This window comes from Battus philenor, unplaced genomic scaffold, assembly GCF_028537555.1.
Source record: "Battus philenor isolate CCGP_79_NKW_IND1 unplaced genomic scaffold, ilBatPhil1.0.hap1 SCAF_8, whole genome shotgun sequence".
Lineage (NCBI taxonomy): Eukaryota > Metazoa > Arthropoda > Insecta > Lepidoptera > Papilionidae > Battus > Battus philenor.
In genome coordinates, this window is record NW_027181748.1 from 3,618,234 (window position 1) to 3,690,322 (window position 72,089).

The 72,089-nt window shown below is 32.6% G+C and overlaps 1 protein-coding gene across 1 annotated transcript; it reads right to left on the reverse strand.

Moving 5' to 3' along the window:
- Positions 1-2,246: 2,246 nt before the first annotated feature.
- On the reverse strand, positions 2,247-41,617 carry LOC137931745 (cyclic GMP-AMP phosphodiesterase SMPDL3A). Its single transcript, XM_068775240.1, has 9 exons — positions 41,508-41,617; positions 20,418-20,486; positions 18,749-18,908; positions 15,347-15,549; positions 14,640-14,797; positions 8,685-8,859; positions 7,258-7,370; positions 5,589-5,779; positions 2,247-2,900 (listed from the first exon to the last, which is right to left on the reverse strand). The coding sequence occupies exons 1-9, from the start codon at positions 41,575-41,577 to the stop codon at positions 2,675-2,677; spliced, it is 1,365 nt and encodes a 454-aa protein (XP_068631341.1). The 5' UTR covers positions 41,578-41,617; the 3' UTR covers positions 2,247-2,674.
- Positions 41,618-72,089: the final 30,472 nt, after the last annotated feature.

Here is a 72,089-nt window from a genome sequence, read left to right on the forward strand (position 1 = left end):
TAAGGTCATTGTAAGGCGCTGAATGCAGGCTGTTTTTAACTCAGTTCTTTAAGAATAAATGGCGCAAGTCTATGTCCAGTCCTGTGACTGAAATGCTATATACAACGGCACATAAAAAAAACTTCTAATGAAATTTGTATTTTTTAATAATTTAACAAATATAATGTGTAATATAAATATATTTTATAATACAATTTAACAAATAAGTATCGGTTCTTTCTAGGATTCTCCGTAATAATAATTAACCGCTGACATGTTAAATTTACCAGTGAATATTAACCCTGTACCGTATGTTAGTTTGCAACGCTACACGATGTAATTATGAAACTTTGTATTAGGATTAAACCGATGTTAAAGATAATTAAATTAAGGGTCAACCACCATATAAATATGCTTAGGCGTCCGTAGTTTGTTTATTGAGGAAAAAAAAATCACAGATTTATAATCCTATTCTAAGCCCTTATTTATAAGAAACTGTAAAAGTCACGAATCTAAATAGAAGAGAATCTTTAATTATATATACTTACTACCTTTATTGATTATATTTTGATGGCATGAAAGTAGAAGCATCATCATGATTTCATTTCAGCTGTGGGTAGTCCACTGTTGGATATAAGCCTTTCCATAGATTGTTAATCAAGAAGAATGTAAAATAATCATACTTCTACTCAATCGCCACATAACACTTTTAATATAAGAAAAGTTTGAAAGTTCCAAATCTAAGTAATCGTAATTTTATTGTAAGGCATAGATAGATACGTAGTGTGACCATGGGTCTTCAGGGACGAAAAGGTTTCGAGTAAGAGCACAAGTTAGTAGATGCACCATAAATAAACTCCCCACCAGGTAGACTGACTATAATATCAATCAATATCTCGCTGGAAGTCGCTGGCAATCTTTGGAGGAGGAATATGCCTTGCATTTTGCTGGTATAAATGAATGAATGATTGGAGATAGTCAACACTTTATTTTAATTCGACTTGAAGCCCAACGGATTAAAACGGCTGCGGTTAGGTCACATTGCGCGCTGTAAAGACGAAATTGTTAAAGTCGTTGAAGGCGCTAGTTGCTTCAAACCGGCCAATAAGTATATATTATCAGCATAAGTAACTCTTAATTTGTCAGAAGAATTTAATATTTACTTCAGCAATATAACAAAAATAAAATGACAAAGACATAAAGATTTTTCTTCGGGGAATAATATGATTTTTAATAAAAACAAAGAAAAAAAAACATGCGAGATTCAAACACATTTATTTGTAAATCCATAGTTACATCCCGTTATAAATAAGCCAAATTTTTACATCATCGAAAACCTAAAACTAGTAAGAAAGCTTGTAAGCAGATAAATATATGTTTACATTAGTTATGTATAAACATAATGCTATGATTAAAAACAATGTTGACTAATCTTCCTACGTCCGATACAAAACTTACTTTGGTAATTTTTACCAAACCATCTTTACATCTATGCTCTTAATACCAAATCACATTGGTCATACGATCACGTACATGATTTTCCTTTTGTTTTAACTTTTACGTTTCTTAGTCACTAATTGCTCCTCCATTACGAGTTTTACGCTAAACTATATGTACAAGTCTCTAGTGACGTCACTTAACCGTCCAAATTTAGACAACTAATTTACACTAAACTTTTTTCTTTTTATGATTAACTTTATTTATGATAAAATCACATTTTTTTTCATTCTAACTTTGTCAAATATATTCTAGTTATTATGTTAACAAAACTTTTTTTCTATGGAATTTAAAAATGAAATTTTTCTTTTTTTTTAAACTTAAATCTAAAAATCAGTCAAACTATATGGCAATATACGTAAAACCTACGTGATGAGTTAGAAGGTGATTTTTTATTAACAGTATATTTATAAAGACAGAGTCAATATTAAAAAGTAAACCTTTATTTAATGTTTATTTACAAATGGTAATAATTTATTTACAATTTCATAAATGTTTGTAAAACAAATTCACTGCAAGTAAAAAAAAAATCCTTACAATTATTACATAGTTTAACTGATATATGCATGACCAATAATAATATTATAGAAAAATTATAATAAAACGCATCCAATTTTTTTTACAAATTAAAAACAAAGTTACGAATTTATGTATCATTAAAATTACATTCGAAAAACAATGCTATATTTTAATGAGTATTTATATATGAATTACAGAATAAAAAAAATATTTTTATGTATTGTAATATTAAATTTATTTACCTACTAATGTATCACACACTGGCCTCTGAGCGATTGATAATTACATTAAAAAAGCGATTATAAAAACGAATTATTTATAATACTGATTCACATGTTTAAAATAACTACCCAATTATCGCCTGTATATGTCTTTATATGTCTGTATTAAATTAACCTCGTTATAATCCGTCCAGACTCCTTTTTCAACAACAACAGGTTTCACTGAAAAGGTTCGAGAATTTTAATCATAGAAAATTTTGCAACATGTTTTTGAAACATCAAAAGCAACAGTATCAAGTTAAACCGCTAATGAGATTTTATAAAGGAATATACCCTATATCAAATTTCTTATATCCTAATATAAAATACGTTTCCTACCTTAGTCTATGCTCTGCATATATGACAGTACAAATAAGTTAGTTAGAAATATTCGTGTACAAATTACTTAGACTATGTGACTACAGTAGTACAATTGTAATAATAATTAATGTAGACATTAAATGTATAGCTGGAGTAATTAATTCCGCTGACTCAGCAGATGCGGCGAGGGCGCTGGCAGCGGCTGCCACACACTGCCTGTAAGCAGCGTGTTCCAAGCAAGTGATCGCACAAAAATGTTGATGCGCACACGCGCCGTCACAGTTGTCAGAACTTTCGTGCTTCACACTGTAAGCTCGCAAGTACCTGAATACAATATCGAGAAGTTAAATGCTTAATTAAACTTTAATACAGACAATAGTATTTCTAATTCACAATATGACTTGATAATATTAGACATTTTTTTTTAATCCGAGCAATACGAGTAAAATAACATAACAAATGAGTTCATAAAACGTCTTTAATCTCGCGTAATAATGCGTGTTAGCATAGGCCTTCTTTAACGATTTCCATTGGCCTATGCTACTTTGCTTCACAATTTACCAGCTGTAAGTTTTATATCATCTGTCCACCTTCTCTTGTCTGTCTCTCTTGACTTCTATGCGAGGTTTAATGAACTCGACTTTTGATCTAACTGATATTGCCGTCCAAGTGACATTTTCAAATTCCGCGAGTTTAAGGGAGTAGTCTTCAAAGGGGCGTCCAGACAGTGGTGCATCTAATCACCGAATGTTTCGTATTTGTTACGGAAATACCGACAGATTATCAGCTTTGGTTGTAACGATCGAGGAGGGAACCATCGCCACATAAGTGAGCAATAAGGGAAGCCACGAGACTTTCCTAGACTTCTGTATGGAGGACATAGGACTTACGATAAGACCCATAAAAAAAAGTATAATTGAAATAATCGATATAAAACTAAAAGAGGAGGGAAAGTTATAATAAACTATCATGTTTTTAAAAGTTAACTAAAAATAAACTGTGATATAGATAATAAGAAAACAAAATAATATTAATATTGAACTAAGGCAAAGAAATGTAAAAAGCGAAACAAAAATATAAGAAAATATAAATATAGGATACTACAGAAAAGGTGATGGAAGTATATATGTTCGAAAAGAGAGGTAAGAAATGGAACGCACGATATTGTGAAGAGAAAAAAATAGAAATGAATAGAAGATATTAAGAAGGGAGAGAGAGGAGCATGACGATAATAATATTCAGTGAAAAATTATCAATTGCATAAATAGTTCTTGCTTTACTATACTAGGAGAATAACAGGTCCTCAAAAACGGAGGCCATTAATAAAGGAGGCTTTAGCCAAAAATGACTTTGAAGGTTTCGAAACTCGAAGGTTTCCTGAGGAGGTTCGGCAGTGAATTAAATTTTTTATTAATCTCACGTTAAACTTCTCAGATCTTTATTACAGTGAAAACATTTTTAACTCTTTGTTAAGTAGATGAGAAAAGAATTGAGATTTATGAAACGTACTGTTGAAGGAAAATGTTACGAATACATTGAACAGCAAGACGCAACGAAAAGGCCGTCTTCGACCAACCACGACCAACTCAAGTCCAAAACTAGGATCTTTAAATCGCTTAGTGCTAATTTACTTTGAACATATCGTCCGCAGGCAACCAGATAATTTCGACAAAACGTGGATATTGGCCTAGAGGCCTGATCGAATCAAGGCAACATTTGAACTCTTTATTACTACTGACCTGGGGAAAGTAAAGGATAGGATTGCATGGAAAGGACTCGTCATGGATTTCGGCATGTTATTTCAAGACAGACGCGACCTTCGATAATGAAGGAACTATTGAGAAGAATATATCGAATAGAGACGTAAGAATTGACGTTTTAAATTTTTATTTAGAATTAAGATCTAGAATGCCAAGTCAATGTTTTATTTGTCATTTAGTTTTGCATTTTCTATCAAACATCAATAGCTGCAGTCTTTATTAATGATATATTTGACCATCACCGGCATACATACGGCCAGTTAGGATATATAGGTATATCGATGCAAAAATAGTTTAACAAAATAGTGTTGTCATGAAATACAAAAGTAAAAATATATTAAGTAACATATGTAAGGTTAATATTATTACATGGTAATATAATAGTGTTTTAGTTAATCTATGGGAGAGATCTTTGTCTAGAAGTTAATGCCCTGCGCCTGGAATTATGATGTTGATGATGTTGCTAGTTTAAAAAAAAAAGATTCACAAAAAGATCATCTCTGCTTCGAGAAAATTCTATCCGTAATTTTTTGATACTTTTCATGATTTTTTCATTTTGTGTTAGCTGTGATTCCATGTCTATAAGAGTACGCATCACCAACTTTGTCGTTGTTACTTGGAAACATGTGTCGTCTCATCTCACTAAATAAAGCGTCTTCGAACCGGAAACCTAAAAGCTTTGCGGCAGGAATAGCAACTGCGGTGGCGCTTATATAGACGACAGTAAGCACGCAGCCAGTATATAAAGAAACTTTGCTCCTTCATAATATATTATACAGTAAACACAAATAGATTAAAAAAAATAAACAAGAATATCACGGTAAACTTAAATAATTGTATTCCAAAAAAATTTAAGCCTTATTTAAAATATGATTTTTTTGTTTAATTTATATCATTAGATATCATTACAAATCTATGTACATTATCATAGCTTATTTGTCTTTTTTTGTGTAAATAATTTATATTGCTAAAAATGTATTATTACTGTTGCACTAGGCTCGCAGGCCTGTATCGCAGAGATCAGGTTGGTAACAATTACATTTGTTTATAACCTATTTCTTAATCCACGTTAAATATTACGTAAAAAAAAAACAATTTTTGTTTATATACAAACATTTGTGTGGATGGCTATTGGAATTTGTGTTGAGTTTGTTGCATGTGTGTGTAAAGTTAACCGCTAAGCTTTTCATTCGAGATATCGGCGTAGATATGTTACGGCTTACATACGTATGTACTAGCAAACGGTACTCACTTGTTAAACATTGCGGTTTCGTGCGGCGCACCTATTCGGAGTTTATCGGCTAGGTTATGCAATGACTCGGCAGATACGTCACGGAGTCCGTAGTACTGGGTCAAGTTATACTCGGGCAGCCACTCGGCACCGCCCGAGCCCGCTCTGTTGGCCGCCGCTAAATCCAAGTAGTACTGCGTGTAGTCTAGGACCTGTTGAGGTTTTTATAATTTTAGTACGAGAATTTCGTTTCGTCTCGAGACTGAAGAAATTCTTACAGCATCTTTAAAGAGGCGTATAGCTTTAGCTTAAAAGAAATATTATCTTTATTTTTAATATTGTACATAGTTAATTAGATATTTACCTATAAACCTTGTTCTAGTTTAAAAGTTAGTAAGATATTAATAAATATCTAATTAACCATGTACAATATTAAAAATTAAGATAGTATTCCTTTTAAGTTAAAGCTATACGTCTTATATCTAATAATCTAATATCTTACTAACTTTTAAACTAGATCAAGGTTTATAGGTAAATATGTTTATTGATAATCCTTTTTTGTTTTTTTTTGTCTAGCTTATGTTTTGTTTACTTGGTTCAAGTTATAATTAGCCCTCTATTTTCAACTGCCTTGTATTTTTGCTTAACATCGTAAAATTAATTATCAATCCTTAAAATATGAAAAATAAAATGAAGATAAAAAATTTATGTATTTATTTATTTAAAATTACGATATGAAATCCTAGTATGTCGTTAGTATCTGTTCTTGAAACTAATTGTACCACAAATTGAATCTGACGCAGTGAAAATTTAGAATTTTCTATTAAATATATATTTTCTATACCTAATATGCAAGTAAATAAATACTACAAATGTTCATATTACTGTTCGACTAATTTTCCTTCCAATACTGTACTTTAACGGACTATAAACTGACCTAATTGTACCTCACAGGCCAAAAAATAATATGTAGTCAAAGTAGCCAATTAACTTAAGTCTAAGCAACAAATCGGAAAATTGTTTCTGAAAAAAAATTATGACTCAGCAAGTTATGTTCAACACAAAGAAAAGTCACACTAACAAACTTCATATTCACACAAGTACACTCTAAAATAAAAATATGCATTAGTTACATTGTAGTGGCATTAATATTCTTTTTTAATTTTAAATTTAAAATCTCTGTTCATATATTATACCCAGCTTCTTATAGTTTAATTATATTTCACTGCATAAAAAAGAGGAAGCGGATTTCTGTAATACAGTTTATAACTACTTGTAATATAATATAAATAAAAAGTATATACTTGAAACGATTCTTTATGTGGAAGAATTGATATCCTTTAAATTGAATAATTCCATAACTACTACAAAACACTAAATACGAAGATTAATAATTAAAATTTATTATTATTTCTCTTCATTTTAAATGTATACGTTCAAGTACCACAAAATGAAAACAATTTATTTTTCATGCAATATCTAATATTTTGCATAATTATGTACAAAGTAAATTTAACTAACTAAATAAAAAGACAATTAAAAAACAGTACAGCCATCTTTAATTAATTGTAAACGCACGGATATCTTTTTTCCTCAACAATTACACAAATTAAACAATGACACTTAATTAAACAACTTCTCTTAAACAACCTCGTTTAGTTAAACAAACACAATTAAACAATTGGCATACCTTCCCGGTGTCAGAATCAAATTTGTAGAGCCTGAGGCCCGGATTTGATGAACCGGCGGGGTCGTGGTGCGGACTGACGGAGGGCGCTAATAACGCCCAAGATACCGGTTGATCTTTAATAAAACAATTATTGTATCACAAATAAATTCGTTTATAATTCTCTACTTTATATGGTTTAACGATATCTAATAAACAAGATCGTTATTCTCGCAATAAAACACAAAGATTTAAAAAGCTTGTTAAATATTACTGCTACATTTCGCATAAAACAGACCGACAAACAACGCTTAGAACGTCCACCTACAAAGCGGACATACGACCATAACAAGTTGTCGGAAGACACTGGAAACACACCGCTTTCAAAACGTTTTAAAGAGGAAGCACATGACCTGCTGTGGGCGTCCTATATTTTTAATGAAAATGATTAAATAATATTGTACTTTTGTAGGTTTTCATTAGATTCAAGGTTATTTAATAACTGACTATGAAAAAAGGAAAGTCGATGTTAATATAGCATATATAATCCTCTTTGGATTTAATTTTGGGATGTTAAACCAATAGTTGACACTGGTAATAGCTTCGTAGTATTTGGGAGACTTGACTCTGATATAATTTCACGAAGACAGTTACCAGCCTTAAAATAAAAAAATAAAAAAAAAATCTTAACAATTTCTTATTTACATTTCCTAAAACATTTAAAATACATGTTTAATTAATTTAACATATTCATTATTCAAGGCCAACCTTCATATGTAGGTTAATGTGTACGAATCTATAACAAACTACCAAGCGATGCAATAAATTTATCTCTAAGTAAATTCAAGGAATTTATTAATCGTTGACTCTGCCAAAAGGCATATTACTCTTTTTCAGACTACGTTCAGAATAAAGATGTTTTGGAAACAAATTGTTCCACTTTCAAGAAAAAAACATAAATACCATCGAGTTTCTTGGCTAAGGTAACGATTTTAGATGATTGTAATAATTTTACATAATAAACCTCTTTTGACTTTGACTTCACGTAAATACACCAAAAAGTTCTATCAAACTTACAATACTATTTCATATTTTATACTTATAAAATCTACGTAAGAAAAGGACCAATATTTAGCCACTTCCGCACAGAGTGCTCTGTGTTTGGCACTAATCGGTGTAACATAACTCCTGAAGATGCCCCGTGGAGGGGTGAAACACGTGTTGAGTGATTTGGTGGTGGCGGTTGTGTGATTCGCATTGTTTGTCGCATATGCATTTATCAGCGGGCTGGCGGGCGGTGCATTTAATTGCACGACTACCACTGCATGTGCGGAAGTGGCTAAATATTGGTCATTTTCTTACTTAGGATGGACTTCCGCGAGGTAACGCCTGATTCCATTAAATATATAAAATCTACGGTTAATAAAATTAAAAAAAAATTGGCAATAAACCATTATCGTATATGACACGGAATGTGTCAGCGTGTAGATGTCCGAAGAATTGTCCGGCGATTATTTTCGCGTGTCGCCGTACCATACGAAGGTATTTAGCGTTCGCGTCAACTGAAAGCGAATTGTAGGCTGGACGTAGATCTGTACCGGGTGCTGCGTGGCCGACAATATACACCTGAAATTAATGTGCTTTATTAAAATAAAATACTTCAAGAGGAGGCTATTACTTCGTACTTTCAGAAGTCATTGACACAAAACATGCGACAGTGATTACCGTGCCCACGACATGAAATTTAAATAATATCCAACCTTTAATTTATTATTAGGGTAGAAAACAAATCTTTAAAGTAAAACTAATAGTACATTTAACTAATATGGTTTTCGGTAGAGGTACAATTAGCAGTCTAATGAAATTCCTCAATTTATTTCATATTAATTTTAGATGGATGGGAAACTATATGTAATCTAATACAGAAGTATCGATTAGTAGTTATCGACACAAAAAATATACTAACTATTTTATATATATGTTTGTCTATATATGTATATATATATACCGATGTAAGAGTAGCTAATAATATATATACATGTTAGTTTAGATTACATTAGATTAGATTGAATCGGAAATTAAGAGATCTGCAGAAGTATCAAAGTCACTCGAAGATTTAGCAGTGGGTGGGGAACATAGTCCATAAAACTGATGCCCGTTTGGACCGAAAAGTCCTTAAGTAGCGGCTACAAGTCAGTAGACACGGCATAGGTACGCCTCCCACTATGTATACTGAAGACACAGTAAAGGTAGCTGGTAATCACTGAAAGCTGGCAGCGCAAGACCGGTCATCGTAGCGATTTTAGAGAGACCTATGCCTCGCAATAGGCGTGTATCGGCTGATATAAAGGCGATTATAATTAACTCACTGCGTTATAGCCAGAAATTGAAGTTTTTAGCAATAATTCTTAATCAAATAATAAATATATATCGGAACTTAACAGAGGTTTTAAATTTTTTATAAATTTGCTTACTATTAGATTTAAGATACACATTGTTTTGTACTTTATTTTCAAAATAACTTCTTATTATTTTCCATATTAATCATTTGGAGGACTTTACTTAAAAAAAAAATGGAATATTAGAAATGTGTCGTAGTTCGTGTCGAACTTTAGTTTTATATTTCTCGCCTGTTATATTGCGATGTTGATGTTAAATAAACCCACTATCCTTATAACAATAATTTTGTTTTTCGATTCCCTTTTGTCAATTCTGTCTAGACTACTATTGTCTACGTATTTACATAGAAATTGTCTATATTGTAGAGTATGTTATATTTTTTTGTACATTACGTATAAACATATGCATTAGATATCTTCTGTGCCAAAATAGTTTTTACACGTTTTTGTTCGAAAATTGTCACTAAGAAGAGACATAGAGAGGCAATTTTTTTTCTTCGACGTTCATAGATAAACTGGATGATTATTGATAGTTGTAAAACCTTTAAAGAAGTAAATTTATAACTCATTTGTTAGCCAAAGTTCTAAGTTTTAGAGCGATTTCGAATCACTTTATATAAAGTTCTCACTCTGATATATGTTACATTAAATATTGTTTACTATTGAAATACGACAGCCCTGTAACATCTTTCAGTACATTTTTCAGGGACAGATAGTAAACAATAATTTACTTTAGTACATATAAATCCAAATTTTAAAACTCTCTTTCTTTTTATGAAATCATTTCGTCTTTTATGAAACTATTGATTTTTTAAAACACTGTATCATACATAAATTAACAGCCAATGAGTTATACATTGTTCCTATTAAAGTTTTTACTTATATATTTTATCTTGTACTGATTTAACAAAAAATAACTTAGTTTTCCGTTAATTAAAAATATCTCGCTATGAGTCGTCCCACTCATTGACGTGTGGTAATATAACGTTTATTTATGTGTATAAATAAACATATAATTAAGTAAGATAGACAGTAGGTAGTATTACCAGGAGCCTGTATCTCTTTGATTAAAGATCAGCGGTCTATTTTGGCCTGTCTACTATAAGCAATAAGCTTGCAATGTGCTGAAGTTATTTCTTATTAAACTTTTGTAAGAAATATGCCATTGATAAGGCTGAAAGGTGTCAAGTTACGCAGAGATGATATTTATAAAGTAACAGGTGTTGGGAGTCGTTTGATAATGCGGTAGTAAGAAAATGCAGCTCTGTACCTGGCTACACTCGATTGCCAATCGTAAGGTTACCTTATTTTAACTGGCATACATCAGTGTTGTGTATATCTAACGTGAAAACTTTATTACTATAAACATTTCTTTTACATCGTTGTCCTTGTGTTTTATTTAGTACTAGACCGTAAGAAAACATTTCAAACCAACCATATCTTATATGATATGGAGTTATAAACAATGAACATGATATATTTTCTTCCAGAATTCCCTTGACATGCGGATGATATTGCAGACAGATATTCCCGATGATATTACATTCATTTACACTCGTAACATAAAAAAAACTTACAATTGTTGAGTAATACAGTAGTAAGAAATATTAAAATGTTCTACATGAAATATAATTTACTTGAACTAGTACAAATTATTCTACTGTAAGTCCGTTTGTACATGATTTTTGTGAAATAATTTCGAAAGCGATTAGATTAACGACTTTTAGCCAGTAATTTATTAGAGCCGCCACGGCCGGACATCCTTTGCGAGGTTCCGGTGACGTAGTTATGATACGAGCTAGTTAAGTACAGTCGCGATCAGAGGTTTAGAAATATTGAACGCGAAATTATTTTATAGGGTAATAAAAAGGTATATACGGAGCGGAAAAATATGATAAAGCGGCTTTAGCTTTTCACTTTGCCAGAGAAGCCAGTGACGATTTTTTTAAAAAAATTATATCATCGGGGTAGTGGATGATCATCATCATCTCTAAGCTACTCCTAATTTGTTGATTATACTGTCCCCAAAGTTACCAACCATTAGGTTGTACCAATGGGTACAGTACAGCACGAAGGCAGAGACCTATTTACGACAGGTCTTGCCTCCGCCGTCTTCGACAGCAGTACTCTTTAGTACCTCATTAATGTACACACTGCCTCAAAGGTGTTGTAAAGTACACTCACAAAGAACGCACAAACGATTCAATCCCAGCTTGGAACGCCAGGTAATCTGGCCCCCAGATTATCCGGATATGGTACCGGAGTTGTGATCTCACTAAAAAGTAGATGGACTGTGACCAAGGGGCCTCCGCTCCACGCGTTGATCCGATCAGAAATTAACTACGTCAGAGACCTTCGTATTTGAAATACACACCCCAGAAGACGACCATGCATAACGTAATATACTGTACGAACTTTAAAAAAAAATCTCGATCTTCCGTGGTGAGGAAAGACTTAGAGAGGGAAGGATAAAAAACAACATTATTTTTTAAAAATAAATGATTATTGAAAATAAAACGAGGAAGAATATAGATTTGATTTTTAAAGGCATTAGAGTAGAGTTGTCTCTTCAATTTCTAAACACATCGTTACGTCTGTTTGTCGAATATAAGATTCTCCGAAACTGAGTTGTAGTAAAAGTGTGTTGTAATCAACAAAATTTTTTTAGAGATCTTGGCTTCAGCTGTCTCCTACACAAAACACTTCTAAGTCTATTTCTCGGAGATGTATTTTTAGCCTATATGTTACAATCATTGTCGTATTTATTGTTAAAATTTATTTTATATCATTACTTACGTAAATGAAAGTATTTGATTTCTAGATTAATTTTAAGCGTACGTTTGAGATTAATATTTTATAAATTCATTAGTAATGGAATTTCGATAAAAAAAATAAAACAAATCTGATCTGCGAACAAAATTCAAATCTCCAAGGAAGGATCATTATCATAATTTATATTTGATCAATGTGAAGAGATTTTTTATCTTTCTTTGTTGAATAATTCGAAATAGATGCCTTTTAAAATAGATACAAGAAAACACACATTTAAAATATATACATATACAAAATATAATAATAAACTGAATAGACTGATTCATTTGATATTAATTTAAAAACATTCCAAATTTAAAATAATGTAGTCAGAGTTGGTAGATTCAGTAAAATCATTTATTTCTATTCTCAAGTTTTATACGCTTTGAATACACTGAGTGCTACATTAATCAAGCAAGTCGACGCGCTGGATTGTTTTGTCTATGTTTTAGCCAACTCACAATATATTTCAATGCGCTCATATACTTGTATTCAGTTACTACACGGATACATAGTTCCCGTGGGTGGTTTTTGACACAAACTTGTCAAGGGGAAACCGGTGTAAAAGTTTTCTCTTCATATGTACAATTTACGTTGAAATATGTTCGTACTACTGTTTCGCTCTGTTTTTCATGGAAATTACATTGAGACTTTTTGAGGGTGTGCTGTGTTTATATGAATGCATAGTGTATGATGGAAATTGTGTGTAAAATTTTGGTCTTTTATCAGAACGTACTTTAATTTACTTCTTATTAGACGTCTTACCTTGTACACCAGACATGAACAACTGAAGTAATGAAATAGTAACAAAGGCATAAAAATATTAAAGAATTAAACGGTACCATTACATATACTATATATGTGTAATGGTGTGTAAGTAATAATAGAACGGAAAAGGAATATGACATAAACACAATATCTTTCTAATACTTATCACAGAATATAGAAAATAGTTGAAAAAAAGATATAAAAAGAGTTGTGTTGGACTTTATTTAACTTGAAATAAGTAAGCAAAACTTCCCGTTGCAACGTACACTTGATCCGATTATTGCTACGGGACGCTGGGTCGCTTACAGAAAATCAGTGCTGTGGTGCAGCTTAAGTTATACAGTACGTAGCTTAGTTTTGTTCCTATCTAAGACTACCTTTTCTTTCGTATTAAGGAATCTTAATTAATTGTGATCTGTCATATAAAGACAAACGAGTTTGCGAATTCAAGAACTAATTGTGACTTCTCCGAAAGAAGCCTTGCCTTGTAAAAGAAAATTAGATAATAATATCCAGAGAGGATGAAGGTTGTATATGTGATATATAATAGGTCAAAAAGAAACCGAAGTAGACCATAATTATGCGGACCCAAGCGGTGAATAAGTACTTACTGATATAAAGATGTCTTATTGCGAAGACAACAGAAGAGAAGGTGATTGCAATAAACTGGAAGTCTATATTTGGAACTTGACGGTGTCCAGTAAAAGTTTTCAACTTTAAGGAACGGACTTACAGGAAGAAAAAGTGCCAAATACACATTAACCAGTGAAATATTTTTGCGAGTATCCAAATAATATAATTAATTAAATTTGTTTCGCCCGTAATGACATGTAAAACACCGTAGAAATTGACATTGACAGAAAATTGACACTAAATAAACATTATTTCTCATAAAGTCTTAGCGTAACTAAAACTACTTCTGAAATAAGTCTTTTTTTACAATTGTGATTATTTCTGGTCATGATTTAGATATGCACACCATAGACAAATCCCAATTCAGTTTTACTCATTATTTCAATTTTATTTATTTTTTGCTTAGATTAATGTCACTCAAAGATATTTTTCACTGTCATAAGTTAAATAATTGGTTATTCAGTATTAGTGTTTTGGTGGAAATATCCAAAAAAATCATTAGAATGTTTTTTTTTTTCGTGACGGATGGTTATAGTTGCTCTATTGACATTTACAGCTAGCGTAGAATCTAGATGCAAAAGTCGTTTAGCTAATTTGACGTAGCCTAGCAGGAGAGCTCCTTCTTTGTTTCAGAACTCGACGTGCAATCCAAAAAGAAATATTTTATTTACGAACTAACAGTATGAAAACTATTCGGTGTTAGGCAAATTCGATTCAAATCTAGCGGTTAGTATTCCAATCAAACGTTCCCTTTGTTTAAGAGTATAACAATAAAACTAAACAGAAATACCTTACCATTTCTTTATTAGATTGGGCCTTCTCTAACACGGCGTCCAACCAATCCCACTGTGCCTTAGCGGGTGCGCTGTTTACCTCGCGAATTCCAAATAAATTCGTATTCAAAGCCACGATTCTTAGCTTACTGTGCGATTGTTCTATCGTATAATAACCACCTAAAATACAATAGAATTTATTACATTAAATTTGCATTAATTTACAATAATCACATATATTATATACAATACGAAATATTAACTTATTAGACTATATATCGGTAAGTAGTTTTATGTGCCAACATAGTGTATGTATAAATTTAAATAATGACATTACTTGCATTATTTCCACATATAATAAAAATATAGAATATATACTTATTACAATAAAGTATAAACAACGAAAGCTACCAACATTTTCCAGTGAATGACAAAACAAGTGGCTTAAGGTTCATTAAGGTTGTAAAGTGAACAGCAATAACCGTCAAAAGCAGCATACGATATCCACCCGTAAGAGAGGCAACATTTAGTCGTCGTAAGGCACTGAATTGAAACTATTTCAATTGGTTCTATTGGAAATCTATGGGGGAGGTCTATGTCCAGGAGTCAAAATGATGATTACGATAAAATATTTCAAAAGTTGCTCCAAATTATCTTAATTTATTATTATTGTATAATATACATATGTTTTATAATAACTTCATTTTATGTAAATAGATAAGTACGTACCATTTTTGAATGTTTGCAGCGCTTCTAAAGGTAACCAATGCATCCATAAATTTGTAAGGCTCTCAGAAGGTGACGGATCCAAGTGTCCAAGAACTGGGAAAACGAAATGAGAGCTGAACGTCCTGCCTAGCAGCTCTGTCATGTTTCTGATCGCCCGGTACTTGTCTTCTTCATTTCCGGCGTATTGTGCTGCGATAATATCACTGTAAATCAAACAAACTTTCAGAAAATAATTTTAAAACTATTGAAATAAACATTTTATCTCTGTCATTTGTTTTAATAACAATATAAAGATTTAATCAAATACTAACTCCACAACTATGTACTAATGAGAACATTTCGAGCGTATAAAATTAATAACGGCGATAATAAAAACAATATGTGTTAAATCGCATGTACATATTACATTACATTAATTTTTCGCTCAATAACAAGATGTAATGAATTTTCACACACATACCTTACTAAGAAAACATATTTTTGTTAGCTTATGTGACATTACATATGTATATAAATAAATCTATAGCAGGAAAGTTTCCAAGAGTATGTCTTGGTGTTCACCAATCACACCAGCATCATTCAGGCAACTATATCAGTAATGATGTCAAAACTGTTGAAATTACTGGCCTATCTAGTTAAGTAGACTTTTAAATAAGATATAAGTTTTAGAAATTCATATAAGAAAATCAAACATTATATTTTATCACAAATAGTAAGCCTTGTTTAAAAAAAATTGTCGACTATGTCAAAGAGAAAAAAAAATTTAGTGATAAAAATATATCGAACGAATGTTATGTAGATTACATAAATTAATATTTTTAACAAAAAAAAAATTAGGCAATTATGTGTTTTTATACACCTATGAATGGTAATATAGGTAAAAGCTTTAATTGGTGAAGGATCCTCGAGGAATTTTATGTTGAATATCCTTTATATATTATGAATAATTTACTAATGTAATTGCATTGATTCTAAAAACTCTAGCTAATTAGGTTTATATTGTTATATGTAAACAAAATTTATATATTTCACCCCGCTGTATACTAGTCGGTGCTGACATTTCACAAAGAAAGGTTATTAAGGGCATTTGACATTTTGGAGTAAAAGCGTTTGACACATACGAGACGAGGGTACAGGATAGTCACGCAACTTCGGAACGTAAATTGTAACATTCTTTCAAATACTCAGGTTACAGAGGAATACTTTGAAACGGTGTCGTGAAATTATTGAATATCTAACATGGTATTTTTTGAACGAAGGATTTTGTTTTTGTGTTGGTATGTGTAATAAATTCGTACCTTTTTATATAATACTTTTATTTTAAAAAATCCTGTTTTAGACTTAAATAAAATTGAAGAAAAAAAAAACATTATTATATTCACAAAAATATATATAAATCAATCAAGATGCAATATCTATAAAGTTTCCAAATTCAAATATCGGCAGAACAGTAGTAATCTTTCATATCTGTCCTTCATATTTATATCATATACAGACGAATCACCATTTGCCGTTTAATGTTTAGTAGCCTTAAATTACGAAAGTTACGAAAGATAATATATTCTTAAAAAATATTTCTAAAATTTGGCATTTATCTGCCTATTTTTTTGCCGGGAAATCCGGCATAAGATCCTCCTCCGATGCTGAATATTATATTTATATATATTTGCATTTTGTTAAAGCTGCGGGAATGCCTTCGCATTCTACCGTCGTTTTGACGACGGTGGTCTACTGCCTCAGTTCCATAGGATACAGCTGCAGTTAACGCGCCACCGCAAGACGTAGACACATGTGCGACGGATTGTGACATCTTATCACCTTACGTCAACCTTAACTAATTCTTTAAAATAAAAATCTAAACAAGTAATTTTTTTCGTGGAATATATTAATATACTTGAAACACTTTTTGTAATATATTCAGGCCCACATAATAAATCTATTTTCTGCATGTGAACTTTTTGTTTTCACAGAAACATTTTTGTTTTCAGCATTAATAAGTTGCCTTTCTATTAGCAGGACCGGAGAGTAAAGTCTTTTCTGTCGACATATTTTAGAGAAACAAAGTATGATTTTCACACTGCTCCGGTATTGAAAATTTTTATACTTGATGGCAAAATCTTTTTGATAACTAAGGTGAATATATCGTTGATTAAATAGATATTTAAAAATTTGTTAAAAATGTACTATTTAAATTAAGAAAGCGGCATTACGTTCCGGTCCCCTGAATATATCTAATTGCGATATTACTTATCAAATACGGAAGAGTCAAATTTATTATGCAAAATTTTGTGTAAAAATGATATGTTTCTGAGTTATCGATGTATTTTCCAGACTTATTAAGATCATATTAATACAGTTATCAAATCATTTACATGCTTTTACTGTCTATGTACTACCCTATATCGGCGAATTTGTTGATATAATTGCTTTCGTATGTATTATCTCATATCATGCATTGTTGTGTTGTATGAATTAGATTACCACTGCTCTTTTGCCAGTTTACAAACACAATTTATACATAATATGGGTATTATAACTCTAATACTTATGCGTTGTGGTACTACTGAATCCGCTATACTGCGTTGTAAGAAATCGCGGAGAGTTGGAGGCCTAGGAAAAAAAGTAAGCTGTTTCGATTGAATACTAAATATATTTATAAAATGTAAGAAAATTGTTGTGAAATGAACGTACATATAAAAACGCTGCGAACTTATTCCTGGCCTTTTATTTAGAAATGTTACAAGTAGAATAATCACTTGATATTTAATAAAACTTTTAAAATACAGGATTTAATTAACTAACTACTCCTTACTTAGTTAGTTGTTAGTACAATACTAACATCGGTTACTTTTAAACTCAATGACACAGTGAGACTAACTCTAGATCAGTGATTCCCAAAGTGGTCTATATCGACCCCTAGGGGTCTATGACAACCTGCAAGGGGTCTACTTTAGCGAAAAAAAATTTGGGGGTCCATGAAATGAAAATGGGAGTCCACGATAGTGGATCTCAACACACACACTAATAGTACCTATTTACTTACATCATACTATCTTATAATATCAAAACATTTGCATTATTTATAAAAGTACCTTTGAAGTAAAAAAAATATTGCTTATGTTATTTTATTTGTAGTTTATTTAATGTTACGTATATTTTACAAAACGGATACAAAATTTTATTTTTTGTAGTTTTAATTTAAATTCAATTAATAAATGTATGAATAAACATGTGTTTTTACTTTAAGTTTTTAACACTAAACTTCACTGCAGTTAGAAATTTACAGGAAATCAATATCAGGTAAATAGGGGGTCTAGCCATCACGGAAAAACATGGCAAGGGGTCTACGACACAAAAAAGTTTGGGGAACTCTGCTCTAGATATATGAAAAAGAATATTTACCCAGTCCAAAGGACAAACTCGACGTTCTCCGAATGGCGTGTCCTCATGTACTTGGCCGCAGATTCTATAAGCTCCAGTGAGCTATCGCACGAGTAGTCACCAAAGCGACCCAAAGCTCGGTGATGACCGGAACTGCCTCGCTCGTCCGCCCTCCGACAAACTGTATCTTTCGTTAATGTTTTTCGACAGAACAATGTAATGTTTTTATTTATTTACGTGCGTTTAAAAATAAAAAGTAAGCCTTTGTATCGATGTACAGTTAAACATTAAATAACTAAAGAATAAATAAATAAAAAACCACTGGGTCTTATATTAAATTATTTTTCACAGTAGAAAATAATTCCTATCTATGTTTATACTTAAATTAAATATTAAAATGGGAAACCAGTACTTTAGTGGTTACCTACGAGATCTGACATATTAAATAATATGCATACTTTTATATTCAAAAAAATGGCAAACGATATAAAATATATTACGAAACTAACACTACGTATATACATCAATACCATAGATTACAATTAAATAGAAGATTGTCGTTCGTTTTTTTTAGAAAAAGTTATAATTAAACATGAAAATAAATTGTAATCAAACTATACACAAAATAAAACATATAAATATGAATTACTCACAAGAGCAAGCGTTACATATAAACACTAACTTTAAAAACATATAATTTAAATGTAATACAAAAACTACATAACGAATAAGACATGATATTGCATTATAAGTTTCAAAAAGAATTACGAACAAAATACGAAAAGAAATGGAGTGAAAATTATATTTTTTTTCGACTATAGCCATGTGTCATTACAATATTAAAATGGTAATTATTTTTTTTTGAAATATCGTAAGATGTAGTCAACAGAAATAACTTCGTTGGTTACGGATTCGATTCTCGAACGCATAGTAACACGTAATTTAGAATTTTAGTTCCAAGATGCGCCATTATTATCACGGTATAATTTTACAGAGTTATCGTATTTTCAGCTCAAAACCGCGATATATAACTCCTACAAGGCATAAGCTACCCCCAAATATGTCTACGGGGGGATATACAATGATCGCCGCGCTTGGCAGACAAAAATCGGCTTCCGTGATACAACACCAAAATTTATCAAAGCCCGTTATTTTAAGCGAAATAAACTTTGAAAGATTAATTATCTACGCAGAATCGTATAAACAAAATTAAACAACTGTAACATAGTAATATCGCTATCCGCGATTTCTTGCAGACAATTATGATATGGCTAATTAAATTAATAAATCTAAAGAGAAGTTCACAATGTGGGGGTACTACATCTAGTTTTCAATATATAGGCATATGAGAATTTTTATTGAACATTTATTTCTTTACAGCATGGATTTTTAATTGTACAGATTAATGCCAAGTTCAATTTATTGTGATCGTACGAATACGTTATGAGATTCCAGACTAGCAGAATTCTCCAAAAACTAGAATCCTATTAAGCTCACTTATAATAGGATAATAGTAGAGACCACTACAAATATAGTCGGACTTTTCTTAATGCTTTTATGTACGTCCAATAAGTTAAAGATATATATTTGAACATATTAACGAAGACTTAGACGAAAAAGATAATTTTCATAATTTTTTCTGATCGTTATAAGTAATTATCAGCGTATAAAAGTTATTTTCTATACTTACATCTTCGCGTGTCACCTTGTGATGTATAAAGAGGATCGTAATGAAAATCCGTAATGTGCCAAAAGTAACCTGAAACAAAAAATCAATTTAAATATAATGGTTTCAGGTGTATGTTTAGTTTAACTCTTTGTATATCTAGATGCACCGGTGCCGTGGAAGTATCGGCTCAAAGATCAGTCTCCGCTGCTTTTCTTCAAGTAATTGTAACGACTGTTCCGCACCCGTAAATATTCAAAATTCAAAAAAAAAACTGCACTAGCAATCCCGCATGGCTATTGCGGGATTGCTAGTGCAGTTATTGCATATAACGAGAATCGGTACTTACCCCCCGATAACAGACAATAAGACCAGATGCCCAGTAATCGGCACAAGCGGAGGTAGCAGCTGTGATAATGGTAGAGAAGGCGGTATTAAGAAACTCTGGTATTCGCTGAAATATTCATATTCCAACCGGTCATGTCCACTAGTTGATATCCTACGACTTAAATTATGTATTAAGCTAGCTATTCATGGAGCTTACTGAATAACAACGTAAAAGATATACCGGATGATTAATTATAAGTGTAAGAACTTTAAAGGATGAATGTATAACTCATTTAAAATAAGTTAGATTCATTATTTTTTATAGGAATGCAACTGAAAAATAACTGGCAGTATGAAATAAGCTGCGTCAAATATTACAACAAGTATAAAATTAATTTTAATTTATTATAATTCGAATTTTAAAACCTATTTTTCTTACTTTATTGTCATCACGTTATCTAATATTTCTGAAACCATTGCTTAAAGAATAGTGTGTACTATACACTGATGGACAGCAAATGAGTAAGAACTCTTTATTAACCGTTACCAAAATAGAAATTAACAAAGTTATTTACCTAGATATATATCATAAACTAGATAAAGCTGTAATGTAATGTACCTTACAAAATAAAATAAATAAACTATAATCACATTAACATACAGGATGATTGCTTATATGAATTAAAATGGTAAATGTATTGCTTACGTTTTTCTAATCATTCTGTATAAAGATGATCCATATTTTGACAACGATTTCTCTAAAACCAATGATATTCAGCCAGCATGCACCATACATTAATTATGAGCAAATAAGCTATACTTTCACCGCTTTAAAGATATTACATCTGTAACTAAACGCCTCATATAGATAATCCTTCAAACTTTGGATATTTATGCTAATGGAATATAAGCTGCCTCTAAAGAAATAAATGAAACCGTCTACGTAATCCCAGAACGTATTGGCAATGTCTGTATTCTTACAATGTTTTATTTCACCGTTTATTAACAATGACTATATAATAAAAACAAAGCATTTAAAACACATTTGTAATTAGTCATGGGACTTGCGATCGAAAGTCAGAATCTCTAATCGCGGTACTTTCAATGCTCTGAATACATGAAGTACAAATAAATATTTGATTATATAACTTCGGTGAAACTTCCCCTTAACAAAAGAAAGGCACGGAGTTTGTCAAATGAGCCGTGCATCAATAATCTTTCCGAACTTATCTTTGTTGTAAAGTCAATCATTAAATTGTGAATTCTGTGCAGGCTTTCAGCTTTCCTTTTATACTTTCGTATTCTTAAATGTAAAAAAGCATTTCTTTGTTTAAACAGATTAAATTAGAATGCTAAGAAGTACACAAACAGGGTCCAGATGTTTAACATTAAAAAGTAAATGTCATTTTTCTCTAATACAGATTTAATTCGAGCTCGTCTCTGACGACGTCGCAAGTAAAAACCCTTAATGCTTTCTAAACACGAAGCGACAATTTATTTTCTTTTTATGTTATGGCAAAAAGATGTCAAAACTCATACACGCCTTGAATTCCAATGAGCATTCAAAATACACAGTGGAATTTCATTCAATGCGATTCTGTAACATATGTTCATAATGGAAACGAAACTTATATATTCCTCTCAGAAATGAATTGTGGGTATTTTGGGTAAGTTTAGTCAACTATTTTTCTGTGTAGCGGACGATCTATGTTCTTACTTAACAATTATATATTTATTGTTAAAAAATATGTTGTTATTTGTTTAAGATTTTATTAATTAATTTATTTAACAATATATTTCTCGTACAAGTTACTATAATAAATTAAAAGTGTATATTATTAATATATCGTATTACATATAGCCTATCTTAGATTTCAGCTTAATACACGTATGGAGATAGTTTCCAGATAAGTAAATACAAATGATATTCAAGTTTTATTAGTTGAGCCAAACAATAAAAAACAGAGAAATAGCAATCGAAAAGTATCAGAGTCGTGACGCGAGCGACGTGCATTTAACGCTGTCGATGTTTGTTCCACTGGGGATGCGAGCGCGCATAGAGCCGTCTGAGCTGCGCGTGAGTCGGTCGCAGCGCAGGGCCGTACTCGACACAGGGCCGCACTCAGGTAATATTATATTTACTTGAATAATCTCTATGAGATGTATTCTTCGATTTTTCATAGTACTATAATATTTCTTTGTCATAAATTATTTATTTCTTGTTTAGTCTTCTGATACCAACCTCATCATCATTTTAACACTGCTAAGCATACGAGATGCCCGAGGACTTTTAAGTATCTCTCAGATTTACAATTACACCAGTTGGAAGCAGCCTGTATCCATCGACTTCAGACGATATTGATAACTCTGTTAATTCTGCGCTTGGAGAACCATGCTCTGCAGTTCAAAACCTTAGGGCTTCTACTATGTAGCCAGTTTCAGTCACTTTAACTTTTTGATCCACACTAAAATATTTTTTTTTTAGTCGTACACTCTTGTCAGAGTGGTCGTGCTAATGCCTCGGTCGGTTCTGGTGTCCCTGATGCCCTCCCTATGCGTCGTCATGTATTTAATGTATTTCCGTCTCATCTTTTTCTGGCACCACATGAAACTAACTACATAGTATATGGAAATCTTTTATTGGCCTTTGTATATATTTTAAATATTTATAGAATAAGTTACGAGTATAAAATGTAAACAATGATGGATACTTAATAAATTTTAAGTGATGAAATTATTTGATAACAGCCGCTTAGATAGCATCAGATTAACAAAGTTTCAAAATAATATCATATCTAGAACGTAAACATATTTTTTACCACGACACAAAAACAAGTTGAGGCCAATTGAAAGGAAATATTAAAGCTAAGCAAAAAGCTTAAATGAAAGTCACGCGCTTTCCATCTCTAATAAAAACAGACTATATTTTTTTCCCGGGAAAGAACTGATGAAAAATAAATTCCCAAAAGAAAATACTGTCACTGAACACCGCACTTCGTACGTATACTGTCACTGTTATTTGTTAGAGTTTATCCACAGCCAACTAAGGTCGGATAGGGCAAAAACGTGTGATAAATGAAACACCCAATTTTGGCGATGAACGAATGAGTCGGCGAACGTGAAACTCGACGTATTGGAAACTTACAATTATAAAGTAAATACCGTAGACATTTAAACATTTGAAATAGTAATTATTAGTGTAATTATAATGGCAAATTTTATTTAAATAGTAAAATTTTGTATGCTTTATTTTTATTTATCAACGGAGTTTAGTTTATTTGATTGCGTTAAATTTAAATAAATTGTAATTTATTTAACAACTGTGTTTTATTATAAATTTAAAGAAATCATCGTTTCAGTCCATAGACAAAGACCTCCCTTCAATATGTTTATGGGGGGATATATCATAATCCCCTCGCTTAACGAGCGGGTTGGTGATCGCAGTGTCTTATATTATGGTACGCAGAGAACGCTGCTGCCTATCCTTTAAATACTTATTTATGAGCGGTGGCAATCCTATTTAATTATAGCACTAAGTGAAAATTATATAAGATTGTATCTTGGAAATCGAATCTGGTACCTACGATCTGAAGTCTCTGTTCTTTACCATAGGGCCACCACACCTCATATTACACATGAGGTGTGTGCAAGGAATAATTTAGGGTACTGATATTTTAGAAGAAGTTTTTCCTTTAGAGGAAAAAAAAAATATTTTTTGTAAAATTTCACGAAGTTGAAATGCTTAAAAATTAACAGTGTCGTATCAGTTCAATGTTATAAAAAAGAGACAACATTGAATTGTTATACTGAACACCTATTGAACGATAGTCCAAGCCGTGGGCGTACAAGGGCTTCCCTAATCTTAGTAATTATGTAAGATGTCAATTTAAAAACCAAAGCCGAGACTCCCGAAGAACACAGAAAACGGTTTCGATACGAAAAAAAAGTTTAGCTTGCTCATTATTAGAAAATTGAAAATACCATTAAAAACAGTGTATACAGTGTATAAAGTGTATACAGTGTATAAAGTATATACAGTGTATACAGTGTATAAAGTATATACAGTGACTATCCGTCACAAAAACATATCATGTTTCATTATATATGTGATACGACCTGTAGTTATTCTCCTATTTTATTAAAGTCTAGCTAATATCATATAAAAATCAAAAATATTTGATTCAAATGTAACACTATTGCATGTTCTTCTAACACTTACTGTGTTAATCACGTATTTTAAACGAATGCTTTAAAGATATTTATTTTATTTCAATTAAAACTTTTATTGTACATTCTAGAAAATATTATACTATATATTGCACAAAGTATTAAGTATACAGTGGGCGGTCTTATCACACTAGAGAATTTCTTCCAGACAACCATTGCATAAAAACAGTATAGTGATAAATAACGGTTAGTTATTATGAGCATATAGACAAAATATGCATACATAAAATTTTATTCATAAACATACATTCATAAGATAATTATTAAATAAACTTTTGTCGTCTGATTGATTTCGTGTCGATGTTTAATGATCAAAACATGTATATAAATATTGCGGAGAAAGAGTGTCAGTATTGTTTGTTAAAAAGTGTGTGAGATGTCAGCTGTACACATTTCACTAATATAAATAATTTTGGCTGTGGCAACACCCTTCCATTACAATACAGGTTTCAAGAATCTTATATGCGACTTACATCGTTACAACGTGTTCATATATAATAGAAATGTCTCTACTCTTGCGCCGACGGTATATCATTATATATAACGTATCCCTACACAGCCCTAGGGGACTGACAGCGTCACGTCATCTTGATTCATTGTGAAGGCAGCTTTTGTTGCTTGCTTACATATATATATATATATTGATAATAAATAACTATGTTATTAAAGCTATCAAAATGGCTAAAATGCGTGTAAAAGCTTTATAGAGGTAAGGGTATTTGCTATTGCTAAAATCAATGGTTTTAGAAAAAATAAATACTGTAATGATAATGTAGTAAGAAAAAGCGTTTTCAAAATTCGGATTCACAACCATATTATTAGCCGATAGAGGCCCACTACAAGACAAAAGCCTGCCCCAAAGATCGCTATGACTACCTTTCCCTGCCCGCATTGCAAATTCGAATTTTAAAATTAATTTTAAAATTCGAATTTGCAATTCTTTGCTATTTGACCGTACAGACTATTAGTTAATTATTTATACTTTATAGTACACCAAAAGTCTATATAAAAGAAAAGGAAACGTAAAAAAATAATATATATAATAACTAAAAAATAAGAATAGATATATGTATGAGTACAAGAGGCGGTTATTCGCCTCGCTCGAGGCGGTATCTACCAGACAACCTTTGGATGGATATGAGAGAAATTAAGGGGATGGAAACTTAGACTGTACATGCATATAAATACATAAATTACTATACACAGATAAATATATATAAATGTACATATTTACTGCCAGAAGTTAAATGCCTGTTGCATTTTAACAGAACAAATACATTAATTTATTATATTACAGAGTGATCACACCTGTTTTGAATCACCGTATAAAATATATGAAGCTTTATGCTGACAAATGAGATATAAATTGACCTCTTTAATTATTTTACACTTACAACCAATCACCCTGTTCCTTTTTTTTGTTATATCACTATTAAATATTATTTTAGTTACTTGCCGATATTCAAAGGGTACAAATTAAAAATATTTAATAAAAACGTTTTGTGAACTTTAAATAAAATTGTCGCGCGTAACAGTTTTTATAGAGAATAGTTTTCACCGTATAAATTGATTTTTGTACTTTTTTGTTAGTTATCTAGTCAAAATACTGGAGACATATGCCTTGCAGTAGGTGTCTATGGGCTGAGACGACGAATTATACTGATAATGTGTACACATACAGGATGTTACGTGTAAAATCAAATAAAATTAAACGGGTAAACATTTTTGTCAATTAATGCATGGCTATTAAAAAGTCAACGGTTTCAGGAATAATAAATAAGGTAATCATAACATAGTAAGAGAAGGAGTTTTCAGAATAGGATTTAAATGAATTAAGTTAATATATATCTAGGTTACATTTTGTACAGAAATATTTGTTAAAGGTGTAAGAGCTTTAAATGTTTTTGCTAACAAATGAGTAATACATTCACCTAAAGTTTTTACGCCTACATACAAACTAAAGTTTAATTAGTTATTTTATTTTGTAAGCTAAATTGTGTACTATTTACGAACTTTAACAGGTAAGCTTCTTCTAGTTTATGGCACATATTTAAGTAAATAACTGTAATAATTTGGATATTAGTAACTATTAATTAAAAAACAAACAGTATGAAATACTACTTGATAAAGGTTTCATAATATTGTATATTTCAAATGTTATGAAGATGATTATGTTTATCATCTTTGACGCGTGACAGAATATAACTCAGCGTATTTCATTACTGAAATTGTATTATGAATATTCAGGTAATCTGGCATAATGCTCAGAGATTCTGAAACAGGTTATTAATACCGGCGTAATGTTAGTAGACAGTTAATATATGAATAGTTCGAAACAAAGAGAACAGCAGAGGCATGGCGTATTTAATAAACAAATGGTTAGTTAATAAAATTACCTTCATTGTATACTAGTATTTTTTATATTAGTTAAAAAATAATTTTACACATTGAGTCCCATTTTTTGGAATGAATCTATTCTTCTTTTTCTTTTCAGACGATAGACACACTCTGCAAGACAGGTCTCTCCCAAAGATTATCACGTTGACCAGAGATGTGTCCACTGTTACTTCAAACGAGCGTTTCTTGGAGCTAAATCGGTGACTCTCTTCTGCAGATCTCCTCATTTATGATTATGATCTTGCAACAAAATTCCGAGCATAGCTCTCACCATTATCCTTTGGGTAACCTCGAGCGTTATAAAGTCGGATACGCTATAGTTTAACACAGATACAGACGCCGCTTGGTCAACGGCTGTAGCTCAGGAGAGGTTCTAGATGCACTCCATCTCCTAATTTCTGATTACGATCTTGCAGCAAAACTCCGAGCAAAGCTCTCACCATCACCCTTTAGGTAACTTTGTGCCTTATGAAGTCGAATATTCTATAGTTTAACACAGATATAGACGCCGCTTGGTCAACGGCTGGATATCTGGAAGGGTTCTAAATGCGCTCTATCTCCTGATTTCTGATAAGATTATACGGCAAAATTCTGAGGATAATCCTCTGCATTGCCCTCTGGGTGACCTTGTGCCTCCGTTTCAAATCGGATACTCTTTAGTTTTACACTGATATAGAAGCAACTTGGTCAACGACTGGAGGTCTGAAAAAGGTCTAGATGCGCTATATAAGTGACAACCAACCATCACAAATTGATATAAGTAACCTATTTATTTTCCACATACATTGTAAATAGCAGTTCCTAACAATTATTATTGAAGAGTGATCAACGTATAGTTAATAACACAAAAAAAGACATTTGCAAAATCTAATTGGGCAAAAACTGTTAGAGTAACGATGAGAAATTGGGTGAAATCTGTTCGTATTAAGCTACACCCGCGTTCGTTGGCGCAAGAAAGTTTGTGAACCCGAGCGAGTTGAACTCGGCGAATATATTAAACGAGCGATTTGTACAGCGACCGGATAAAGTTGTCTTAATTTATAAGACGGGTCCTGAGAACGGGGCTTTGCTACGGGAATGTAGCCAACACTGATGGTTTTTATTTAATTCCTTTTCTTGATTTAAATAGGACTAGTACTAAACAAAGAAGTACAAGATGTGCCACAAAATCTGATTTGGTAAAATACAGATGGGCCAAGGTCACCCAAAAAGCACTAAGAGGGCTATACTCGGATCTTCTCGGAAATAAGCAGAAGAACCAAGGCAACCGACGTAGCTTGAAGGATTGCTCGTTTGAAATGGTAATAGGCGAGGCATGTCGCTCGTACGACTGTAAGTACCGCAAGGTTATCGAGTGGCAACCACGTGGCGGTAAAAACGACGTCCCCCCCCCTGGCATGATGGGGTACCACAATAGCGGTCATCGAAGGGATCCTTATGGGCCTTTATCGGCTGACAGGATGATCATGACGATGGTGATGAAAACAAAGATATATTCCGCGAACAATTCTACTTGAGCATTTATAGTTTCGTTTACTCCCAGTGTTAATAGGCTTTATGTAATCAACACATTTATTTCCGAGATTAGGTATGTAATAAAAAAAAATCTTAAATAACTCCCTTACTTTTTAATAAAATGGCTGTTGAAGCTGTCATGAGAATACTAACCAATTTATAAAAGTGGCTTATTAGGCCCTGTTTGTCTTTGGGTGTGTCATATTGTCCTACCAACACGCCCATACAAATTAACTATTTACTAAATTATCCTATAATTTTGTTTTAGTCAAACGTTTTCAAGTATCAAAACTGTTGCCTGCCATCTCCGACACATTTCTACAATAATACAGATCTTAGTAAACGTGACGTGATGTGTTTTGACGTGACGTGAGTTGTGTTGTAAAGAAGAAGTCGATGAGAATAACCACAATGTATTTTTTATATTTTTATTTGTAATGCGTAATTAGAATAAATTGATTAATAAAGTTTGTCATCTTGTGGCGCATTAAGATTATGTTTTAACACGTTCACTGCGGCTTGAGGCCGATTCAGCCTCATGCTAGACTTTGCACTGGTGCGGCGCGTAAAACTCGTGTTTTCTCTCTAGTGCGGCGGCTGTTTACACTCAACCGAAACATGAGGCAGAAAAGGCCTCAACCGCACTACTAGGAAGTTCAGCTTGAGGCTGATTCGACCTCAGCCGCACCAGCTGAAAGTTCTTCAAAATTGGGCCCGCAGTGAACGTGTTAAAACCAATGACAGTACGTTATTTTGAACACTCATATTGGTAATGATGAAACGGATGCTTTACATTTTTTTATTTATTTATTAATCTTTTCTAGTACAATGTTTAAAGGCAAACTTATTTTTTTACAAGTTACAATATTTCTATAAGTTAACCATTTGGGTACTGCAGAGATAATTTAACGATTGTTGGTGAAAATACTAAATAAAACTAACTATAATATTATACTAATATACCACAACCCCAACCCCACTTTGCGTCGTGGTTACGTTCCGAAAAAACACGACGCAAAGTGAATTAAGATTTTCAATAACAAACCGTATAAAAATCATTAAGGGTTCCGAGGTTACGAAAATACTACTTTTTAAAAAGAAAATTGATCAAAATAAACTTTAAAAAAACAAACATAACTAAAGAAAATATTATATACATATAAAAAAAACATAAACAAAATAGACTATTCAATTAATTTATATAATATACAGAAAGGGAATCCCGAGTTTAGACGGCAATGCGTAATTGTAAACAAGTGTTGTCTTTACAAAAAAATTAAAAAAAAAATTGAAGACTCAAATCCAAAACAACGCAGTAATAACAACAAAATTAGAACTAATTAAGCAGCGGCGCAACTTCGAAAAAACGCAAAAGGCAACGACGCAAAGCGAGATATTGGTCTATATTAAGTTTTAATAATCGAAGTATTAAAACTCATGAATTTACTTTTGATCAAAGATGTATGTTTTATACAATACGATAAAGTTTGGATCAAAAAGTTTGCATTTTATTGGAACACACAGTGGTTTTCGTTGCGTAATTTCGTGCTATAAACGGGGGCGTATTAACAAAGCGCTCGATTCGATCGTGGCTTTGTCAGCAATTTCTCTGTATCGCAAAACACCTACGGGTCGCGTGTTCCGAGCCGCCGCGTTGCTATTTGCACGCACGCCTCCATACACTAACCACATAATAACTCCCTTTGATTGATGAATACATCCCTTCGCGCTATAAGGCCTGACAGACAGCTCCGGCGGCTTCCCGGTATTGTTTGACGCAATTTACTCTTGGCTACAGGCATGTTGCACGAACGACTGGTAAACCCAGATATCTACCAATGATACACATGTATATGCGTACACATTACGACTGCCCTTTTAAAGAATCAGCATAAACGTGTTGCGTTACTAAAATTTAAACAGTTGAATCAGGATATATTTTAAATAAAAAAACTTCTGAATTTAGGTTTATATTAAAAATATTTATTTTTATAATACTGTTGCTTGTTTCAGTAATTGTCATATTTTAAACATTCCCTAGTCACAAATAGAAATTAATTTGTATTATTAGTAATGCAAATATGCATAAAGAAATCTGCGAAAAACTGTTTATTTTAGAACATTATAAAATATTTTTTTTTTCGCTAGTATGCTTTTATTTAGGAATTAAAATATTTTATATCTGCCATTGTATTATTGTCACCTGAATCGTACTTAGATCACCTATGATGATTTTATCATTAGTAAATTGTAAATAAGTATAACAGTGCATGACTTAAGATTTAATTTAAAAGAAGCATGTGTCGGAGAAATAGACTCAGTAGTGTATTTTTGTCGATATCTAACTAACTAATAAACTTCGAAAACAGTAGTTTATAATCTTATATTCGATAAGCAGCGTAACGTATTAAAAATCTTTCTTCTGTACTATCTTTAAGCTATCATACCACCTTTTTCATTCATTTAATTTATAATATTATATATATATATATATATATATATATATATATATATATATATATAATTGAGATCCGATTATCGTAAGCGCCTGTTAGCTTTACCTACTTGAAAGAATTTACTGAATTTTAAGAAGAATACTATAAATAATAAAGCCGTGTTCACATTGATCAGTTAAAGTAATTCTTATAGACAGTATGGTCGAATCTTTGGTAAATTTAAAAAATAAACCAAGTCTAAGCTCTCTGACAACGATTACTCACTAATATGTAAACGCGGATGCTCTAAAAGAGATAATGACAAGTGTAATATATTTAGTTAAACATATATTTATATAAATAGATATTTGGCACAGTGCCTATGTGCTTCGGTTCGAAGATTAACCTTACGTTGGGAAAGTCGGAACATCAATCAACCCTCACCCTTCAACAGAGCAACGGGGCGGATCGTGATTAGCGGCTCTAAATTATCTTTTACTACCAGTACGTGGCCAAGACAGCTAACGTCACTATCTACACATCTTACGTATGTAGTACAAGGCTGATTGGTTATAAAAGTAAAAATTTTAAAGAGGTCAATGTATAGCTTATTTTGCTGTCAATTATTGCTAGGTAAACCCTATCTAAAAATCAATAGTTACAGAAATAATAAATATCGTTATGATGCTTCTATGTATGTAAGAAATCATTGCCAAAAGTACTTCCAGACTTTGCATTGCCAGAAGTTATTGACTTGTCGCCTTTCAACAGAAAAAAAAAATGCGTTAAAAAATTAAAATGTTCACTTTACACAGTGTGAATGAAGTTTTTGTAATTTATACTCCTATAACTAAGCATCTTATATACAGGAAGTTTGTCAAATGACTGTCTAGTTTAAACTATAAATTCAATGCAGAAACTAATTAATAATTGATTCAGTGAGAAGTAATTTCCTTAATGTTAGTGAACTTCTTCGCGGGACCCATGAATAGCCGTCGATACTTACACAACTTTTAACTGCGTCTGTACTTCAATTAAGGTTCCAAACACACGAAACACGTATTTTTTTAAAATATCAAATAAATATAAACCTTTTTAAAAGATAATTACAGACCCTTTGATATAAGTGTTTTACCACTACACTGACTTAAAAATTATGTTGCACTATTATAATTAACTTGATTTTTACAGGACAAGTAACATGTTACATTGCGCTTTCTGTTGCAATGTGAACATTCTTGTTGAGTTATTGTATGGAAACACACCTGGATTTAGTTGAGACGACATAGGAAACAAAGCAGCCCCGCCGATTGTATGGCGAAATTTGCGAGATTTAAATTAAACACCACATACTAAAATAATTTACATCACTTTGCACAGATTATTTTTTTTTATTTTTCTTCTTTTCTGTCAAAAGATAACCTCGGGCGTAGACAAAATGTCTCCCCAAAAATTCGCCACGACTACCAGCCTTTCGCTTCCTGCATCTAGCGAATTCTCGCGACTTTATCTATGACGTCGGTCGACCTAGTGAGGTGCATAACCACATTGGTTCTACCATCTAATGGTTGCCACTCGAGGACCTTTCAGCCTCAATGGCCATTGGTTGCAAGAGCGATTTTCCCCGCCCACTGCCACTTTAAACGGGCAATTCTTCGAGCTACATCGGTGACCTTTTTTTTTTTGCTGAGTTCCTCATTTATGATTCGTTCTATCTAATATATAAAATTCTCGTGTCACGGTGTTCGAACTTGAACTCCTCCGATTTTTACCAAATTTAACATGCGTATTCAGTATGTCTGAGAATCGGCTACTATCTATTTTCAATACCCCTAAGTGATAAGGGTGGTCCATCCCTAAATTTTATTTTTAATTTTTAAGACAATTTTTTTGGTTTTTATTTTATTATGATACAGCATACAAAAATACATACAAACCTAAATTTTCACCCCTCTACGATCAACCCTTATCTTACATTTGTTAATTAAAAACTTTAATTTTTTTGGCAAAACAACGTTTGCGGGATCAGCTAGTTAAGATCTAAGACAAAGATATAGATATTAAAATATTTTTGCTGTTTGCACAGATTATAAGCACTCATTAAAACAAGACAGTCTATTTTTAAAAATTCTGTGTATTATATTTTCTTTTTAATAAGATTACACTAACATCGATAACAATAATTTTTTCACTGCTGAAAAATATATTTACTCTGTGTAGAGATGATACGTTAATCTGTATTCACCACGCAGGCTGAATGCGGATTGGTTGATACCACATATCTTTCCGATTTATGAAACGAAAAATGAACAAATAATGGTATCACAAAACATCAAATGAATATTTACTTGCTATTTTTATATTGTATATGGAAGGTAATGAACGATTTGTATCTTTATTATTAATCTATATTAAGTACAGTTCTTCTAAATCTCCGAGTAATACAACAAAAAGTAGTTAACTTCTTTTAATAGATTTTTCTTAGAAAGATAATCCACATTATGATAACGAGTTTCTTAGTGATATTATAACTATGAAAGCAGTTCTTAAACTCTCGTTAAGAATATAATATCTCATAAGATATTTATTATTGATAAATAGTATCGCGATGCATTAAGGCTTTTCATTATTCTTTCAGTAGTCACGAAAAATATCCAATATAGCATGAAATAACAGATTAATAAATAAGTTTCGTCTATTCCAGATAGACGTCGAACGCTTTGCCTATAAAAAACTGATAAGTTACTGCAAAATTTAATATTTTTCTATTCACACACTGCGATCGAATGACGTTATCTATATATAAAATGTTATTTATTACAAAGTGTAAAATTTTAGTGTTATATTAATTTATTTTAGACTAATAACTTTCTGGAAAAATGATTTATCTCAAGAGTCGTCCACAAATTATGTTTGTCTTGAATGAAACCTTCTAACGCGTCGGAACTTAGTTCATCGGGTTGAAGATGTAATACAAATATTTATGCGAACAATTTATTAATTAATTTAAAAATTTATTAGAAGCTTGTATGTTTGTTTTTGAATAATGTTCTCTTCTTCAGAGGATCCATGTACTCTAGTGTAAATAACTCGTAATAAATTCTTAAATGAGATTATTTTACCATGTTTTAAGATGTACGTATAACTAGAAGGATACAGTCTTATCGAATTTAAAATAAAACAAGTGCAGAGAACAGGCAGAGTTTTACTACTCTGTTTGTAGAATTTTACTTTAGAATATATGCTGCAAGGCGGTCTTGGATTTATGCAGCTTCATCAGAATTTAGTTCGTGGAAACAGGTAGTCAGCAAGCTAAAATTTTACGCTGAGTAATGGTACTACAGTTACAACGAAGACGTTTTCATGAAAAGTGACTATACCCGTGTAGATATATTGTGTAGTGATTGTAGTGTGTTACGAAACGAGGTCTACTTGGCGGTCAGAAGCGACGTGGGCTGACCCTGACCGTCTTCTCTTGAGAAGGACGCGGCCGCCGTTATCGTGAGTATTAGAGTGATGCGTGCTCGATGCATCGTAATATATTTAAATTTCGATTTCAGAATGCCGAATGATTCTTAATGACTAAATAGCGCTTTATTGGACCGGAAGGTTTGCGGATTTTACCGGGTAATATAGAAACCTCATCGAAGTATACATTCGCAAGGTATTGCGCGAGAGATTTAAGCTGCACGGTTGGATAAAGAGTTCCGGCTGGGTCTCCGTCCCGAAACCCCGCGTAAAAAAGAATGTCACCTCTACGGGTACTCCGTCCGTAACTGTTTTCGCGTCCAGGTCTTTCAAGTGCTTAGCGGACCACGGCTAAGCCGATTGCTACCGTCCTGCAGTTACGCAGACATCGCCTTCGTGCGTGCTATGTAAGAGCGTGGGACAACCGCCAAGACCAGGAGTTGCCTTAAAGCTCGCGGACCTCCTGCTTCCGCTCAATATCGACGAAGCTGCACAAAGCCTAAACAGGCTAGCAACGTTACGTCTATAAAGCCGGTTGTTATCGGCATGCTATACTTATTTGCTTTACGCTACTTATCTATATTGAAAGAGAGGGCGAGAGAAGAGATAGAATAGAGATATATAGAGATAGAGCGAAAGATACATATATATATATATATATATATATATATATATATATATATATATATATATATATATATATATATATATATATATATATATATATATATATATATATATATATATATATACATACAATAGATTTCAAAAATGGATAGATGATTAATGACTTAAAATACGAAAAGAGAATGTAATATACATATATAATCTTGGATTGTAATTTGAAATATTTTGTAATTTTTAATATTTTTTGGTAAAATCAAGTTTAATGTTACAAAATAAAAGCAAACATTTTTTCTACGAGCCCTAATTTAGCAGGTCATTGCTATCGGTCTGAACGTAAGTGTCTATTATTAAGGTTAACAGAGTTTATTTTCCATTATGGGATTAAAACAGTTCAATGCCTCCCTCAAGAATATCTAAGGGGATATAAACCTTGATCACCACGATTGGTGTCGGCGATCGCAGTTAATATTATGGTATAAAAAGGACAGTGCTATCTGTCCTCTGGAAACTTGTTTGTAAGCATTGTCAATCGTATATAAATAATACACAGTATGAATTATAAAAGATTGTATCTCGTAAATCGAGCTTGTCACCTATGATCGCAAATTCAAGTTAGTCGTTATCGCTGGACTGACGCTACTCAAAAATACGTATTTTTGGTGATATATGAAATTCATAATTTTAATTACTTCATTTTATTTTGAAATAAGTGTCAAAAATTTGGGGCTTTTTGCAGACAAATAAGCTATGCATTCACTTCTTTTTAGCTTTCAAACCTATAAGCAATCAAGCGACCAATGTGACGAAGTAATTTCAGGCGTCACCTTACCGACCAATGCCAAACACCGAGTGTGCCCACCGCTCTGCCATTTACATGATACCTCCTTCCCCACTACCACTCAAAGTCACGTGACCGATCACATGAGCGATTTGTTTTTTATTTATACCCTCTCTTACGTGTAAGTTATATGCGATTTTGCGTAATAGATGAGTGATTTGAGCGAGTATGATGGTAAATTCGTAATAATGGAGAGGAGGAAACATTCACCTGCTCGTTAAATATAGTTCCGATACCTCCGTGTCATTATTTCAAACCGTTCCAACACGTCTAGCCGTAATCCTTTGTTACAGGTATGTAGTACGTCATAGAAATAACCATCTGGTAAACTATGTCCCAAACTCTAATAAGTGTTTAGCGAAATAAGATCTTTCTGGACGATCATTCCTATATGCGGAAATATGTTCTTTATAAGGAATGTTAAAAGGACCAGTTTCGACCAATGCGACGATGTCGTCAGCCCACCTAGTGCAGAGCATACACACGTCGCGTTTTGGCTATGTTCGATTGTTGCTGCACGTTAGCCGTTTCGGCTTTTACAGCCGCGTTTTCAGCTAACGGTAAAAAATATCTTTCGTCCTCAAAGGCCGTCGTTGGCACAAGCGATTTCAATCCTCATCCTGTCATTTCTGACGAACTTCTTTGAGCTACGACGGTGACTTTGGTACATCTGCGGATCTTCTCATATACAATTATATCTCGCAGCAAAACTCCGAGCATTGCCCTCTCCAAATCTCCCGTCAAAAACATGTACAATATTAAAAGTTATCATGCGACATTGTTTGATCTAAATTTTGGGATTATATAAAAATGTAAAACGGGGCCATTATACATTAATTAAAGAAAAAGTTTAAAAACATTAAATCAATTAAACGACGTGGTACCTAAAACGTCCTTTTCTAATATTTTGCTTAAAGAAAACAAGTTTTACCTAGTGCACGCTTCGTATGCGAGAAAAAAATTATCTTTGAGTAATTACGTTCTATTAGTAAGATTTAGGGAAATTATCATAGAAAAGTTATATCTTATTACGCTCTTTCTTATTGTTATATACAGTTTGGTATTTTATTTAAAAACCTGTAAAAATTTTCTATACCCTATTTGAAAAAACTAGCTTTACATGAAAAGAATTTTGCCTAAAATTCGTCTCATGGGCACGTTTCATCCAAGCGAAACTGATAAGTTCGGAATACTTTATAACGAGGCTTAAAATATTAAAGAGTAGCTATAAACCCAAAACCTTCAAAATAAAACCTGAAAGCTAATGTCTTATATCAAAAAATTATAAATGGGGGACTGTACATAAATACTCTGAAAACAATTCTTTTTTATTCTAGAAAATTCTAAAAGGAGAATGGAATTCACCAGACAGTAAGTACACGACTTGCTTGCAGTTTGGATGTATGTTAGGTCGATGATTTAGTAACATAATTGACTGTGCAATACATCTGCAATCTTGATATAAGATTTCATGTATTTATTAATTATTATAAATACCGTACTTACAAACTTGATTACCAATTTACTGGAAGAAACGATTTTGTATGCTTATTTATATTTAAAAATGTTCTGTATGTGAAATGGTTTATTATTTTAATGACTGTAATCTATGGCAGTGATGTCGCCTGAATATTTTGATTTCATTTAGGGTATAAATAAATCTGTATTTTTGAAATTTAAAAGATTAGTAGTTATTGTTTTTCTTCCTACTTCTTCCTCTTTTACATTGCGGAACAGAGTCAAAAATTAAGTGGTTAAAAAAATAACTTGACGTTCAATAAGAGCTCTGTTAAGTTCCAATGTTTAATAAATTAATTTTATCTTTATCTTTAATGAAAGATAATTTTTTAGTAGACTGTACTGCTTAGTTATAAATATTAAATAAATCAAGTACGATATTTAATTTAACCATAATTATATTACTCCTAAATGTCAAAGGGACCACGGAGGGTAAGCCAACAAATCATTGATGTTTACGTATTCTGAACAATTTACTTAGTTAATTAACTTGCAAATAAGGTATTCAAATAGGATCAAATTTTAAAGGTTGTGTTTATTAACTCTTTTATAATTTACGAACAAATTTTCTACTATATTTAAATACATAAAATGCTAAATCAACTTTCGATAAAGAAACGTATATTTCCTTTGATGTACTATTTTGACCAATATGATCATCAAGGAGCTTCCCTAATAGTGAGACGAAGTGAAACTATCCACCATACGTAAAAAAGCAGATTTAAAATAAACACACGATGTAAAATTGGAGCGGTGAAAGCACAGCTGTAGAGGACTGCGACGTTCGATCGTAAGTCAATTGGTTCAATGCGGGGAATAATCTTGTGTACTTCACATTTTGTGTAATAATTATATAAGATTGTCACTGCTTATAGGCAAGTTTTAAGACGATGGGCAGCAGCGCCTTCAGCGTACTATAATGCCACAACGCGATCGCCAACCCGCCTGCCAAGCATGTTAATTATGGCTTATTCTCCATAGATATCTTTAGTGGAGGCCTATACATTTTTTTGGCCCCCGCTTTTGGAGGCCTCTCGTATCCCTAATTAGTTGGGATCAGGGTCTTTGTTAACAAATAAGTTTTTCAGATTTTTCATCTTCATTCTTCACTCACTGTCATACTTCTCAATTTCTTTTATTCTTACCTTATTTCCATCACAATATCTTTCATTTTGTTCTTTCATTCCTTCTTGCTTTCATCGCCTTCCTTCCATCATCTTATTACTCTGTACATTGCAGTTGGTTGAAATGATAACGATGTCAAATCACGACTTTTTAAATCGTTTTTCTAATCATTTCACACATGACCGTCCTGGAAAAATTATATGAAAAGGTCATAAAGCAGCATAAAAGCAGCAACATTTTAGTCGGTTTATAGACCTCAAAAGAGTGGAAACTGGAATTGATACATTTATCAACTTTCACAGAAAGCAAATCACGTCGTTTATTTCAAGATTTTCCATGTGTAAGGATTTTATTGACATAAGTCCGACTGACAGGCTGATGACGACGGCAAAGTATCGACGCTGGGTGGAGATGGCCGCCCTATAATCATATTTTGTACTATGTTCTTTTTAACTTAACTTTGTAATATGAATCATTGGTGAGATATAGGAAATTTTTCGGACCCATAACCTTGAAAAGTGGTGAAAATTATGAATTACTTTTGATAACCGAAAAAGTAGATAGATTGACGTCGACCACGAGAATCGGTCAGCTCCAAACCTACTAGATACTGCAGTAGGCGAAGCCATACACATCGAAAAAATCCGGCACAGATGGTGTAATATAATGCGATACAAACTTTCCAAAAAGGGTCGCGATCCTCAGCAGCGAGGGTTAGACAAATGGAAAAGGCGGAGGTTCGAAATAAAGTATTATTATTATTGTTACTACAACACTAAAAGCTCCTTATTTGCGTTTTCACTATTCGCGGATTAAAAAAATACGACCCAATTACTGTGTAAATTTTTATTCGCGGATTTAATCAGTACATATATAATAAAAAAAGGATTTCAATAGGTATCAAACGCAAGATCTTTTGTAAGTGCCGTCAGATGGACCAATAAAAAAACTTAAGTTAAAATGTTAAATTCACAACCCATTGAAGAAAAGGCTTCAACGAGTACTGGAAACGTGACATTTAATTTTAAAAGTCTTAGGTTCAAGAATGAATGGCAAATGTGCTTTGTGATTTCCTTATGAACATTGATACGTCCATGGAACGAAGTATTTTTGTAAAAAGGCAAATTGCTAATGCGACTGCTGCGAATCTGTCTGAATTGAGGAAGCTTTTTGGAATTGCAAAACAAGAGAAAATTACATAATTCTTTAAACCATTGTTAAGCCTTAAGATAAGTTATAAAAATGTTTAAAAACGTAAATTAAATTAAGAATTTTTTTTAATTTTGTCACCTAGGAAGGATATATCCATAACCCTATATATGTATAAATAACTATTTCGTATTCACGCTTTCTGTATATTATATTTATGAAACTTATACCCCGTGAATAGAGACAAAAAATAAAAAAAACAAATACCGTATATTCCAATAGCCATTTATTAACTGCGCCTTAATTTACTTCTTAATAATATTAATTTTTTTTTCCAAAAAAAAAAATTTTTTCATGGAAAAAAATATAAAACGACACTTCGTATTGCACAAAAAAAATAAAGACTCTGTTTCTAACCTACAAAAATGCTTTCGTAGTTCGCGCAAAGGTTCAAGCAATCGCAGGGGAAATCTAGATTAAATGTCATTTAACACGAGCTTCTTCGCTCGTGAAAAAAAAAATTCGGTACTGTAGGTCACGTTTCGAGACGGATTTGAAAAAGATCTTTCACGGGGCGGCTGTGAATGTGTTGTATAAAATGCTTGGATTTTGTTCCAAAGTTTTCTAGGTATAAAAAATATAATTTTTTTTAGTTATTATAAGTTGATATAACTAATTGTACGGAACGTTACGCTCCACATATAGATGATGATGGTTTTGAACAATCGCATAATAGTAGTAATATCTGTCTTAAAATTACATACCAGGAGTTCATAGCATCTTATAACAACTTTCTCTATCACAATCAAGCAATAGAGTAAATCGGCATGTCCGAGTATCAAAAGTTCAGATCATTAGTGACGTCTTATCATCTACATATACTTACTAAGACTACTATTGCACTAATACTGCTAAGAAGATATTGCAATACAGTTCAAACTATTGTACTTAAAGAAGATTGTACCACACCTGTAGAAACATTGCAATGTTAATACAACATACACCTACAAACTCATCATTGATAGATAAATAATCGCTGATCGAAAACATCCACAAGAAGGTGATGGGAATACCAGCAACCTTTTATTTCGATGTACTCCTCTAAAACTACAACAAATTTGATCTGTACTGCACCCCAAGAATGAGTAAGACATTTGCTTCCGAAATATTTTCGCAATCATACTAGTTTTTATTTTGCTTCTATCTATACATTCAGCTTTTATTATCTTTTCTACAATCATATCCAGCTACTATTATCCCTTCTACATTCATAATAACTCTTAGTATGTATCTGTTATTACCTATTCATGTTCATGTTATATCTTTAAAGTCACATTGGTCCTTACTGCTTCTTCACTTCTCTTATCTAGTTCTAATTATCTCTATTTCACTTGTGCCTTTTATTCAAAAATGACGACAGCTATGCTATGTAAGTAGGATTGTATTATTAGATATATTCAATAGTGTGTAAATAAGGTCATCACTTACCTATTTTGGCGTGGGTGCAGGAGAAAGAGAAGACACAAGTCAGTGTCAGGACCAAGTAAGGGATCTTCATCTTACTCCGTTCACTTAAGTCACTTGCATTTTCAATTTTCTTCCACCTTCAAAAGGTACCTGCAAAAAATGTTGACACTACAAATTTCCACTTTATTATACATTTTTTTACTTAAGTTAAAAAAATAAGAAAATTTCAACTGCGTCACTCTTTTTTAATAACCTCCTATGACATTTGTAATTTTTAATACATTATTTAAGAATACAAATAAAGTGAAATAGGATTATTTTAACTTTGCAACTTTACGTTATTATAATAATTCACGGATTAATATTTAGAAAAATATACATAGATTTTGTTTTAAAAATTCAGGACACTAGATTCATATAATGTTTTAATGTTATTACTATTAAATGATTTACGTATCTGCGTCTAGTTTCTGTGTTACTGTCAGCGGGCTGCTAAGTCGGGTCCCTCGGCGTTTCGCGGTATCTCATTATGAAAGGGTATCGGAGCGTGGTCCGTCACAATGTTACATCGAGGGTTAGGGGAGTTTACACCCTATTAAATAATATTATTCTAGGGCAGACTACAATTCCCGTGGCCCTTTTTCAGCCGTACATTCTATTATATAGCTAATTTTAGATAGAAATGTTTACGCCGTTTAACATATTTGACATAATTTAACAATTACTGACAAAGATTTGGATTGGTAAGTCGAAGTAGCACTAGGTAATCGGCGTAGAGGGCCGTGGCCTCTTCCTGTGAGACTTGAGAGTTGAGAGTTTTTATTTAATATTAATTCTACTTCACCCCATCATAATTAAAATAGGGACACTGTATTCTGTAATTATTTGATATTTTTAGGTTTTACGAATATTTGTGTTTTATTACAGGGTCGAGATTTTGGAAAACGTACATCAAGTACAAAATGCTATCTAATTAAAAGAATTCTACTGTGTTCCTACAATTTATCTATCGGATATACAGAGTAAATAGTTATATGCGTAAAAGCTTAATAGGAGTGAAGTGTTCACTATAGAATATGTTACATTAGTTTATTTTTCACATTCAAACGGTCAAAAGCTTCTGGAAGTATAAAATCTGCAGAACGGGTATTAAAGGATTTTCAATGAACAATCGAGAAAATGTTTTTTTTAGCATTACGTTATTTATTATTTCTGAAACATTACTAATATACACATTGACAGTACTACATACTAATTGACAGTAATTTAAATCGTATCTTTTAAACCTGTTATTGATATATGTATAGTCTTTTAAATGGCCTATGTTCATGTTATCTTATTAATCTTACTCTTATTTATTCTATCTGTAAGATTTCTAAAACAAAAAGATGTAATAATAAATTAAAATAGATCAATGAGCAATCATAATATACAAAGGGTTCAGACAACATTACCATTAAAAAAATTTAATAAAACTATTTTTTTCTGACTGACGTAGCCCGTAATAAATAGTAATAAAAATAATATATGTACAAGCGCTGTTTCTTTCCCAAAATTTAAATTCTTAATCAAGTAAAAGGTATATGGTAGATTATGTTAAAAAGTTAAAAATATATTGAACAGTTAATTCACTTAATTACAACCTTAAACTATGTGCATGCAATACTAAAATTTCGTGTGAATATCATTATAGATTTATAAATAGATCATAAAATAAAAATAAAATGTTATTTTTTTTGTTGCTTCCAAAAATGTACTGTTATTTCATATACTACATACAGAGTGATTCTCTATAAGGTTAAAAGCTCTAAAGGGGTGAATATATAGCTTATTTTCTGTCAATTAATGTAAGGTACAGCATTTATAAGTCAATTGTTTTAAGTAAGCATATATTAAGAAAGTGTTTTTAAAATTACGACTATTATATATTCAAAATTGTTGTTTTCTTTCTGTCCCTGTAGAGTTTATATTCCTGGAATTTCGATCTTTCGTATTCCGGTATAAAAATTAAATGTCACGTAATCACGTTATATAAAGTAATTGGAAATAGGTGTAAAAGCTTTAAAGTTGTTTGCTAACAAACTAGCTACAAATTCATCTCTTTTATTTACATTAATAAACAATCATACTGTAGATAATATCGATGTTTAGTGAACCCATTAGATATTTACACAATCGCTATTAAATTTTATTATTTATGGCACGTATTTACTTGTATTTAAATACACTTATCGGAGTAATGATAAACAAAACTAGTTACGAGAATCTCTTACAGGGGTGTGGAACCACGGTGGCGTTTATTTTATCACTAAACCATTTATTTATTCAATTTATTTTAATTATTTTCTATAATACTTCGTATCTTTTATAATGTTTACAAAAGCCTTTTGTACGTCAAAATAAGAATGACATAAGAGCTCAATTTAATACAAATTGTAAATAATTTAAACTATTTTATAGTGACATACTTAAAATAAAAATAATGATTGAAGAGTTCCAAACCCGTTCTGATATAAGAAGAGTCGACAGTCAACTTTACCGAGCTTTTTTTTAATCAGTTTTAAGAATACTCCTTATATAGTTAGTTATATAGTTAAAATAATTTATCTTTAAACTGTGTATACATGTGACTGGACTTTTCTTTCTAGATTTTTTTTAAATCCTCGCCGTCGCCTTTGCAGTCCATAGACGCCATCTGCAACGCTTAGATCTCATGCAAATATATCTATGGGGGATATACCATAATCGCTACGATTAGCGGGCATACTGGCGATCGTAGTATGGTGTAATAGTAAGCAGTGAACGCTGATGTCCATCCTCTGGAAACTTGTTTGTGAACAGTGGCAATCTTATTTATTGTAAATATAAGGCGTGACCGGTACCGCAACTTTTTAAAAATTGTTTTATAAGAATTCATAAATATTCTGAGGGTGTCTATTATTAAAGCGTACACTGTTTTCTATAAAGAAAACATTAATTTTATAGAGTCTATAAAAATGAAACAAACTTACATTTATTTATATTGCTATCTTTGTATACATCGATGTTTTTCTTATATTTAACTCAATTCCTATGCACATATAATAGCGGCAAGTGTGCTGCAAAATTGTTTTTTTTTTAATTACAAATATTTAATAGTCAAGAAGGATACCTTATAGTGGATTGTAATAAAATGAGAACAATAGATTTTTGGATTACAAGGTTTTTTTTTAAATTAAAATTTAAAGTCTTGATTGATAATTTTACCAACGCTGCTCTAGAAGCCTGTCCTTTAAAAGAGCTCTACGCTTTAGACAGGTCTAACATTAATGGCTAGATGTCGCTGTTATACCTACTGCTGTTACACCGCATAAAAAAAAGTTGTTCACAACTGTGTGAGGCAGATTTGAAACTTAAGGATGCTTTATAGGGGAGTTTAATCTGATTGGAGTTTCTATTAAAATAGACCCTTCTAGGATTGTTGTCACGACGTTCACTAGTGGTCATTTTTAATGACACTTTGTTGATAATAATACGAAAAAATAAATAAATAGTTAAAAGAAAAGTGAAACAAAACCTTCGTAATTTTTTTTTCTTTCACCACGAAGGCCGCTCGATTGTGGAATGATTTACCGCTAAATATAAGACGTGCTAACTCACTACCTATTTTCAAGAAAAAGGTTAAGAACCATTTACTGGACCTGTAGTTGTCTATCTCTTGGTTCATTTCTTTTTCTTTTTGCTTCTTTCTGAGGCGGGTGCGATCGAACCAGTTCTGATCGGGGTCAGTTGGATGTTTTTATTTATTATTGTATTATATTTATAATATGTATTAAACCTTTTTTATTATAAGTATATATGTTATATACGTATTTTTTTATAGAGGTTTAAAAATACTTTTACGTATCATAGGGCCTGATGTTGGTGCCCCGTATGTCGGACTCGATCTAGACATCAATACCGACTAAAAACAATCCTCTCTCTTCGGTATCCCTGGACCTCACGGCATGGCCGTTAGGCATTCCTTCGCGGGGGGGATTTAGCTGCAGCTTTCTCTGATAAAGTGGCTGTTCAGGCCAACTTCCTCCGCTCCTGCTCTATTTTTCGCAACTCCTTCAGCACCGTCGTACAGTACGCGCTCGTAAGTTCCCAGGCCGAAGGCGAGGATAGCATTGTAGCTATCAGAGTTTCAGGATAGATTTTGTATCCTACACCTTCTTCCCAAGACCTCCTGGCTTCGTTAAATCGGGGGCAGACGAAAAAGACATGCTCTGCATCTTCAATCATTCCGACACAATTAGGACAGTCAGGGGAATCTTCGTATTTGAACCTATGGAGATACGCTCGGTAACAGCCGTGGCCGGATATCATCTGAGTCAGGTAGTAGTTCAACTCTCCATGATCTCGGTTCACCCATGTCTCTAGGTTTGGTATTAGCTTACGCGTCCATTTTCCTTTCGTCGACTTATCTCAGGACGATTGCCACTGTTGCAAGCTTTTCAGTCTTCCCCGAATTCTAAGTTCAGCTGAAGTTGGGTCTGCTTTGCTTTTTTTGCTTCGGTACAGATCAGTTCTTTCGTCTGCAAGAAGCGAAACAGGAACCATACCTGCTATCACGCATGCCGCATCCTCCGATACTATACGAAAGGCGCTAGCTACCCGTAGGGTGCTGACTCTATAAACAGAGGCGATTTTCCGTCGGTACTCTTGTTTGCTCAGTGCGTCGGACCATATGGGTACTCCGTACATAAGCACTGACGTAGTCACCGACGCTAATAACTTCCTTCTGTTTTGCTTGGGACCTCCGATATTAGGCATGAGTCGGCAGAGTTTAGCTGTCACCAGAGACGCTTTCGCTGCTGCTCTCTCAGTCTGATCTTTGAAGTTTAGCCTATGGTCGATCATTACTCTAAGGTACCGTATAGCTGGTTGAGTTGCGATTTCACAGCTGCCGACATTGAGTGTGATGGTCTCCGCAACTCTCCTGCCAGTAATGAGCTCTGCTTCCGTCTTCTGCTCAGCCAGTTCTAGTCCGACTGACCTCATCCACAGGGTGATTATTTGGAAGGATCTTTCAAATGCCCACTTCACTTCCTCCACGTGTTTCGCTACTATAACGACTGCTAGATCATCAGCGAATGCGACGAGTTTAGTTTCGCTGGGTAGATGTTTCTTTAGGAGTCCATCGTACATAGCGTTCCACAAAAGTGGCCCTAGTACTGACCCCTGTGGGACGCCTCCAGTGACTTTGTACTCCTCCGTCCCGGTTTCCGTAGTGTACATGAGGACTCTATCAGAGAAGTAACTAGCGACTATTTTACGTAGGTATAGAGGTACATTCAGTGAGCTAAGTGCCCCCATGATAACCTCCCATTTTGCTGAGTTAAAGGCGTTTTTAATGTCCAAGGTGGCAACCAGGCAGTATTTTATCGAGCCTCTCTTCCATCTTTTCCCAGACACTGCTAGTTTTGCTATATTGACTACTTGCTCTATAGCATCTAGCGTAGACCGGCCTTTTCTGAACCCATACTGTGAGTTGGCTAGGTGGGGTTCAACTGTTGCTTCGATCCTGCTGTGGATAATACGTTCTAGTATTTTCCCCGCAGTATCCAGCATACAGAGGGGCCGGTATGACAATGGCTCGTCTGGTGGCTTCTGACCTTTAGGAAGAAGTATATATATGTTATATACGTATGTATGTATGTTTAAGTATGTATGTCTATGTATATTTATGTTCATTTGTTTGTGAATATGTATTTTTTTGTACACGTGATACCTTTATAATTACTATATTATCTTTTTCTTACTATGGTTGTCTGTAAGAGATTGCCTTGTCTGATGAGACTGCCCATTGTACTTTTCTGTATATTATTGTATCTGTATATTATGTATCTTATCGTGTACAATAAAGAATATTAAATAAATAAATAAATATATATACTTTCTCATTCACAAACTTAAGTGATATCATCGGAACTACGCAGTAATAAATCATGTGACGTATTCAGTAACGGCTTGCAGTGGCTGTTAAGTTAGCTACACATTATAAAATGCAATTTCCGTCTCCCGTACTATCGTTATGGCCTCGCTCCTCGAGATATAAGTTGGTCATAAAGATATTAACTTAAATAAATCAGAAGTTATCTAGCTCTATGAAGCCGACTGAAATTGTTATATGCTCTTTAAGCATGTCTTTCAATTTATGAAGTTAGTGTTTAAGATTGAAGTCGAGTGAATTAATAGTTCCACACGTTCTCTACACTCAAATACAATTTTCCAAGAATATTACACTTAATTAACTCTTATGTGAGTCTGAGTTTTCGTTGACCAAACAGTTAATTTTCTACGAACTTATGCAAAATTTAACAAGCATATACAGTACCTGGAGATAAATATTGCACATCGATTATTGGAAAGAGACAATCGGCTAATTTCAGCCACGTAGAGCGTTATCTCTGCCGCACGAAATACAACGACTGACATAACGTCACATTGGTAGCGTGGGATAGAGATAGTGCTCTACGAAGTCGAAATTAGCCGATTGTCTCTTTCCAAAGGTCGATGTGCAATATTTATCGCCGGGTACTGTACTTTTGCTAGAAAATTGAATAGGTTCTATGCTCGTATTACGAAATATAAGTTATGAAACGTTTAAATCAGTGATTCCCAAAGTGGTCTATATCGACCCCTAGGGGTCTATGACAAGCTGCAAGGGGTCTACGTCAGCAAAAAAAAATTCGGGGGTCCATGAAATGAAAATGGGGGTCCACGATAGTGCATCTCAACACATACACTGATAGTACCTATTTACTTACATCATACTATCTTATAATATCAAAACATTTACATTAATTATAAAAGTAACAAACACAATTAACAAACAAAATTGACGCCAAATGTGATAATTTATTATTAAAGCATTAGGTTCATCCTTCTCACTAAAAATATTGACGTATTGCTTATGTAATTTTATTTAAAGTTTATTTAATGTTACATATATTTTACATAACAGATACAAAATTTTATTTTGAGTAGTTTTAATTCAATTAATAATTGTATAAATTAACACGTGTTTTTACTTTAAGTTTTTAACACTAAACTTCACTACAGTTAGAAATTTACAGGAAATCAATATCAGATAAGTAGGGGTCTACCCAACACGGAAAAACATGGCAAGGGGTCTACGACACAAAAAAGTTTAGGCAACTCTGGTTTAAATATACTTTTGTACGGTCTTCATGGAAAGACTCGGTTTAAGTTGTCATAACCGCGGCACCTTACTTTGGATACGTCGACTACTGTCGAATATTACGAAATAATTACGTACCCCTGGTTCTTCTCTAAAACGTGTGAAATAAATAATTCAAATATAAGGTATATTAAGCATTATAAGATATGATGGCACTTAGGCGAAAGGAAGTTTATTATAAATCATTCGAATTTATTTAAAATACTGAGGTTTTGTATCGATTCAAGTTGATCGTGAAATACTCAGCTCTCATACATATCAGTCTGTGAAAGATTTTAATTCATAAATTTATTACGCGGCATAATTTTCTAGTTACATAAAAGAACTATAATAATAATTTCTTACGGAATTTTTATTATATTCATAACCGAAACAATCTAAAAAAAACAAAGGAGACTAATGATAGATTCGCGTGATTCTTTATTGATATAAATATCGCAGCGTTTATTATGAAATTAGTAATCTATTAAGTGTCGATACAGATTCTATTATTCCTTTTATGTTTTATCAATGACCTTCTGTAACAATGAAATGTATAGATTTTACTACCATTTATTAATTTTACAACCATAAGTACCTTTAAATAGGGGATAAAAGGTCAAGAGTGATCACAATTCCGATGGTGTGAATTCTGTGCAGGTGGTGAGGAACGGAATCACTCTGAAAAGCAGGTTATAAAGACCTGTGGAAGGGCACGACTTTCAGCAAAGAAGATAAATGATTAAGAAGTAGAACAACTACTCTTATACTCTGGAATAACACTATATATGAAAGGAAAATAATAATATTACTATATATATTATCCATCTTTACTGTTTACATATCTTCATAAATTAATACACTATTAGAATTTATTTTTATTTCAAACTGTGTAGGAACTTTAGTCAAGATATTTTAAATCAGAACTATGCGAAATTTAAATTGTTACTTTTTATTAGAAAACAAATATTGAGGTAAAAAAAAAATTATAGCATTATGCTGACTTACCTACTTTTATTTTTATTAATAAACTAAAATAATGTAATTTTTCTATATTTGTGACCGTAATTAATACGCCATGTTAGTTTATTTATTGAAAAAAAAAAAACGCTCAAAAGTAACATTCCTATCTTTTGATCTGCAGATTACTTGCAAGTTTATGCTATAAGTTAATTTCATGTAATAGCAAAAATTTGTGTTCCTTTTTCAGTTTAAAGAAAAAACTTTGGAAAGCAATTTATTGTTATTCAAATTTCATGCTTGATACTAGATTATTTTCTAAAAGTAAACTTCGCCCGACTTTTGCAGTCTAGTTAGTTACATACCAGATTCTTGTATTATGTCTTCTTACAACTTTTAAGTCGTTATCTCTGAAACTCGCAATGGGGATATATTTACATACATTACATACAAATTGCTTAATATTTCAAACTTCATTGTTTCGCGTAGATATTGTTATAAGCCGCATACTGCGTGTATAGTTCCATTAAAACGTAAATTATTGTTTTATTATGCCTTTGCTTCTTATTTATAAGAGCAGATCGATTGTCATAGTAACGCTGTAAAGGAACTGCGTCTTTGAAATACCACATTACATGTACATTATACGACGTTGTGTTTGATAATGAAGTTTCATTTTTTAAATATAAAGCGATAGCACGTGCGAAATACTCAATTGGTAATATGAAATATTTTCCACGGTTACGTCAAAACTTAGTATTTATGGTTTTTATAAAGGACTGCTACAGGATAACCATACGTAAAATTATAACAGTAATAAAGGCTATTTGGTTTCTTACTATCACAGCATTCCAAGTCAAGACCTCCTTATGGAGGACCTCGCACCTGGTACTCACTTTAGGGCATGGATGCACAGACCGCGGCCCGCCCGTCAAATACTGGTGGCCCGCCGACAGCAAAAATAATACTCTCGTACATTCGAAAAGTATTGAATTCTTTTCCAGAATAAAACCAAAAAAAAATTAATTACTTATACTTCTGGCGACCGGCCCGCCATTAGTTCATGATTTGCCCGAGTGGCGCCTAGTCTTAATAAGTCTGTGCAACCATGCTTTAGGGAATGTTCGCTCGACCAAGAACTCGATAGCCTCCCAATCCGCTAAAAATACAACGTCAAGGTTCCAGTAAAGAGTTAAGCCCTCGCCCTTGAATGCTTAAAACGAAGTTTAGACTATAAGCCTTCTGCGCTCTGGCTCCTCAAACCCATAAAATCTGTAATTCTTTATGATAAAATGCAAAAACGAACGAAGCAATCACTTGATGGAAACATCCATCAATAACATAGCTGTGATACAAACAACTGAATTGAGCAAAACAATGTTTGCGTTCGTAGATTGTAGATATGAGACTGTATGTCGTATTGTATCAGTGAATACATTTACTATTATTCTGTTACATCAGAATAAGGTATGCATATAGATGAAAGTTTCAACAGCGTTCATTATTAAGACTTGCATTAGAACAATTAAATTATATTACATTTTTAACTGAATGTAATATGAAACTTTAAAATTGCTCCGTAGATTACTTGTTACCCGCACTGCAGTGCATTTTCAATTTTGTTTTGTTGCTGTTTGTTGCTAACAAGCTTTGCCGCAAAGTTTCAACGTTTTAATTACTTTGATACTGTTTCATTGGCACAAATATTTTCATAAAGCTTTGCAAGAGCTCTGGTCATTTTTACACAACAGATGAGTGTTATTAATCAAAGTTTTTACAATGCTCCGCTTATATGCTCGTATTGTTATAAATGACGAGACAAATAACCAAGGCCACGAACATAGCTTGTTTAATTACACATTTAAAGAGGCATTTGACGAAGTATATCACTCGTGCAACCGACAGTCATTAGTGTCGAAATATTCTGCGACCACGAGTCAGTGAACGCAACGCGGGTATTCCCCCCACTAACCTGACGGACGACGTAGTCAAAGTCGATGGAAATCGCTGGTTGTGTGCACCATAAGATCGGTCATCTTAGCGATCCTTGAGAGAGGAATATGCATCGCAATGGGCGTCTATCACCTGAGATAATGATGATAAAGTGATGAGGTTACTAGGGCCGATAATAATAATAACTTTGTGTTTTTTTCGTGTTCAGTTAATTTAGAAAAAGAATGCAATTATAAGTTCAATTAAAAACTTTGTGACATTAAGTTTATAATTGAATATTCACTGAATTCTGTCCAGAACACTTGAATGCATATTTTACGCAACAAAAATGTATTTTTAACATTATTGTTTACTAAAGTTTTGCCAAAATCGCTATATCGCACCTTGGATATACCCGCGGGGGGATGGCAGGAGAATCTGCCTATCCGCTCACGCTATTTTTGGGCCCCACCGCTCCGCGCTTTCCTAAGGCGCGGTGCGGCGCTTTCGGTAGCATTATAGAAACATTTTGATTGACTATGGGCTGTAGCCAGGTTAGCAGTGAATGTTGGTTCACTTCAAGTCTGTCGCGAAATAGACTTAGCGCACCAACTAAACTTTTTGGCAGTTAATATAATCTCAGGTTGTGTTTATCGACTTTTCTATTTTAACACTTATTAAAAGTACATGGATAAAAAAATTAACATTCTATTGGGAGATTTAAAAAAATGATGAAAAACATTTACGTGCTAATGGCTATACTTACTACTACTTTTACGGTAAAAAATATTGGTAGATAATCCAAAAGATATGTAATTTATGCTTTATTAAATACGTAATTTTAGAATTTCAATTTCAGTTTGTAAACTTTAACACACTAAGCATCTAAACACTTCAAAGCACAAAATACACGTCCTAAAGTTAATATAAACAGATGCTACATAGTAAATGTAGTGAGTAATCCATAAATAGTAGGTTTAGCAAATAGCGGTGTTTGTCAAAGACCATGGAGAGTGTTGCCACACCCTTTTTCTCATAAAAAAGATAACTGTACTTCGGCGCCATAAAAAGTAACATTTAATCTACTTTCAGTGCATTTTACGTCAGTTTTGTAGCGCGTACATCAAAATTCCACTCGGGTATGCAATATTTAGAGTACAATCATAAATGTTTTATGATCTAAATTTTCGTTGAAAGCATAAAACTTTCATGCGCCACCTTTTTCACAGATCTCTAAACAGCTTGGATCTGAAATTGCTTCCTTGAATACTCTAACCATGTTTTTGTGTGTTAGTGATATTAGCAACTCTAACATCGTTGTTGTCATTTCTCTTCCTTGAATAATCCATCATCATCATATCACTCCATAGACGCTTACTGTAAAGAAAAGGCCTCCCTTAAATATTGTCATAATGACCGGTCTAACGCATCCATTGACTTTCAGCAACATAGACCATGTCGTCCAACTAGTGGTGCGCGTACCCAAGTTTTTTTTCTCGTTCACCCCTATCTATTTTTGGAGAGGGCTTTACATTTTTAATATGAAAAAAACTTACATATAAAAAAGTTCTTTACTATTGATTGATAGTACGGTCAAATATATCAAACGTACTCCGGCCTGATTACAACATCGAATAGTGACGGAAAGATATATGGCCGATATCTAAATTGACCGAGAGATCGGCAGACAGAGTAAGACTTATACATCCTGTTAGGGTAAATGACTTGCTTGATTTCATGTAATTTTTCTACATACCTCTGAGATAATTACTAAACCTTAACAATCCTATTCACAAAAAGAGAATTGCTTATTTAAATATGTTATAATAACTGATTTATTGATGATGGTTGGAATATTACAATTTATATATTTATTCATATATTTTAAATTTTATTAATTAAGATCGTTTATAATGATTAGTTCTCCTATAATAATATTCTATTACTTAAGTAAAGCAAAACTAGTCATAGGCATTTCTTAGTCACGATAATATAGTGGCGTATAGTTCAACATAAACATTATTCATATTGTTTTCTACTTCGAATGTTTTATAGTGATTACTTGTGTTCGTCATAAAAAGATTTCGGTATGAAACTATTAAACCAAGTTCTGTCATATTGATATACTTCAATATTTAATAACGCTACGAAGATTTCGAACGTGTCTTAGTCTAGCAGAGAACAAATCAAACTTTCTCTAACTTCATTCAATATTTTAACACAGCAGTTTGAACAATTGATTCTCGAGCTATATTAAAACTCAATAACCCTCTATATTTACAAGGATACTTTAACCACTATGCGATCAGAGGGCGAAAGTGTGTTAACGGCTGAGCACGTATTCAATCCTGTTTCATAGCGAGGAAAATGATAGCCTATAGTGATCAAGATGATGTAAAAAGAGATACAAAGATTAGTTAATTATTATTTAAAATTTACACGACCCTGTCACAAAACCAGCGACCACATCAATGATGACTTCCAAGCTCAAAGTAAGAAAATGACCAATATTTAGCCACTTTCGCACATGCAGTGGTAGTCGTGCAATAAAGTGCACCGCCCGCCAGCCTGCTGATAAATGCGTATGCGACAAACAATGCGAATCACACAACCGCCACCGCCAAATTACTCAACACGTGTTTCACCCCTCCACGGGGCATCTTCAGGAGTTATGTTACACCGATTAGTGCCAAACACAGAGTCTGTCACGACACCACTCAAACACGACTACCACTGCATGTGCGGAATTGTCTAAATATTGGTCCTTTTCTTACTTAGGATGGACTTCCTCGAGGTAACGCCTGATTCCATTAAATATTTCCAAGTTCAAATCGGCATTCGAATTTCAATTCGAACGCTCAAGAATGATTTAACATAAATTTATTGTGTAGTCTCCAGTAATATGGAGCATGGATATTACACAATTTTTACTTGAAGAACTTTCTTGATAAGAAAAATTGCAGAAGATTTTCAGTCATAGCAAGTATACCAGAAGAGCCCAATTAGAACTTCAACTTAAAGTTACGAGGTTTCTCAGCGCGCGCTTATCTGAGATCCCATAACAAACACACACTTTAATTATTATTCATTCCATATCACTAGTATGTTCAAAGACTGTATTCAGTTAGTACCTGGGCTTATTAGATATAAAATAGTTTTGTAGCTTGACCAATACATATTTTGTATTGAGCAGGGTATTGTGTTATTTCATCTGATGTTCACCATACTTAATTAAATACTTAATACTTCCTTATTATTAAACAAAACCATTGAAAGGATGACAGTACATAAAATAATTAAAGTAATATTATAATCCGTTATAAATAGACTGATATAATGATTTATAAAATCGAAATAAAGTTTAATTTTTAAACTGGTTTTCATTATAAGGTTCTACACGGGCCCGGCTATTGGTGGATATTTCAGATAATATCATAAACAAAGCCAGTAGTTTATAAATAAATTGGTAACTTGATACGCACACCTCAATCACGTTCAGAGATTGGCGGAGTAATTGAAATGTGGACAGCAATTGCTACGTGGCAATTCCAATAGAAGCAAAAGCGTTTTTATTTTGTAAAAGGCAACTCTCATCAGGGCCGGACTTCAGATCGCAGGAATTTATGTAATAGATAAAAATAGAAAAAAAAATCACCTCTGACGAAAACATTGCACGTGATTCATGTAAAATTTAAATATAAATATTTTTAATGTTAATATACATATATAACGTTAAAATGAATATAACTTTGTTTTTTTTTTTGTTTACAATGAATACGTTTTCGATGCAAATATAATCATTATCATTTCAGTTGTATGCTGTCCACAGCGGGACATAGGCCTTTTGATTGCATTGAGTGCCTTCGACAACCTTCACAAGGTCATCTTTCTACCTTGTGGTTGAACTTCTTACACCGACCTTGTCGGTCTGTGGTCTCCATTCCAGGATCCTAAAGCCTAGCAACAATATGTTCTGCGTGCTACGTGACTTGCTTACTGTCACACAAGATTAGACTGTTTATTTCACTACTTTATTGGTTATTGGTCGTGATGATGTTGATCTATTTATTAATATATCTATTTATTTTAACCTCTAATAATAATGAATCAAGAATGAAGGATTGTTATATAATTTTTATTATGACCTATTCATAAATTTTAGGAAACTTCTACAGTTTTAGTAGGATCCAAGCTAGCTGGCTCTCCAAAATACTCAAGAGAAACAACACTAAATAAAACATAGGTGTTAGTTGCTATTGGTGTCTTATGGGCTAACAAAATAGTAGTAAGAGAGTAACAACTTAGAAGACCTACTATACAATATTCAGTGACGTCCAAAAATGTTGCCCTGTGTATGATATTTTATCAAACGTCTGGTATCGATTTATGTTTATTTAATCATGTGATATAGCATTCAAATACTCGCCTTTGAGGGTGCAAAGATAGTTTGCGTTGGACTAGCACCGAATTAAACGTTAAGTTATTCCTTATTCGGTTCTACTCGCAATTATTAGTTGGATGCTGGTTGGATGAAGAGCAAAACAGTACACGGCAACGACGTATGGAAACCTAACTATCCCAAGACCAGAATTTCCAAATATAAGATGTTATAAAAACTAATTTGCAGAGGTCCCGCGTGATGGATTTTGATCTATTTGAACTCAAAACAAAATGGCAAGTCGATAATGAAATATTTTATCACATATTATTACATGGCACCGAATTAACAAAGGCAGGATTTTATTTACCAAACACGTTGAATTCTTTAGATAAATCATTCGATAATTATTTTGTATTTACGACATCGTTTTCCCTTTTTATATTTTTAATACTTGAAATATTTTATGTAATTAAAAATCATTTTTACATTTGCGTCTCTTCTCTTGCGAATACAAAGCTCGGTGCTTGTATAATATTTTTTTAAATTACCTAAATATGCGTTAATGTTTGAATAATAACCGTTCATCGCATCTGTGACTCTTAATAGCTATCTAAGAATAAATTTGTTACATAATGGCAAATTTATGTTAATGGTATATTAATGCGTATACGAACGAAAATATGCGATATATCTCAGCGGATCTGCAAGATATTGGCAGTGGGAAAGCTACATAAAGCAGAAGGCCGTTGGAGCCTCCTTCTTCTTTTAAGCCAATGGAAACCTACTGCAATGCCTAGGCTTCCCTCAAAGATCGAAACCATGACCTGCGCTGTCTGCAATCAGCGACTTCCCGCGGTTTTAACCAAGTCATCGTTCCACTTAGTAAGATACCTACTCACGCCACGTCTACTGGCTGGTTGGATTCTTATGGTTCTGGAAGAGAGATCATGGATCCGCAAGTGCAGCGTAAGTGAACAAGATGAACAGATGATTTGGTTAAAGATGTCGGCAAACGCATGTTCAACTGCTCCGAACTAGTCCTAAGAGGGTGGTGTATATGCAGCAATGAATATTTTACGGTAGATATGATGATATTAATTCGTTTAAAAAATCTTTGACATCTCAACGAAGTATAGAAAGTCGGTGCTCCTGTCTGATTTGGGAATCCGAAATGAAATGAAATGGATTGGAATGTAGACAATGATGAGACGTAGGTGATCAAGTCTACCACATTAAAACTTACTTGAACTTGAATATGAAGGTTGCTTGAATATGAATGAGAAAGTACAAAAAGAGATGCTGTAGGCGTAACGGGTTTGCTAAAGAAAAGATGTAACGGTAGAAACATCACTCAGAAAGTCAATTAAAACTTCATGAAGATCTCGAATTACATATTTTAAAGATAAAATTAATGAAGATAATGATCGTAGGCCTGGAGGTTCTAGATAATTAAAAAATGTATTAGAAAATATTAGCAACGTAAAACGAACGCATTAAAAATAGATTTGTTTACCGTGATTTCAATTGTTTTTTTTTATATTAATATGAGTGTTAATATGATAAATAGGTATCTATAACCAGAAAAATATCTTAAATATGATTTTCATTTCGTCATAAGCTCGGCAACATCGTATCATCATACAATAATCATACTCACGAGGTCCGTGAAACCTTTTTATAGCGAACATTTCCAGTGATGTTTTCCTTCACGAAAATAAAACGTAAGCAAGGCGTATAGACCGTATGTAAAAGTCTCTGTTCACCGAATTGAGTTAAGACATTACGCTAGATTTATTATTCAAATGGATTGATGACTTAAACAACTTATATTAATGCAAGAACATTAAACGTAAACATAGAGAGCTTTTAGAATTAATCTTGCATTATTTTCGTTTACTGCTTTATGGAAATAAGCTTGTTTTTAATATTTACAGATTCAACTACCTATTATTGATGTACAACCCTGTCTTAAAAAATTGTAAAACTATGAATGAGCCTATTTCCTAAGTAACAATTGCCAGTTTAAATCAGTTTTGGTTGAATTCTTGCACTACCTTTTGTTGTGTTTTTTTTTAGTATTGTTTGTGTGGTTTTTCATAAAAGTGCTTTATTCCTTGTTCTGTTTATGTCTTTAATATTAAATATTAATAAACTATTGAATATATTAAAAATTGTTGATGTTTTGAATGTCTTAAAAATTAAATAATATTATGTAATAAACAAATAAATATATAAATAACAATAAATTAATTAAGCAGTGGTAACCTAGTGTTTATGGTCTATTAACGGTACGAAAACATGACTGGAGTGCGTAAAAATATAAAAATGAATTCGAAGGAAAACACACTTATATATATATTCTCTCTCTCTCTCTCTCTACACACACACACACATATATATATATATATATATATATATATATATATATATATATATATATACCTACATACAACGTTAAACTACGTTCTATAAATCTTCTCAGTGAGAGATGGTCCGGTAATTAAAACTTTAAAATATAACTGGGTAATAGTTTGACCATTCAATTACTTTTAATTTTAAAAATGTGTCTACGATGGCGGAAAATATCATATATTTATTAGATTGCCGACAACATAAATCGTAAAAGCAGGCGGAAGGTAGTAGGCGAGTCGAGATAAATGAGACTGAATTACAGGAACGTGAAACTTTTACGACGCCTAAAGAGATAAAGGCGTTAATAATGACCTAGCATTTAATAAACTTCATTTCAGTATTTATAGTATGACTCGTATAATTTTAATTTAATTGAACACAAATTAGTATTATGTTACTAAAGAAACTGAGATCGAATCCAATTTTCTTTTATTTATGTTTCAACATAAAATGCTATACGTTGGATTCGATTGAATGAACAATGCCGTTATTAATGCTATACAAAATTGGTTCAGCCGTGTTCAAAGCATATATGACCTATCTAAGAATAAAAGGTTTCAAAAACATTAGATAACGTAATAAACATATAGTAAAAAGGCGTTTTAGTTAGAAAAATATGTGTAAAAACTTTAAAGCTTCGTCACCTATTTTCAACTACCTTGTATTTTGATTAACAGAATAAAATACAAAGTAATGTCAAATCTTTGTATAAAAAAATTCTTATGAAAACTATTTTCAATCTTACTTTGATCTTTCATGCACCTTCACAACGCGTTTTTTACCTTTAAAGTGATATAATATATGCCTTATTTTTTGAGAGGTGACCAAGATATTAGGAAGAACTTTAATATCAGTGTATGGGTCAGATTAGCCCTGATTTCGATAAAGCCTTAAATCACACCGACCGTGAGTGAATGCAATTAATTTTGAGAAATATATTTCATTGAAATAAATTTAAAATTAAAAATAAAATTATAAATTTAAAATAAAAATAAGATCATTAAGCTGTAGGCAGAACAAGTCCTTTCTGCTCTAGTCAAGTCTTCGTGCGAAGCTAAAAGAATAATTAAAGATCATAGCGTGTGAAAATAATAATTGAGGAAAACACGCAGATTTTTTAACAGCGGGTGTCGTGATTCTTTGAAGAAAATTATAAAGAGAACTTGCAGTGTAATAAGATTTTTAATATTTCCAGAACAGAGACACAAAATTTTTTTCATTACAGATATTGCTATAGTGCTTACTTTGTTTATGTATACGGAGGTGTTGAATGAGTTTAGCTAAAAGAAAAATAATTTCTATATACTAATGTATTGCGTTGTAGACCTAGAAAATTTTAATTTTTTTATAGTACAGAGAAACCATCATCTTTTTACTCGATTCTGTTATTCCGAAGAAAATGATGGATGAGCCGAAAGCTATGAAAATTCAGCTACTGCATCTCAATTTGTTTAGCAAAGAGTAACCTTTTTTTTCAATAAAAATATCACACTATGCTGGATGTGCCGAAAGCTACTTTATCTTAATGTCCTATTCTAAAAAAATTGTCTTGACTTCTGAAAGTGCTACTCCACAAACTTAAAAGGTTTAAATTATTTTTGTTTGTACATAAAATCTGTAAATTTTTTTCTCAATACAGTAATTCCGAAGTTTAAAAGATGTGCCGAAAGCTATAAAAATTCAGTTCCTGCGGCTCAAATTTTATGGCAAAGAAAAACCGTAATTTTTTCCATATAGCTATTTTAAAGTATACCGGATGAGCCGAAAGCTATGGCCTTACATTATACAAAAAAAAATTGTCTTTATATGTGAAAGTGGTACTCCGCAAACCTTTTAATTACTTTTGTTTGTAAATAAAATATGTCAATTTTTTTTCAATACAGTAATTTCGAAGCTTATAGGATGTGCCGAAAGCTATGGCTGTACTTTAATTTTAGTTAAGAAAAAATAAGCTTCAATGTTTCAATTTAGAAATATACCATATGTGCTGAGCTTACGTAATTTTTAAGTTCTAAGAAAAATTCTGCGCATCGTCTCCGGGTGCCACGATACTCGCATAGCGTAACGGCGGGTTTATACCTAAATCAAGGCCGCACCTACAACAATTTGTGTGCAAAGTTGCGCCGACACGAAATATTTCCCTGGATCTCCTTTCACCTGTTATCTACGAGCTTCACGTTACACAGTCTTTGAATAAAACAGTACGCTATATTCTTTCCGTAAGAAAAATGTGACACCGTGTAAAGTTTTTGCTGATCTGTTGCGATGAGATAAAAATGTACCGTATGTAATTGAAATAAATTTTTTTTTTTTATGAAAAATCACTATTTATTAAATATCGCCTATCTCGTAGATTTAATTACGAAGGGTTAACATTTTAGGACATGCTTTTTAATATGGAAGCACAGGAGGGCTTTCATTAGAATCCATGTCAAGAGGGCGTGGTCGTGGGAGGTTTATGTAAACATGAAAATTAAGGTAGTCTTGAGTATGGTTCAAAATTATTATCGATTGTGTAAAGAAAGTTACAATCACTTTCTTTACATAATCAGATAATAATGAAGCAGGAAATCCGAATGATTGATACGATACTGAGCGAATCGTCGCTAACGCGGTGCGCTGGGAACCCTTCGATCAAAAACTGTCCCGATCGAAGATGGCCGCCCCACTACCATAAACACGACGGTTCACTAGTGATTGACAAGTCACTCTTGACGTTGACTTTGACAGCACGACGACTCGAGTTCGCCGTCAAAAATAATACTAAAAAAAATAGCAGGTACTTAGGAGCAGTGGTAGACGAGTGGTAGTGGGCTATGACTTGCGATAGTAGGTCGCGGATTCGATTCCCAAGATACAGTGTTATATAATTCACACTTTATAAATTATTATATATGACATCGGCTGCTCATAAATAAGTTTTCAAAAGATCGTGCTCTGCGTACCATAATACCACACTGTGATCGCCAACTCTTATCTTATCTTAAAGATAAGATAAGGGTTGGCATTGGCTTTTTATAAAAACAAAATATTTTATGAAAAAATTATTTCGTCGTTGTCCAAAATTATGTGACTTGAAGTGCAGAGTATAAACGTTCTCTTTTGACATTTTAACGATGTCTACTGTATGTTTAATATTATACATTTTAGAGACCAAAGATTATCATTTAAGGTATTTATTTACATTGCATTCTTTTTAAAAGAAACCCTGTTGAGAAAAATCGGAGAAAAATTTTGCTATTAAAATTGATAAATACACAAATCTTTTTTTAAAAAATAACGACCTATAGTAACTTTTACTTAAAATTAAGGATTTTTAAACAAGTCAAATATTTCATTTTATAACCAAATAAATTACGTTTTTATTCAACGTGAAGATTATTCAGTTCTATTGCTTATTTAATACAGGGGCAAGAGATGGGGAGAGTGCAGAAAAATAACGTAATTTAAATTTCTAAAATTAGAGTTCCACAAAAAAAATGCCCAAAAGATCTGGTTAATATGGTTTAATAAAATTTGCATATTTTAATTTATCAACTACAATTTGTCATATTTAATTGAAACGCTTATGGCTTACAAATAATAAAATCAAGTTGTAAATAAATTGCAAGATAAATTTTTTGTAACTTAGTGTACGAGGTACATGGAAACGTAATCCGACCGCGCCCTTCAAGCCAGAATACTTCCTCATACACGTACTCAGAGGAAATAAACAAGGCGATAGCGAAATAAGTATCATTACTGTAGAAACCTCAATATCGCGTGTACAGAAGTAACTTAACACTCTGTGTAGATGAAAATATTTCCCACCTAGCAATCTTAAAAGAAACAAACACAGCCTAGTGGATTGGCTACATGAAGTGGCAGTGTATAGCCACGACCACGCAGAACTGATGACTGCAAGAGCCTTAAGATTCTGGAGTAGAAACCACGTATCGTTGAGCGCAACATAGAACGTCCAGCAATAAGACAGACCTTGCAAAGGTAATCGGAAGATGAAACTATTAACAAGTACTGCATACAACGTCCACGAACAATGCGGGCAGACTACCTTGTTAAGATCGTCAGGAGACGCTGGATGCAAGGCGTTTCTTAAAGGTCCTAAATCGGTAAGAGAGACCTATAAACAACGTTGAATATCCTATCATGATGATGATAATAGAATCTCCTTGGAGGTCGTCGTCGGTACTTTATCACCGGTTCTTGGGGAAAGTATCTATCTAGCCTAAAATGGAAATAAAATATGAATGGAAAGCTGTAATAGACATTATTATTAGGTATTTTTGCACGTAGGTAAGATTATCATATAAATGTCGACTACGTATTATATAATTTTTTTCACGAAACTCTTCTCTTAAAGTTTTTATACATTATATAATGCAAGAACAATTTATGAGAACAACACAATTTTTTTATTCAACTACGTCGAGCTGGTGAGTTTTACTAATACCTTCACAAATAATACTAGGTATAAAAAAAATAATAAGTGATAGCTGTATTTTGATATGTATGACAATTTTAGCGTATTGTTATTGTATAATTACATAAAAACAGATACATAGAATGTAGAGGCAGATATTCCTCAAAAGTAAGTTTCCATTATGCCTCGAATGCTTTAATTAAGATTGTTAATCTCTTCATTTAATGAAGGGTAACGATAATAAATTATTAATTCCGTTCACTCAATGACAACGTACTTATTTTAGTTTATACGAACTATGCTAATATGAATTGAACTTTAAGTTATATATCATAGGATCTATACTAACTCGTTTCAAGTGTATACAAAACCTTCGAAGACGGTGTGCCTTCGTGTAGTCTCGCAACATATAACGAGGCTTTACCATCAAGCGTGTAAAGCGCTTTGTGGCGCTCTTTTGTTTCCCTAACTCGTTTAACCTTTTTCCTGTTATATCGACGCGAGCATTGTTTTCCGCGGGGCTTGGCACCGATTTGACCACTTCACGCTATCGAATGGATGCCGTAAGCAACTGACTTTTTTACGTCAGCGACTATAAATACTGAAAAGCGGCCATTTTGTGTCACGAAAATGTTTTAATATTCGTATTGATTCATTGTCTCTCCATTGATAACGACGTGATTGAGTGAGGTTCTTTTTTTAATATTTCGTAACTGCCTCGCAAACGGCCTGCCGATAATGACTTAGTCCGCCATAATGGGTCATTATCCCTCTCATTTTTAGTTAGATGTCTATACATATATTTGTTTCGGCGGTTATTAGTTTGATAGGTATTTTAAAAGTGCCTGATTATAACTTAATTTTTTTAGGGACAAAGTTGCCAGTTATATTGGTGTTTGTTAATCTGCGGTTTAGTCGACCAAATACCAGTAAGCACAGCATAAAACGTTGACCCATGAGGAAGACAAATGACTTTGTTCATGTCGAGTGAAAACGTTGCCAACCAGTCAATGTATACGTCAATTGTCAGCTGTTTCCAATCTCTCTGTATAAAGTGATCACTTTAAAACTTTTTACTTAAATTATATAATGCGGCAGACCTGTAATTTCTAGCAGTACAAAGTCTGGAGAGACGGATAATAAACAAAAATCAATTTTAATATATAGTTATGCTAATTTTGAAAATGCTTTTTTGGCTTTATTATCAAAATGTTATTTAATATTTCAGAAACCCTTGATTTTTCATTGGTGTAACATACCTTAATTGTCAGAAATACTTTCTCCTTTTTAAAGCGTTCGCAATTATAACTAATCACCCTAAATAAATAGAATAGAATAAATAAAATGAAATAAGGCGGGCAAGTAAAGTGTGAAAATATTCCAAGCTCGTGGCCCGTGTGAATAGCAAAACAAAAAACCAATTAATGACGCAGCGGAAAATGTAACGATCCTTGATGACGTATTCGCATGCCTGTCTGACTGAACGGATCGGGTAGTTTTTTTTTTTAAATGTGTATTCCAACATTAGACTTATGCATCGTGTGTCGTATACCCTATACGGCAAACATAAATATTTGCTTCCGATAATACGAATAAACTTCATCGCTAAGGAAGTAACATAAGCTGCAGATAATAGATGATACAATTCTTTTTAACTTTTAATTTTAAGAAATTATATTTTCATAACTTTTCTTTCATTGTTTAATTTTTTTTTGGTCTGGATTTACACATTATCCTTATTAGTTTTTACAAATACAGCGGACTTGAGAGGGCATGGCAAGGAAGGGGCCCAGCCTTTACTCCGTTTATGTTGCTTACTCCGAAGGCTACCCCTAGAACGGCTCAGATCTTTACGCCACATGCATATTACCAGATTGACTCCATGATTATTTATCGTTGGTTTTATATCAAGATAAATAAGCATGAATGCAATTTTAAATTAAAACTCGGAAACAGTAATAATTTTTTTTCGTCATGCTATGAGTAGTTATTATATAGAGAAAAAATGTAACAATGCAAGGAATAGTAAACACTACACTTTTACCTCATATAAACCACAAAGTAAATTAAAATGTCAATCGCTATCTGTCAAACAATTGACGTTTCTCATCAACTGTCAAATAATGACAATCATAGATAAATATATGGTGTACGGTGTAATGTAACAAAAATACCATGAATTATGAAGAGTTGTATTAAATATTTAATCACATTACTTGTCGTCGTTTTAACCCGTAGTGAACCGTTATAAGAAGGTCTTTTGTAAAAAAGTACACTGTTTCATCTACAAAAAAATTACTAACTTTATAGCGCCTAGAAAAAGATAACAAGCCTATTTTTATCTTTATCAAATGTTATTATAAAGGATTCTATTTTATTAATGCATAAAGTGTGAATTATATAAGATCGTATCTCGAGAACCGAACCCGAAATACGCAAATCTCAATCCACTGTCGCTGGGCAGCGCTAGCACTGCTCAAAACTGTGAATAAGGGAAATGATTACATAACTGTAAAATTTGAATTATATAATAAGTATTTATTAGATTACCAAATAAAAACTTTGCGTTAGTTGTGACCTAACATTAATTATATATGTATTTACGTTTAAATTGCTTACATAGTATTCATTTATAAATGCTTTAAACTAATACAACATAAAAAGAACACAAAAAGAACAAACATAAAAAGAAGCGATGATAAGAAATAGCGTAAATATTAAAATAAATTTAGATAAATTTACATAAATATTACATATAAAAATGGATCATGATCAAGTATAAATATAAATTTTATAATGTGTGGTAATCGCACATGTTTCGAAAAAAAAATGATTACAATTCTGGAGTTATGAAATAAGCTTTCAATATTGAATTTTTATCAAACTCAAACATTATTCATAGCGGCAAACAAATAGATTTACTTAACGCGAAAGGCTCGATTTATATGCGGACGTAGAAAAATCCAATTTCCTGAATAAAAATCTCCATAGTAGACGAGAGCTAAATCGAATAAGCCATGTATTGGCCAATTGTTTTGTATGGTATTACATGAGAAAAATACGTTCGAGTCCTAATCGTGATATACAAAGCCGATTGTATCAACACATCGTTTGATTTATTTCTGCGCTTTCAAACGAGGTCTTTTTGTAACAAACGAACGGTGTTATACATAAAAAAAGTCGCTGCATATTTTGAAATTCGAAGTTTTTTTTTATTCACACACTTGCACTGCTCTCATTTTATCTATTTTTATTAAAATAAAATATAGTTTTAGTAACAACTATGTGTCATATAACGGTTATAGAAATAAAGTTCTAACTAAGAAAGGGACTAATATATAGTTACTTCCGCTATGCAGCAGTAGTCGTGCAATGAAGTGCACCGCCCCCACTGATAAATACGCGTGCGGTAAACAATGCGAAACACAACTACCACCGTTAATTTATTCTACACGTGTTTAACCCCTCCACGGGGCTTCCTGGGAAGATGTTAGACCTACCAGTACCAAATACCGAGTCTCACCGTAGGTGGCGAGCGGTGCACTTCATTGCACGACTACTGCTGCATAGCGGAAGTAGCTATATATTAGTCCCTTTTTTAGTTAGGATGAACTTCCGCGAGGTGACGCCTGAATCTTTTAAATAAAGTTCTATTAGGGTTGAATGTTTGTCCACACCACTTATTAACTTATAAAGTTTTTAACTAACTCGACGTGACGGTCTTCTGCAAATTATTAATTTAAACTTTAACAATTAAAAAAAATACTTTTCCAGAACAAAGTTTTTGTTAATAAGATTTTTGATACACAATGTTATTTTTTTTAAAGGTAACAGGTGGTAATATTGACTATGTAAAAACATTAAATCTTCTGATAAATTCCGACTATCCTTACCTTACATTTTTTTCCTCACCTGTCCTTTCGTTCATCGTCTTACTTCCCTCACCTTTTCTGCAACTGATGTTTATATTTATTTGTGTTGGTTTAATATTAATGTTAATTTGTTACTTTATTATCTTATTATGCATGACAGATTATTTTTAGTCGACTTTCAAAATTATCACATTTCATTATCATTTTTCTTACTTTTCTGTTGTATTTAAGTTATTTGAATAATACCGATTGCAGTTCGTTATAGAAATTGTTTTGTTTTCATAAGAACCTTTTAAATAGTGAAAAGAAATTTATTAAAAGAAGATAAATGAGATCGTTAAAGTCACTCGCGAGTTAACGGATATAAAGATTATTTTAACACATATTGTTCACCCATACATTTATAGCAAGAGTTAAAAACATAACGCCCTTTGCTTTCAATTATTATGATTTATATGATACATGAAACAAAGTAATTTTATATTTAAAGAAACGTCATCGATGTATTATATATGTTTCATAAAAAAGTTAGTCGAATTTTATTTAATAATTGTTATTAAATTCCAGATTTTTGAAATCGCAGTGACAGATTTACACTATGTCAATTCTAATACAAAAAAGTTAGTAGTTGAAAGTCAACAAATTCTAAATAAATTTGTAAACCTAATCTACAAAATGACTTTAAAGGCGAACACACGGAAACACGTTCATAGTGGCTAACAAATATATTTGCCCAGCGATAAAGGATCGATTTATATGCAAACGTATGTGAAAGAACGCAATTTCCTGCCCACAATTTGTAGAATGCGGAAGGCAAATCTGATCAATCATGTAAATATTTTAAAAATACTTTGGAATTCTCCTATGAATACAGTTACATTATGATTACGACATATATTCTAATCTGTTAAAACATTATTGTACCAATAGTAAAGGATCAAGGAGATACACGGTCATTAGTGTATAAGCTTCAATATAGTCACACAAAATATTAAATAATCCATTTCTGCTAAATAAAACGGTCAAAATAATAAAATAACATTTGTTTTCATTTCGGCGTCGATTTGGTGCGTTCTGATAACACCCCATTATTTTTTTAACTTGATTCACAAAAGTTATGCATTTTACATTTACGTATAATATACATAGAGATATTCTTTTTGAGACAAGGTATTTTACATTTATCGTTGAAAAAGTTCAAAATTTATAAGAACGGAAGGTTGATTATTAAAGCATATTATTTTTTTAAAGATTATATGATCAAAATTCCCAACTTGTGGTATTATGAGCAAAATCGGGAATTGATAAAATGTGTATTAAAATGTATGAATATAAAAATATATTTCATACATGTATATTCATACATTTTAATACACATTATATCAATGTTTTGATCTTTCAAAAGTACTTAGCAGAGCGTTATTGAAGGTGCAATTATTCGTTTTAATATTTTGTTGTCTTTTATATCACAATTATTATTGCTGTCATTATTAGTATTAACTTGAAGTGAATAATTTGCAGTGGTAGCCCGAAGGTTATTTATTAAAGGTATTTTTTGATTTAGATTGATGTCAAATGTGTGACAGACGTTTTTCATTTACTATTTTTTCTTGTATTTTTAATATTCTTTAATGTATCTTTTACGAGCATTGATGAAGACCTAAAAATATTGACTGAATTATTAGAGCTGTTATCGAGTTTATTTAGTAAAAATCGCGATTATTTGAGACCATATATTACTTTAAATGATTAGCAAAAATCAGTATGTATAAATTATGTAAAATGAAAATAAAATCCAAAGTAGCTTAAAAACATAGTCAGAACAATAACCGACTTTTTGATGCGTATTTTAATAGCGATTTTTAACAAAAACAATTACATCTGTCACTTGTCATTTTAAAAACTACGATTTTCCGAAAATCTATTTTTGGATAAGAGTCTGTCTCACTCTATTTTGTAAATTGATTGGTATTTTATCTTAACCTTAATTTACAACCAGCTTGTTATTTTTTCTCATCAAGCTTTGATAAAATGAGTTGATGGCGATGGGCTATAAACGCAATGAAATATTTCTTGTTTGCTCCCCTACCCGTGCCCAAAAAAAATTAGGTCGACGTTAGAAAATTAGTGTAACTACCGCGGTTTTCTTCGAAAAGCATTATTGCTAACAATAATAGCTTTTAATAAAAGATATTGAAGGCGAAAATGAAAAATTGCAATTTTAAAGCGATGCGAATTGAACGAAAGCTGATGACGGTATTGCGTGCAAGGTTATAGCCCGGTGAGAGAATTGAATTCTCAACATAGCTGAACACATTTTATATCCTTGACTTAATCGTTAACGGTTCCTTTAATCACATTAGATAATAAAATCTTTTATTTGTCGTGAAACGAATAAGATAAATGTTTTCTAGGATAACTGCGATGACTTACGACGATGAATCTTCGCAATTGGGTAGATCACAGTCGCTTAACGAAACACGGAACAGATTTAACTCAGGATTTGTCTTCAAGATTTATTCAACAATAACATTATCTGTATTTAATTGGAAGTAAACGACATATACCTGCCAATTAGCAAATGGAAGTGGGACTAGGCAGGCTGTAAGGCGCGCAGTGAACAGATAACGGCTTGTGTCTTTGAAGTGAAGTCCACTGACCAGCAAGCGCATTGTATGAGATAATAAAGATAGATTTATGTAATATTACTACTAAGTAGTAAGTAAAATATAGTTCTATTTTTAAATTTAAATAGTAACCTCGACAACAACTTAAATAAAAGTAGATACTATACTGTGATACGAGGCTGTTAAAATAATGTTCGCGGTGCGCGAGTCCAAATCGAACTGGCAGGGCCGAATCTAGTGCGTCCAGATACAAAATTGCTTTCTTTACGCCTGTTCTTAAACATAAGAGTGCAACATCTGTTTGGTTTAAAATTACCCCTCGTTCTACATAAGTAATTTAACATGGGCGATGGCGAATATATTGTATATGTATATATAAGCTATATGCCTACGATAATTGAAAGAAATACAAATTTTAAGCAACCGACTGAGTTGGATTGTTTGAAAGATCAAAGTTTCTGCCGGGAGCTTAAGTTTATTTCTAAAATAAATAAGGTATTTATATATAATGCAACATTGACCCTGATTCTCAAATCAAGTGAACAAAAAATATCATAAAGTCTATCAAAAGTTAATTGTATTTGATTTCCAATATCTGCTTTAATTCGTAGTTAAGAAATCATAACAAGAGTATTTATATAAAAAATTAATACCATAAAGTTGCCTTAAATAAAATCCTGTAGACGTTTTCTTAGAAAAATAAAAAGGAAGATAAGCAAAGTGGTTACAGTGGAAGGGTTCAAAAAGCCATGAAAAGATTTCACCGAGACGTACTAAGGGCGAGTAAATCCCATGCTGTTTCATGCGTAAATAAAGATGACCGGCAGGTCGGGGTAAAAATATAACAAAAAGAGAAGAAACTTAACATTTACATGATAACACAACGTAATAATAGTGTTTTGAAGTACAAACTCCTTGTTCAAAAGTTTGCGTTGTTTCTGATTTTATGACATGACTTTATAGACCAGTAATTTTAACATACTATTTAAGCTACCAGCCAGTTTCTGTTTATAAATGCAAGGTAAAGGTCTCCCTCAAAGATAACCACTATCACTGGTTCTGCGCTGCCGCATCCAGCAACTTCACGCGAACTTCACTATTTAGTCGGTCCATCTAGTGGAGGACCTAGCCACACCTCTTCTACCAGGCTTGTGGTCGCCAGTAGAGAAGCGGCCCCAACGTCGTAAGTGACCACGTCTCGTATCCGTGTGTCATCACCGGCAACACACATTGGTCAAAGACTTTCGTCTTCAAACATAACTATTATTCGTCGTCATTTTAGGTCACAGACGTCCAATGCAAGGCTTAGTTCTCCCTCTATCTTCTATCTATGAGGGGTAATAGCATAATCGCCTCGCTTGGCAGGCGTTTTTGCAATCGCAGTGTCGTATTATGGTACGCAAAGGACGCTAGTGCTCATCCTCTGAAAAGTTGTTTGAACAGTCGCAATTATAAATATTTAACGTACAAAATGTAAATTATGTAAATTGAATCTCGATAATCGAACCTGCGACCTACGATTGCAAATCTCATTCCTCTACCGTTGGGCTATCAGTGCTCACGCAAAGTTTTACCATATTTTTTAGTTTCGTACAGTTTAAAATTTAAATCCAATGAATGATAAAGATAAATACTTTATCCAAAACACTACTTTTTAACTAATTGATTAATTTAAATGTGATTTCATTTTTCTGTAAAGATAAAATGTTATGAAAAAATATTAGCTACTCTAACATAACCGACATTATTTCAGTAATTAAAACTAACTTAGGAAACTTAATAATGTTTGAGAATCTTTTTTATAATTAACTAACATCATAAAAAAGTGTTAGGGGAATATATTTTAACCATATAATGATAATTTTTCAGCATTTACGCGACATAGAAATGCGGTAATATCATCAAATTAAACGTGCAGTCTTATACAACTGATGTTTATAAAGATCAAATATTGCCTTAGCTTTATTAACATATAAGCAATTCCGGAAAATATATGGCAAAACTTCAAGAAATTAATGAAACTTTTTGACAACCAATGACAAGGCGTATTTAAGACAGTCTAAAGGGCCAGTAGGGGATTACTCTTCCTGTGCTTCGAAAAACATTGCACACGTAGTAATTAAATGTGAAATAATAATAACATTTTTTCGGTTTTTTTTTTAATGGCCCCCGCTATTGGGAGCCTCTCGTACCCCCTATCTAGTTTGGGACAGGGACTTTATTTATACATAATTTTTTCAGTTTTATTAACCTCGCTTTCTTATATAGTTTCTTATGTATTTCTCATATAATAATTATTAGTTAAATTACTATTAATCAAAGTGTTATATTAACCGTAATGTATTATTGTTACTCGCTCGTGTCTACATATTATCTGAGCGCAGCATAGAAATAGACAGAAATAAGAATAGTAAATTGGGCCGCAAAGAGGATACAGATGAAATTAAACAAAATATTCATATTTATAACTATGAGATACAGCGGAGCCTTATATGATTTCTCGGATCTTCCAGTCTAAATTTCATAAATTTCTAAGTAAGAAAAGGACCAATATTTAGCCACTTCCGCACATGCAGTGGTAGTTGTGCAATGAAATGCACCGCCCGCCAGCTCGCTGATAAATGCGTATGCGGCAAACAATGCGAATCACAACCGCCACCACCAAATCACTCAACATGTGTTTCACCCCTCCACGGGGCATCTCCAGGAGCTATGTTACACCGATTAGTGCTAAACACAGAGTCATGACTGCATGTGCGGAAGTGGCTAAATATTGGTCCTTTTCTTACTTA

What these genes read in the sequence shown, in the direction of transcription:
- LOC137931745 (XM_068775240.1), bottom strand. Translation starts at nt 41,577, where the DNA reads ATGAAGATCCCTTACTTGGTCCTGACACTGACTTGTGTCTTCTCTTTC. An exon ending in CTGCACCCACGCCAAAATAG is followed by an intron (nt 20,487 to 41,507) that starts GTAAGTGATGAC and finishes TTTTTGTTTCAG; the next exon opens with GTTACTTTTGGCACATTACG. An exon ending in CCCAATCTAATAAAGAAATG is followed by an intron (nt 8,860 to 14,639) that starts GTAAGGTATTTC and finishes CATTAATTTCAG; the next exon opens with GTGTATATTGTCGGCCACGC.